Here is a 72,089-nt window from a genome sequence, read left to right on the forward strand (position 1 = left end):
GTCCCCAAGCCAATATCACCTCCAGCAGGACCTTGCACACAGTCACCAGCAGGGGCTCCATCCCCTCCCCAGTTGCACTGCCTTTGCCACTGTGGCAAACATCCACAGGAAGGCAGGCACCCCAATACCCACTAGTACTCTGCCACAGCTGTTGCTACTGCTGCTGTGGGCATTTGCAAAGGAGGATGAATCCCGCTGTCCCCACACTTCAAAATGCTTTGGCTGACACTACTCATTGGAGTGTAGTGACCACTGGTCTTAGGACACCTCAGCCCCTCCAGTGCAGTGGATTCCTAACCTCCAGGAGCTGGAGAACAAAGTCAGGGCCCAATACAAGTCCTCCAAAGTTAGCACACAGTCCAGTAGTTGGGAGCTGACCACTGGCCCCCTAGAATCTTCCAGAAACGAAGCAAGTTGTAGGAATCCACCCTACACCACAATCAAACCCTCAAGGTCATAAAATATAATAAAAGAAAAAGAAAATAATCCAAAGTTCAGCAGTTTCAAAGACTGAGGGAACATCATGCACCCAACACAGCAGCACCCAGATTGACAGGGCAAGTTCTTAGACACTTTCAAAGAGAATTAGACTCCCACACAATAACAGTGGGAGACTTTAACACCCCATTGACAATATTAGACAGATCATCAAGACAGAAAATTCACAAAGATATTCAGACCGGAACTCAGCACTGGATGAGATGGACCTGATAAACATCTACAGAACTCTCCATCTAAAACAACAAAATAAACATTCTTCTCCTTGACACATGACACATACTTTTAACGATCACATAATTGGAAATAAAACACTCCTCAACTAATGCAAAAGAACTGAAATCATAACAATCTCTTGAACCACAGTGCAATCAAATTAGAAATCAAAGATAAGAAATTCACTCAAAACCATACAATTACATGGAAATCGAATAACCTGCTTCTGAATGACTTTTGGGAAAATAGTGAAATTAAGGCATAAATCAAGAAATTTTTGAAAACAGTGAGAACAAAGATAGAACATAGCAGAATCTCTGGGACACAATTAAAGCAGTGTTAAGAGGAAATTTTATAGCACTAAATGCCCACATCAAAATGTAGCAAAGATTTTAAGTTAACAACCTAACATCATAAATAAAACAACTAGAGGAACAAGAGCAAACAAACCCCAAAGCTGGCAAAAGGCAAGAAATAACCAAAATCAGAGCTGAACTGAAGGACATAGACACCCAAAAAACCATTTGAAAGGTCAATTAATCCAGCAGCTGTTTTAAAAAACAAATTAATAAAATAGACTGCTAACTAGACTAATAAAGAAAAGAGAGAAAATTCAAATAAACACAATCAGAAACAACAAGGGGATATTACGACTATCCTCACAGAAATGCAAACCACCATCAGAGAACATTATGAACACCTCTATGGAAATAAACTAGAAAACCTAGAAGAAATGGATAAACTCCTGGACACATACATCCTCCCAACACTGAACCAGCAAGAAACTGAATCTCTGAACAGACCGAAAATGAGCTCTGAAATTGAATCAGTAATAAATAGCCTACCAACCAAAAGAAGCCCAGGACCAGACAGATTCACAACTGAATTCCACTAGATATACAAAGAAGACCTGGTACCATTCCTGCTAAAACTATTTAAAAACACTGAGGAGGAGGAACTCCTCCCTAACTCATTCTATGAGGCGAGCACCATCCTGATACCAAAACCTAGCAGAGGCATAACCTTGATGAACATCAGTGCAAAATCCTCCAAAAAATACTGGTAAACCAAATACAGCAGCACATCAAAAAGCTTATCCTCCATGATCAAGTAAGCTTTATCCTTGGGATGCAAGGTTTTTCAACATACACAGATCAATACACATGATTCATCACATAAATGGAACTAAAGATAGAAACCACATGATTATCTCAATAGATGCAGAAAAGACTTTTGATAAAATTCAACGCCCCTTAGTGTTAAAAACTCTCAGTAAACTAGGTATTAAAGGAGCATACTTCAAAATAATAAGAAACATCTATGAGAAACCCATAGAAACATCATACGGAATGGGCAAAAGCTGGAAGCATTCCCCTTGAAAACGTGCACAAGATGAGGATGTCCTCTCTCATCATTCCTATTCAATATAATATTAGAAGTCCAGCCAGGGCAATCATGCAGAACAAAGAAATAAAGGCCATCTAAATAGGAAGAGAGGAAATTAAACTATCTCTGTTTTCAGACAACATACTCCTACATCTACAAAGCCCCACAGTCTCAGCACAAATACTCCTTAAACTGATAAACAATTTTAGCAAAGTCTCAGGGTACAAAAATCAATGTGCAAAAAGCACTAACATTTCTATACACCAACAACAGTCAAGTGGAGAACCAAATCAGAAACACAATCGCTTTCACGTCTACCACAAAAAAAGAATAAAATATCTAGGAATACAGCTAACCAGGGAAGTGAAGGATCTCTATGAGAACTACAAAACATGTTGAAAGAAATCAGAAATGACACAAACAAATGAAATAATCTTCCATGCTCATGTATAGGAAGAATCAGTATCGTTTAAATGGCCATACTGCCCAAAGCAATTTTTAAATACAATCCTATTTCTATTAAACTACCATTGACATTCTTAAAAGAACCAGAAAGAACTATTTTAACATTTATATGGAACCAAAAAATAGCTCAAATAGCCAGAGCAATCCTAAGCAAAAAGAATAAAGCTGGAGGCATAACGTTACCTGACTTCAAACTACACTACAGGGCTACAGTAACCAAGCAGCATGGTACGGTAGAAAAACACATATATAGACCAATGGAACACAATAGAGGATGCAGAAATAAGGCCACAAACCTACAACTATCTGATCTTCAACAAACCTGATAAAAACAAGCCATTGGGAAAAAATGTCCTATTCAATAAATGGTGCTGGGATAACTGGCTAGCAATATGCAGAAGACTGAAACTAGATCCCGTCCTTAAAAACATATGTAAAAGTCAATCAAAGATGGATTAAAGACTTAAATGTAAAACCCAAAACTATAAAAACCCTGGATGCCAACCTAGACAATACCTTACTGGACATAGGAATGGGCAAAGATTTCATGGCGAAGATGCCAAAAGAATTGCAACAAAAGCAAAAATTGATAAATGGTCCCTAATTAAACTAATTTAAGGCAGCAAAGGAAACTAATCAACAGAGTGAACAGAAAACCTACAGAATGGGAGAAAATTTTACAAACTATGCATCTGACTAAGCATAGTTTTTAACACCTGGCATCTATAAGGAGCTTAAACACATTTACAAGAAAACAAAACAAGAAATCCCATTAAAAAGTGGGCAAAGCACATGAACAGACAGTTCTCAAAGGACAACATAACATGCAGTCAGCAATCATTAAAAACCTCAACTTTGGGAGGTAGAGGCGGGTGGATCACGAAGTCAGGAGTTTGAGATCATCCTGGCCAACATGGTGAAACCCTGTCTCTACCAAAAACACAAAAGTTAGTTGGGTGTGGTGGTGTGCACCTGCAATCCCAGCTAGTCGAGCAGCTGAGGCAGGAGAATCATTTGAAGCCAGAAGGAGGAGATTGCAGTGAGCAGAGATCGCACCACTGCACTCCAGCCTGGCGACAAAGGGAGACTCCATCAAAAGAAAGAAAGAAAGAAAGAAATGCAAATCAAAACTACAATTAGAAACCATCCCACATGAGTCAGAATGGCTATTACTAAAGAGAAAAAAAATAACAGATGCTGACAAGGTCGCAGAGAAAAAAGAATGCTTACACTATTAATTAAAGTGTAAATTAGTTCAGCCATTACGGAAAACAGTGTGGTGATTCTTTTAAGACCTAAAGACAGAAATATTGTTCAACCCAGCAATCCCATTACTGGGTATATACCCAAAGGAATATAAATCATTCTCTTATACAGACACTTGCACACGTATGTTCACTGCAGCACTATTCACAATAGCAAAGACATGAAGTCAACCTAAATGCCCATCAATGGTAGATTGGATAAAGAAAATGTGGTTCATATACACCATAAAACAGAATGAGACCATGTCCTTTACACGAACATGGATAGAGCTGGAGGCCATTATCCTTAGCAAACTAACACAGGGACAGAACACCAAATACCACATGTTTTCACTTATAAGTGGAAGCTAAATGGTGAGAACACATGGACACATAGAAGGGAACAACACATACTGGGTCCTATTGGAGGACCCAGTAGGCCGGAAGGAGAGAGTGGATCAGCAAAAATAATAAATAGGTACTAGGCTTAATTCCTGGGTGATTAAATAATCTGTACAACAAACCCCTGTGGCACAATTTGACCTAGCAAACTTCCACGTGTACATGTACTCCTGAACTTAAAAGTTACATTTAAAAAAGAAGTAATGACACTACACTTGCTTGACAGAAGGTCACCACAAACCTTCAATTTGAAAAAGATAATCCACAAGATCTGCTAATTAATAGAGCAAAGTGCAATAAAACAAGAAATGCCTATATTGGAGGGGAAAAGAAAATTTCATCTTGAAGAAAGAGGTATGTTCCAAAAATGCCAAAGACACTAAGAAAATTATTTTGAATGTTGAGTAAAATGGCCTAAATACATGACACACCAAAGTAAATAGCCATTTCATGAGACAGCAGAACCCAGTTGGAAATACAAAACTTACTCAATAGGACAATAAACACAGTATACATAGAATAATCTTAATAATAAATGATCTTGATATGGTTTACATTTTAGCTTTATACTTATCATCTCTCAAATTGAAAAACATCCTGAGTTACTGAGTAAAAGTTTATTTGTGGAAATATTGTGTTTCTACCCCATCACTTAGTCATGGTGCTAATGGTTGTGCAAAGTAGCCAGAAGCTGGATATACGTTGAAGATTGTCCCAGAGGAATTTTCTGTTGAATTCTATCTATGTAGAATATGAGAGAGGAAGTTGTCAAGGATGATCTAAAAATTTTGAACTGAAGAACTGCAAGGAAGAAGAAGATTGCAGGGGGAATAGATTAGAGGGTGAAAATAAGGAGTTTGATTTTGTATGCTGCAAGTTTGGGTCTCTATTAGGGACCTATGGGAAGAAGTTGAGGATGTATATTCTCAACTTTGTCCATCAAGAGAGATAGATGAAAATAGAAAAGCTCCTCTGTTGTTAGTATATTTGATTCTAAAAATTTATTCCTAATTCTATTTAACAACTACGAATTAACACTGAAATTGAGCTCTGCTCTGGCTCCCAGCTCAAAAAGCTTGTTAGTTAAACAATTGAAAATTGAATCCTTTCAGATGAGCAAGAGAAATAAAGTGCAAATTCAGAGCTACAGAGACTGAGTATGTGTAAGTTGGGGAAGAAAAGGCAAAATTGCCTGGTGGGATCAAATTTGTGTTAACTATCAGTCAGATCAGGGGTCAGCAAAGTATGACTGATGGGCCAAAGCCAGCCTAAGCCTGTTTTCGTACATAAAGTTTTATTGACCAAAATCACGCCAATTTGTTTATACATTATCTATAATGACTTTTGCTACACAATGGCAGAGTTGTTTAGGTGTCCTACAAAGCCTTAAATGTTTACTATCTGACCTGTCATAGAAAAAGTTTACAGACCTCTGAACTATAATCAAAGCACTATGACGTACAGTCAGCCCTCCTTATCAGAAGGTTGTGTATTCACAAATTCAACCAACTGTGGATCAAAAATACTTGGAAAAATGAAGGCATAAAAAAATAATACAACAGGAAAAATAATACAAATTTTAGAAACAATACAACAACTACAATCACACACAGAGACTTAAAGACAGAGACATGTTCTAAGAAATGTGTGCTCAGGTGATTTTGTCACAGTGAAATTATCAGAGAGCATATTAACACAAGCTTACATAGTAGCCCACTACATATCTAGGCCATATGGAATAGCCTATTTCTCACAGGCCACACACCTGTAGAGCATGTTACTGTACTGAATACAATAAGCAATTGTAACACATGGTAAGGATTTGTGTATCTAAACATAGAAAACGAACAGTAAAAATCAGGTATAAAAGATACAGACAGTACACCTCTCTAGAGCACTGATACAGTTTGGATATGTGTCCCCATCTAACTCTCATTGTAATCCCCAGTGCTGGAAATAGGCCTGGTGGGAAGAGTTTGGGTCATGGGGCAGGTCCCTCATGGCTTGGTGCTCTCTTCGCCACAGTGAGTGCGTTCTTGTGAGATCTGGTTGTTTAAAAGTGTGTGCACCCCCCTCTCATTCACTCTGTCTTTTTGTCTCTGTCTCTGTCTCTTTCTCTTGCTGTCTCTTTCTCCTGCTTTTGCCAAGTGACATGCCTGTTCTCCCTTGAAAGCTCCATGCAGATGCCAGCACCATGCTTCCTGTAAAGCCTGCAGAATTGTGGGCCATTTAAACCTCTTTTCTTTATAAATTACTCAGTCTCAGATATTTCCTTATAGCAATGCAAAGACAGCCTAATACAGGCATTTACCACGAATGGAGCATGCAAGCCTAGAAGTTGCTCTGTGTGAGTCAGTGAGTGAGTGGTGAGTGAACGTGAAGGCCTAGGACATTTCTGCACAGTACTATAAACTTTGTAAACACTGTGCACCTAGGCTACATTAAAATCATTTAATATTTTTCTTCAACAATAAATTAAACCTAGTTTACTGTAACTCTTTTATGTTACGAACTTTTTAATTTTTAAGCTTTTTTACTCTTTTGTATCAACACTTAGCTTAAAGCACAAACACATTTTATAGCCATACAAAAAAATATTTTTTCTTCGTTTACTTGTTTTATGATTTTAATATTTTATGTTTTAAATGTTTTTCTTAAAAACTAAGACATCAACAAACGCATTAGCTTAGCCCTGCACAAGGTCAGGATCATCAATATCACTCTCTACCACCTCCACATCTTTTCTCACTGGAAGGTTTTCAGGGACAATAACACCAATGAAACTGTCATCTCCTATGGTAAGAATGCCTTCTTCTGGAATACCTCCTGAAGGACCTGTCTGAGGCTGTTTTACAGTTAACTTTTTTTTTCATTTAAGTAAAAAGAGTACACTCAAAAATAACCATAAAATGTTTAGTACTCTAAACACATAAACCAGTAACATAATCGTTTACTATCATTACTAAGTATTATGTACTTTATATAATCATATGTGTAGGTTTATTTATACCAGCATCACCACCAACATGTGAAAAATGCATATGGCTACAAGGTCACTAGAGAATAGAAAATTTTTAGCTATATTATTATCTTATGGGGCCTACATTATATGTGTGGTCCGTTATTGAGTGAAAAATTTTGTGTAGCACCTGACTGTATTTATACAGTATTTACATTGTATCAGTTATTATAAGTAATCCAGAGATGATTTATGGTATATGGGAGGATGTGCATAGGTTATACACAAATACTATGCCATTTGATAGGAGGGACTTGAGCAAGCTTTATTTTGAACCTCCATTACAATCCAAAAGAAAAAGCATATATAAAACTATTTCTCACTATCACCGTATGAAGATGATCCAATGGCTTCACCAATTTGGTTACTGTGAAAACTGCACCATGAAGAGTTAAGTGATTGCCAGTGATAACATAGGCAAAGCACAATGAAGCTTCAAACTAGGTAGAATAGCTTGAGAGTCCATGCCTTTAATCCCTATTCTATATGCACATTATTCTCTCTCCTTTTACCCAAAAGGAAAATGAGGATCAGGGAGATTAAATATGTTGTTCAGTATTACGTGGGTACCAAGTAGTAAAGCTAGACTTCAAAAGCAAAGATAACATGCCTTCCATTTTCCCACGTAATTATTTCACTATATTAACCCTAAGGAGATAAAGAATTTTGAAGGTTAATGGAAGAACATTATAATCATATATGGGTTAGAAAAACACACAAACCTGCAAGAAAAAGAAGCTAGCTCATTTCAGTCCCAGGAAACAGATGATTTGTCTTATCTTAAAACAATGGCAAGTGGTTTCGGTTGTTAATAATAGCGATGCATACAATAGAGTCTTTAGAGTCTTTAAATAGAGTCTTTTAAAAAACTTTATTTTTTAAAATAAGGCAAATCCACAATCTGAGGAGTATCTCTGACACTGTGGATGAGATCATATCTAGAGTACAATGGTGGCAGGATACTCCTTAACAAAAACAAAGCAAAAACGAGATTTCTTAGAAGTAATGTAGAAGGAGGGATTGGAATTAAGATTCACCTGTGAAACAGAGAGAAGTAGAATGACATAATTTCCAATAAATGATCACAAGAACAGAAGTGACGTAATGGTGTGAGCAAACTGCAAGCTCCATACTGATCAAACCAAGGTATCTGATGTTTTCCTAATGCAGAAAACCAAAATGTCCCAAAACAAGACATGGCAGTGGTAAGAGTTTTCAAATGTTTGACAATCTATTAAAGTCCAAATGCTTCTATAAGTGACTCATTTGAACCTGCCTCCTTCTAGCAACTGTACAGTCAATAAATATTCACCATGTGCCTGGCCTTGTCTTTAAGATGGTTGGTGTGACACACCTCAGCCACTAGGAAAAAAGCTTCAAAAAGGTCAGAGAAAAAGCAAATGTGAAACCATGATAAAATGCTAGCACAGATTATTAAATAGCTGAATAGATAATAACTAAGTTTATTAAATAAGTATATTTGAATAATAAACGCTGCTCACCCAGAGGGAAGTTGCCTGAGCTCCAGATCTTGGCTGAAGTGATTCCTACCCTGTAGAAAATTTATAGTGGAACTTGTGGGCTACCATGCTCAAATCACATGGCACTGCTACTCCTTAGTAGGCACTCCTAGTAACCAGTAGTAGGCACTCCTACTAATAATGGAGACGGTGATATAAAAGACTGCCTAGGAAAGATTATGAGCTTCCTAGGCAGATAGTGAAGGACATTGACAACTTTATAAACTTGGGTAAACCTCTTAACTCCTCTTAGCCTGTTTCCTTATTTTTAATTGAGATAATGATGGGTCCTAAGTAAAAATATTTTACCATGTAATACAAAATCATATTTCCTAGCACAAAAATATGGTTGACATATTTTTGTCAAGAAATTGGATGACATGCATCTGGGGCTCTATAAGAGGAAAATGAAAGGGGATGTCAACTAGATCCTAGCTCACAGTGTCTCATGATCCATTATAATCACCTTTATTTGTGTTATTTAATAATCACCTGTAGACTGTTAATTCTATGCCAGGCTCTGCCTTAGGGACTTTACAGATATTAACTCATTTTGGCCTCATCAATATTTGTTTATGTGTACTACATTTTACATTTTGGCACTTGACAATTGTGAGGACAATTATATGTCAGAGACGAGAAACTACCAGGTAGTTACAAATGCATTAATTCAGCAGTCCCCAAACTTACTGGCACCCGGGATCAATTTCACAAAAGACAACTTTTCCATGCACTGGGACTGAGGGGATGTTTTTGGGAGGTTTCAAGAGCATTACATTCACTGCGAACTTTATTTCTATTATTATTACATTGTAATATATAAAGAAAGAAGAATACGACTTACCTTCATTCAGAATCAGTGGGAGCCTGAGCTTACTTTTCTGCAACTAGATGGTCCCATGTAGAGGTGATGGGAGACAGTGACAATCATCAAGTGTTAGATTCTCATAAGGAGTGTGCGACCCAGATCCCGCACATGTGCGGTTCACAATCGGGTTCACACTCCTATGAGGATCTAATGCTACCTGTGATCTGACAGGAAGCAGAGCTCACGTGGTATTGCCAGTGATGAGGAGCAGCTGTAAATACAGATGAACCTTCCTTTGCTTGCTCGCCACTCACCTCCTGCTGTGTGGCCAGTTCCTAACAGACCAAAGACCAGTACCAGTCCATGGCCCGAGGGTTGGGGACTCCTGCAGTACATTTCTAAATTCAAGTTTTGTGAAAATAGCTTTGGGGTCTATCATAAGGTTCTTGTTCCATAACCATCCCAAAACTAAACAGAGAGGTAGAATTTTTCCCCAACTGAAAATAGACATAATATGTATACTATCAGACTCCATAATCTGATAGATAAGTCTCTGGTGTTAAGGCCAGGACGCTGAATGCTGTATTATCCATTGCATCACAGACTTACATCATGTCTAAGCGAACAAAATCTAGTAGACAGGAACCGTCAATCTGGTATTTTGTTAATGGTCAATTTGAATGATCCCACAGTTAGTCTCATAGGTTGTGGAGAAATAGACCTGGGGAAAATGAATCTGCAGGGTCCCAGAGAGACACACCGTGCAGTATGGCCACAAATTTACTTTGTGACTTTAGTCAGTTATCTCCAAACTTCTCTGTTTCTTCTTTTGTAAAATGAAAGTCATATGCCCAAAGACAATTTCAAGAATACAAACTGGAACAGAATTAAGAAGTCTCCGGCCTGGTGCAGTGGCTCACGCCTGTAATCCCAACACTTTGGGAGACGGAGGCTGGCAGATCACGAGGTCAGGAGATCAAGACCATCCTGGCTAACACGGTGAAACCCTGTCTCTACTAAAAATACAAAAACTTAGCTGGGCTTGGTGGCGGCGCCTGTAGTCCCAGCTACTCGGGAGGCTGAGGCAGGAGAATGGCATGAACACGGGAGGCGGAGCTTGCAGTGAGCTGAGATCGTGCCACTGCACTCCAGCCGGGGCAATGGAGTGAGACTCTGTCTCAAAAAAAAAAAAAAAAAAAAAAAAAGTCTCCAAACCTCTCAGTTTGTGATAAGTCCTGGAGAGATGCTAGACAACCTAGGATTTGCTATGGTGTGGCACAAAACAACTCCCAGATTCAAGTAGCTTGATACAGCAAATGTTTCTTTCTTTTTCATGTCACAATGAACAAATGGCTTTCCTCTTCTTTTTACAACTCAGAGATCTCCTTGCTTCTATCTTGCAACTTGACCATTTTAAAACCTTTGTTTGCTGCTTTGCAGATGACAAAGATTACTGAAAATTTATCCTGGTTCACTTAACTCCTTTAAACTGGAAGACAAACATCCCTTGGATTTATGTCCTGCATTTGTCACGTGACCCCAACATAGCCACAGGGGATGCTTGCAAATAATGATGAACACATGGAATATTTGATTAGCACTCATGATCTCTTCCAGGACAGATGAATGAATATGCTCAAAATAATATCAGTAGCACATGCCAGTTTCAAGACCAGAACTCAGGAATTCTGGCTGCCAGTTCAATGCTCCCTTCAGATAACATGTGGGGTTAATACACTAATATCTCCAAAGGCTTTAAAATTGGCGAAGGAACAATTCTTTCTCATTATAATAGCTTGGATTTCATAGAAATTTCTTAAAGGAAAAAATAAAACTTCTTCAACCAATATAGAAATATGTACCATTAATTAGCTTACTAGCAGGGTTACAAAAATCTGCCTACATTTCACTATTTTACACTATTCCAGAAACTGTATCCCAAAAACTGTTGTACTACGGTTCTTCTTTGAAAAGGTCTTATCAAAGCCCCAATCCAGAGTACACCTACTTGGTATTCCATCCTCTGCAAGTCAGAGTGGTTAGAGTGGAGAATCTCCTTGTGTCAATGAAATAGACTAACAAGTTGAGCCACAGAGTAGGCAGATTCCTCAGAGGTATTTGAAAGGTTTCCAAATCTTTCTAGGCTAAAATGTTGGATTTTTAAGATCCTTTCTTTAAAACCATAATGAAGGAATAAATCCCATTGTGTTTTGGTGGATGGCTGCTTTCCCTCAAGCATTCTTGGCTCCAGCGGTTCACGTTAGAAGCCAGAGGTGCAATTAAGACTACTGCACATTTCAAGAAAATGTGGTTATCCAAAATCTGGGTTATAATAAAATCCTGAGTTGATCCTTTGACTTGGCCAAACATTTGTTATTATTATTATTTTTTGAAGAGTAAAGCTTTTTACATAACTACAATAAAGAATAAGAGAGGACAAGAAATGGGTAGTTGTTTTTCATTTCACCATACTGGTATGTTGGGAAGATCTTTCTGCCTTAAAAAAATAAAAAATAAAAATAGTTTCATTAATCCAGTCAAGAAAATAAGTGGAAAAGTGCATACCTGTGGTGAATGCCATCAACACATTCCATCTCCCACAGTTATCTACTAGTTCATTTTCTGCATTTTTTGACCATTGCAACTCTTGAAGTCAACATGCAAGTGGTTTATGAGAGGCACCTCTGACATTCTAGTAAAAACGCTGGTCACTACCCCCTCATTTCTTTCAAGACAAGGAAATTCAGTATAAAGACTGAGCGTTTCCTGTTCAAGTTTGTTCCTCTATATGCAAAAAGCAATAGTTCTGTTAACCTATCTTCTAATGGATATCCTGAAATCTAAAATACATGTTCACTTTCTAAATAGATTGTTTCTACTTTTAAGCATTGAAAAAAGTACCATTGCGGACTCCGGGCAAAAAGAGTTCCGGTCTGCAGCTCCCAGAGAGACCAACACAGACGACCGGTGATTTCAGCATTTCCAACTGAGGTACCAGGTTCATTTCACTGGGACTGGTTAGGTGGTGGGTGTAACCCATGGAGGGTGAGCATAAGCCGGGTGGGGTGTTGCCTCACAGGGAAAGCACAAGGGATTGGGGAACTCCATCCCCTACCCAAAAGAAGCCTTGAGGGAGGGTGCCAGGAGGAACGGTGCTATCTGGCCCAGATACTATGCTTTTCCCACAGTCTTCGCAATCCACAGACCAGGAGATTCCCTCGGGTCCCACATCACGAGGGCCTTGGGTTTCAAGCACAAAACTAGGCGGCCTTTGGGCAGACACCAAGCTAGCTGCAGGAGGTTTTTTTCATACACCAGTCAAGCCTGGAACACCAGCAAGACAGAAACATCCACTTCCCTAGAAAGGGGGCTGACACCAGGGAGCAACAAATCCCAACCCCAAGGAGCCCAGCAAGCGAAGATCCACTGGCTTGAAATTCTCACTGCCAGCACAGCAGTCTGAAGTCAACCTGGGACACTAGAGCTTAGTGGGGGGGGAGATGGGCCTCTGCCATTACTGAGGCTTGAGTAGGCAGTTTTCCCCTCACAGTTGATACAAAGCCTCAGGGAAGTTTGAACTGGGCGGAGGCCACTGCAGCTTGGGAAAACCACTGTAGCCAGATTGCCTCTAGGCAGGGCATCTCTGAAAGAAAGGCAGCTGCCCCAGTCAGGGGCTTACAGATAAAACTCCCATCTCCCTGGGACAGAGCACCTGGGGGAAGGGGCGGCTCTGGGTGCAGCTTCAGCAGACTTAAACGTTCCTGCCTTCTGGGCTCTGAGGACAGCAGAGGATCTCCCAGAACAGTGCTTGAGCTCTGCTAAAGGACACAGTGCCTCCTCAAGTGGGTCCCTGACCCCCATACCTCCTGACTGGGAGACATCTCCCAGCAGGGGTCAACAGACACCCCATACAGGAGAGCTCTGGTTGGCATCTGATGGGTGCCCATTTGGGACAAACCTTCCAGAGGAAGGAGCAGGCAGCAATCTTTGCTGTTCAGCACCCTCTGCTGGTGATACCCAGGCAAACAGGGTCTGGAGCGGACCTCCAGCAAATTCGAGCACACCTGCAGAAGAGGGCCCTGACTATTAAAAGAAAAACTAACAAACAGAAAGCAATAGCATCAACATCAATAAAAAGGATGACCACGCAAAACTCCATCCAAAGGTCACCAACATCAGAGACTAAAGGTAGATAAATCCACGAAGATGAGGATAAACCAGAACAAAAAGGCTGAAAATTCCAAAAACCAAAATGCCTCTTCTTCTCCAAAAGATCACAACTCCTTGCCAGCAAGGGGACAAAACAGGATGGAGAATGAGTTTGATGAATTGACAGAAGTAGGCTTTAGAAGGTGGGTAATAACAAACTCCTCCGAGCTAAAGATGCATGTTCTAACCCAATGTAAGGAAGCTAAGAACCTTGATAAAAAGTTAGAGGAATTGATAACTAGAATAACCAGTTTAAAGAAGAACTAAAATGACCTGATGAAGCTGAAAACATAGCACGAGAACATCATGAACCATTCACAAGTATCAATAGCCAAATCAGTCAAGTGAAAGAAAGGATATCAGAGATTGAACATTGACTTAATGAAATAAAGCATGAAGACAAGATTAGAGAAGAAAGAATAAAAAGGAATGAACAAAACTTCAAAGAAATCTGGGTCTATGTGAAAAGACCAAACCTGCATTTGATTGGTGTACCTGAAAGTGACAGGGAGAATGGATCCAAGTTGGAAAACACACTTCAGGGTATTATCCAGGAGAACTTTCCCAACCTAGCAAGACAGGCCAACATTCAAATTGAGTAAATACAGAAAACACCACAAAGATACTCCTTGAAAAGAGCAACCCCAAGACACATAATCATAAGACTCACCAAGGTTGACATGAAGGAAGAATGTTAAGGTCAGCCAGAGAAAAAGGTCAGGTTACCCACAAAGGGAAGCCCATCAGACTAACAGCAAGTCTCTCTGCAGAAACCCTACAAGTCAGAAGAGAGTGGGTGCCAATATTTGGCCTTCTTAAAGAAAAGAATTTTCAACCCAGAATTTCATATCCAGCCAAACAAAACTTCATAAGCAAAGGAGAAATAAAATTCTTTACAGACAAGCAAATGCTGAGAGATTTTGTCACCACCAGACCTTCCTTACAAGAGCTCCTGAAGGAAGCACTAAATATGGAAAGGAAAATCCGGTACCAGCCACTGCAAAAACAAACCGAAATGTAAAGACCTTCGACACTATGAGGAAACTGCATCAACTAATGGAGCAAAATAAACAGCTAGCATTATAATGACAGAATAAAATTCACACATAACAATATTAACCTTAAATGTAAACGGGCTAAATGCCCCAACTAAAAGGCACAGATGGACAAATTAAACAGAGACAAGACCCAGCAGTGTCCTGTATTCCAGAGACCCATCTCATGTGCAAAGACACACATGGGTTCAAAATAAAGGGATGGAGGAAGATTTACCAAGCAAATGGAAAGGAAAAAAAAAAAAAAAAAGCATGGGTTGCAATCTCAGTCTCTGATAAAACAGACTTTAAACTAACCAAGATCAAAAAGACAAAGAAGGGCATTGCATAATGGTAAAGGAATTAACGCAACGAGAAGAGCCAACTATCCTAACTACATAAGCACCCAATACAGGAATATCCAGATTCATAAAGCAAGTTCTTAGAGACCTACAAAGAGACTTAGACTCCCACACAATAATAGTGGGAGACTTTAACACCCCACTGTCAATATTAGATCAATGAGGCAGAAAATGAACAGAGATAGTCAGAACTCAGCTCTGGATCAAGCAGATCTAATAGACATCTACAGAACTCTCCACCCCAAATCAACAGAATATACAATCTTCTCAGCACCACATAGCACTTCTTCTAAAATCAACCACACAATTGTAAGTAAAATACTCCTCAGCAATTGCAAAAGAATGGAAATCATAACAAACAGTCTCTCTGATCACAGTGCAATCAAATTAGAACTCAGGATTAAGAAACTCAGTCAAAACTGCACAACTACATGGAAACTGAACATTCTGCTCCTGAATGACTACTAGATAGATAATGAAATTAAGATAGAAACAAATAAGTTCTTTGAAACCAATGAGAAAAAAGACACAATGAACCAAAACCTCTGGGACACAACTAAAGCAATGTTTAGAGGGAAATCTATAGCACTAAATGCCCACAGGAGAAAGCAGGAAAGATCTAAAATCGACACCCTAACATCACAATTAAAAGAACTAGAGAAGTAAGAGCAAACAAATTCAAAAGCTAGCAGAAGACAAGAAATAACTAAGATTGGAGCAGAACTGAAGGAGATAGAGACATGAAAAACCCTTCAAAAAATCAATGAATCCAGGAGCCGATTTTTTGAAAAGATTAACAAAACAGACCACTAGCTAGATTAATAAATAAGAAAAGAGAAGAATCAAATAGACACAATAAAAGGTGATAAAGGGGAGATCACCGCTGATCCCCCTACCATCTGAATAGATGCAGAAAAGGCCTTTGCGATATTGATTATCGCAAACAATACGATAATCGCCTCTATGCAAATAAACTAAAAAGTCTAGAAGAAATGAATACATTCCTGGATACATACACCCTTCCAAGACTAAACAAGGAAGTAGTCAAATACCTGAATAGACCAATTACAAGTTCTGAAATTGAGGCAGTAATTAATAGCCTACCAACCAAAAAAGCCCAGGACCAGATGCATTCACAGCCAAATTCTATCAGAGGTACAAAGAGAAGTTGATACCATTCCTTCTGAAACTATTTCAAACCATAGAAAAAGAGGGAATCCTCCCTAACTCATTTTAGGAGGTAATCATCATCCTCATACCAAAACCTAGCAGAGACACAGCAAAAAAAGAGAGAATTTTAGACCAATATCCCTGATGAACATCGATGCAAAAATCCTCAATAAAATACTGGCAAACCAGATTCAGCAGCACATCAAAAACCTTATCCTCCGTGATCAAGTGGGCTTCATCCCTGGGATGCAAGGCTGGTTCAACATATGCAAATCAATAAATGGAATCCATCACATAAACAGAACCAAAGACAAAACCCACATGATTATCTGAATAGATGCAGAAAAGGCCTTTGACAAAATTCAACAGCCCTTCATGCTAAAAACTCTCAATAAATTAGGTATTGATGGGACGTATCTCAAAATAATAAGAGCTATTTATGACAAACCCACAGCCAATATCATACTGAATGGGCAAAAACTGGAAGCATTCCCTTTGAAAACTGGCACAAGATAGGGATGCCCTCTCTCACCACTACTATTAAACATAGTGTTGGAAGTTCTGGCCAAGGCGATCAGGCAGGAGAAAGAAATAAAGCGTATTCAAATAGGAAGAGAGGAAGTCAAATTGTCTCTGTTAGCAGATGACACGATTGTATATTTAGAATAACCCATCGTCTCAGTCCAAAGTCTCCTTAAGCAAATAAACAACTTCAGCAAAGTCTCAGGATACAAAATCCAGGTGCAAAAATCACAGTCATTCCTATACACCAATAATAGACAAACAGAGAGACAAATCATGAGTGAACTCCCATTCACAACTGCTACAAAGAGAATAAAATACCTAGGAATCCTATTTACAAGGGATGTGAAGGACCTCTTCAAGGAGAACTACAAACCACTGCTCAAAGAAATAAGAGAGCACAAAAACAAATGGAGAAACATTCCATGCTCATGTATAGGAAGAATCAATATTGTGAAAACGGCCATACTCTCCAAACTAATTCATAGATTCAATGCTATTCCCATCAAGCTATCATTGGCTTTCTTCACAGAATTAGAAAAAACTACTTTAAATTTCATATAGAGCCAAAAAGAGCCTGCCTAGCCAAGAAAATCCTAAGCAAAAAGGACAAAGTTGGAGGCTAAAGATTTAAATGTAAGACCTAAAACCATAAAAACCCTAGAAGAAAATCTAGGCAATACTATTCAGGACATAGGCATGGGCAAAGGCTTCATGATTAAAACACCAAAAGTAACTGCAACAAAAGTGAAAATTGACAAATGGGGTCTAATTAAACTAAAGAGCTACTGCACAGCAAAAGAAACTATCATCAGAGTGAACAGGCAACCTACAGAACGGGAGAAAAGTTTTGCAATCTATCTATCTGACCAAGGGCTAATATCCAGAATCTACAAGGAACTTCAACAACTTTACAAGAAAACAATAAACAACCCCATTAAAAGGTGGGTAAAAGACATGAACAGACACTTTTCAAAAGAAGGCATTTATGCAGCCAACAAACATAAGAAAAAAAGCTCATCATCACTGGTCATTAGAGTAATGCAAATCAAAACCACAGTGAGATACCATCTCATGCCAGTTAGAATGGTGATCATTAAAAGGGCAGGGAACAACAGATGCTGAAGAGGATGTGGAAAAATAGGAACCCTTTTGCACTGTTGGTGGAAGTGTCAATTAGCTCAGCCATTATGGAAGACAGTGTGGTGATTCCTCAAGGATCTAGAAGTAGAAATACCATTTGACCTATCAATCCTATTACTGGGTATATATGTCCAAAGGATTATAAATCTTTCCACTATAAAGACACATGCACACATACATTTATTGCAGCACTATTTCAAGCAAAGACTTGGAACCAACCCAAATGTCCATCCATGATAGACTGTATAAAGAAAATGTGGCACATATATACCATGGAATACTATGCAGCCATAAAAAGAATGAGTTCATGTCCTTCGCAGGGACATGGATGAAGTTGGAAACCATTATTCTCAGCAAACTAACACAGGAACAGGAAACCAAATGCCACACGTTCTCACTCATAATTGGGAGTTGAACAGTGAGAACATATGGGCACAGGGAGGGAAACATCACCCACCAGGGCCTATTGGGGCATGGGGTACAAGGGGAGGGATAATATTAGGAGAAATACCTAACGTAGATGATGGGTTGATGAGTGCAGCAAACCACCATGGTACATGTATACCTACGTAACAAACCTCTACATTCTGCACATGTATCCCAGAACTTAAAGTATACTTTTAAAAAAGAGAAAAAGAAAACAGTACCACCACTTATTTTTGCTAATCTGAGATAATTCTGTGTCAATAAAATTGGGATTTGCTGGTAATAAAAATTCGAACTGATAAAGTTTGATCACATTTTATTTTATTTGCTTACTTACATTTCAATATCACATGGCCAAATATAATTTCTTATTTATCTTTGAATTTTGTGTCCCTAGCACCCTGGGATCAGTTTTGAGAAAATATACTTTAATAGATTAATAGACAGTTCCTGGTCTATAGAGAAAATAATGTGTGTTCATTCAGAAGTAGTAGTGTAATAGTGAATGACCATGTCTACCAATATAACTAGTTCTACTTCCTTCATGATAAATTTAAATTTCCAAGGTAAAAAAATAATTTTTAATTACTAGAGCTATAAAGCACGTATAATTGTATAGCCTATATATAAACATACAGCCTATGCTAACCAAACTAAATGTTTTTAATTTGTAAATAACCAATAGAATGTTAAAGGTAGAAAGAACCATTGAGAGCTTCTAGTTCTTTCCATTTAATGAAAGGTAAGCCCAGAAAGGAAAAGATCCCAAAGGCACACAATGAATTCATAGCAGAATCTAAATCCAAACTTGGGTAGTATGAATACAACGTCAGTGCTTTGTTTTTCATTTTATTTATTTAAATATGATAAAATATGTGAAGAATTTATTCATATGTATACCAGATGTCATTAATTTTAATTTATGTGACCACATAAGGTATTAATAAACAACTCTCAACAAAAATATTTGAAGGGGTCATCAATCTTATTTAAATCTTGGATAATAATACTTGGAGAATTCAATTTTTTAAATTGTGGATATAAAATATTTGCTATGTTAGAAACAAAATTGGAAGACACTTATTCAAGAGGTGATCTGCTCTTGTTTTCAGAGTGGTAAATGTTAAATTCTACATTTTTGAAGAAATTTATTTATCAGTTTTAAATTCTACAGACATATTTACAAACAGAATATTCACATATTTATTAATATTTTTGTTTCATGCTGAGAATATAGAAGAGCATTATGATAATATCCTTAACTTGATACATCTAATTTTTATACATGTGCCCTATGTTTATAACTGCAATATTTTTGGCATAATCTTAAACAGATGGTGGGGTATTTAATGATGCCTCTGGGTAAAAATCAATAATATCTGAAGCCAGGCTTTATGAATTCATAGAAAGAGAAATGTACATCTTCTATCACTTCGAACACTACTTTTGAGTTTGTTTTCTATTTATCTTTATTACCCAACAAGGAATTTTTTAAAATAAGGATTAATAAAGGATTTTGTTTAGGATCAAAAAAACATTTGGAATACAAAAGGAACTTACGTCTGAGATTTCTCTTTAAGGACTTCAGACCACAGTTTTCTTTGTTTAGGGTGTATAATATATTTATAGCTTTATGCCGCTCCTTCTACCTTTGCATATAAATTCTATGCATGATTTTCAACTCATATCCAGTGATATGATGCTGCTACGGTTTTTAAGTAATAAAGGACTTGCGACTCAGGAAAATCATTTCATTTGAACACGACCTAAGACCATGTAATACTGAAAGAAAGCCTTTTACAAAAACAAATGAATTAAAATATATCTGGAATTCACCAGAATAGCTGCTTATTTTAAAATCAAATTAACAATATGCAGTTAAATATTAAAAAGTTGTTGTATTTATATAATTAAATATATCTTATTATTGCTTTGGATGCATAGAGTGATTTTCATTTTGCCATTTAAGAATACAAGATAATAGTTTTTAAAAAACATAATACGAGACAGTTCGATGTATAAAAATCTCCTTGCAATGTGATTATAAAATCTTCTAAAATTACCTTTGAGTAGATGTTTTCTTTCAGTGAAGAAAACATTACACTCGTCCACACAAAAGGATTATTTTCTAACTTGGGAAACCCACATGTTTCATGAAAGTCTCTAGCCCGTCTCAAGGTTTAATTGAAACCAAATGAAGTCTAGTAAAACTAATCAAAACCAAACAAGCCTTGGGCTACGTGAAGAACTTACTGCTGGCAGGTTTCACCTCGAGTTATGGCTCATGAAGATTTGGTTAGAATACTCCAAAATCAAATTTAAAATGTTGCCATGCCTTGTGAACTAGACATAAAATTTCTCCCAGAAGTTCTATGAATAGTTAAATTACAAATGCCACCTTATTACCTCAGAGTTATACTATGACCAGTAAGAAAGGCAAACGATGTTAAATTAATTAATAGAAAGTAGTGGATAATAAAGAATGAAGTTTTCCAGGTAATCAAATCTATATGTTACACTAACATCACTCATTAAACAGAAATTTCAAGAAATCTCAAAAATCTCAATGCATAACTTGCAGAAATTATGTCACAAGAGCTGAAATCTCAAAAGTAATGCATGGGTGGGACAGAAATCAGTAAAAATCAGGAGAAAAAGACAAACTAGGGTTACTCGGGGGAGTACCAGATCTGAAGCTGAACAGGGCCATGTGACTCTCAGTGTCTTGCAGTTGAGTTTTGCTACTACTAAAGGAGAGTAGTGTTTCTAACTCTTACCGTATACTTCTCTCAGGTGTAGTCATGTAAAGAGTGATGCAAACGGAAGTTATCATGAAAGCATAAAGCAGATACCAGAAAGTATCTGTGAACTAAGGAACAGAGAAGATGATCACTCCCAAATTACTGGTTCATTAATTACATTTTCCTCTTTGTGTTTGAAGGCATACAAAGAACTGATAGAGAAGCAGTGATTTTAGCTTTGATAAATAAAAATACAAGTATTTTGATGCATTGTGCTGCATGTTAAATAAGAAATTTATTATCCTCTGAGTAATGCATGTCTTAAGCGAATACCTATGCAATGTTTCAACAGAATAGTAAGTAATATGACCATTTGCTGAATAGAATACAAATGTTACATATAAAAGTGATTTAAGAGACTTGGTGTTGCAATATGGAATAGGTCCAAGAACCATTTTTCATTCCATGCACTTGGGCTCCTGCCAGGTTACTTTAAAAATTATGGAGTGTTAAAAAAACAAATTGACATAAAATAAAACAGGACTGTCCTAAGGGAAAATAATAAAATTTTCCTTTCAAGCAGTTAGACAGATAATCTACATTTTTGACAGGGAAGGAACAAAGAAATATGATTGAGACATATAGTAAAGTTTATTACCAATAATTTGATATGCTTACCCAAGCTTTCTGTTTAACTGAGGACGTTCTATGCTACTGTTACTTTTATTTATAATTTTAAACTGATGACAATCTAAATAATTTAATAATACATTTTATCACTTTCTTTATATTAGTATAATGCACTAATAGTTATACTATTAAGTTAGTAATTTAGTTTTGGGTAACTTAGAATATGGCCTTTAGCTAAATGCCATTGTATGCGCCTCACAGTCAGACAGATTTGCACTAGTTACTTTCCAATTGCTAATGCCTTACATAAATTTAAAATTGCTAAACAGTCACTCTAATTATGTACTCAAACTCAACCGCATTTGTCCATAATAAGTTCTCTAGCATTGTGGTATGCATTGAATAAGAAAAAAACAGAAAAAGATTTCTCCAAATAGTTCACTGGAAAGAGTACACAAAAAACTCATAAAATGTACTCTTTTGGGTGTAAGCAGAATACTTACTTATTAACAGCCTTCATTTGATCTTAAATGAATAGATTTCAAAGCTAATGTGTTTTCTGAATTCATTGTCATTGGTGAGATTAGGCCTATCTCCCGGTGTGTACAGGGACTAAGGAAAATGGTGATGTGTTGTATCCTCGTTACTCCAACAACTTCTGTTAAAGTGAAATTACACTGAAAAGAGAGTATCAGGAGCTTCTCCCAATGGTAGGCTAGGTATTCAGATCAGTCCTCCTGCTAAGAACAACTAAAAATAGCTTGATAAACTATTAAAAAGAATTTTTTTTTTTTTTTTTTGAGACGGAGTCTCGCTCTGTGGCCCAGGCTGGAGTGCGGTGGCCAGATCTCAGCTCACTGCAAGCTCCGCCTCCCGGGTTTACCCCATTCTCCTGCCTCAGCCTCCCCAGTAGCTGGGACTACAGGCGCCCGCCATCTCGCCCGGCTAGTTTTTTGTATTTTTTAGTAGAGACGGGGTTTCACCGTGTTAGCCAGGATGGTCTTGATCACCTGACCTCATGATCCGCCCGTCTCGGCCTCCCAAAGTGCTGGGATTACAGGCTTGAGCCACCGCGCCCGGCCTTAAAAAGAATTATTTTTTAATGTATCAAATAACTTATAAATTCAAGATGAAATATGGGATGAGATCCAGGAAAGGATGAGAACTCGTAAAACCACACCCAGTACTTAAGGCTACTTTTGCATTGAGGCTTCTTATCAATATAAATAAAGAGCTGAGCAACTAGTAGTGAAAATGCTTTGCAGGGGTCAAAATACAAACTGAGGTGTCCAAAATCCTCAAAGACTGGCTCTATTGGGCTTAGAAGCACTCCTAAAGCATACAAGGATTACAACTCCAAAGGATTGCTTCCTAAGAGGACAAATGAACCAGAAATAAACCACCCAATGTGCATACTTACAGCTCAGGTTTGCATTATAAAGGCCTAGAAAATGTTAAGCCTTGAAATGAGATTACAGGCATCTAGGTTTTCTAGCACCTCTAAACACGTAGCAAAAGCAAACCAAAATCCTCTGTGTAGAAACATAATATTATACTGGGCCTCAATACTTTTCTAAAATGTTTTTTCTAATACAAAATGTCTAGCCCACAGTCAAAGATAACTAGGTACTCAAGAGAAAGGCACCATTTATAAAACCCAACAGAAACGTATACAAACACTTTACATATTGGAATTATCATATAATAATTGTAAAATAATCATTCTCAGAATTTAAAAGAAAATAAAAGCCAAGCTGGAAAAATATAACAGAGTATTTTCAAATGGCATAGCATATTTGAAAAAGAACCAAATAGAATGTATAGAACTGAGAAGTATGGTAACCAAAATAAGAAACTAGATGGATTTGAGAACAAATTAGATCCAATTGAAGAAACCTAGTGAAATGCGAATAGTTAAGAAAAAAACCATCAAGAACATCAAGAATAAAGCTCAGAAAGACAAAACTATAAAACTATTGGGGAGAGGATCTGATACATTAAGGATACAATAATAAAATCTAGCATATATTTTATTGGAGTTTTCAGAAAGAGAGAGAAAGAACAATGTATAAGCAATATTTAAGTAGACAGTGACTGAGAATTCTCCAGAATTAAAAAATATATCAATCCACAAATTTAAATACCTAATGAAACCCAAGCAAATAAAAAGCTGACAAATCATAGTGAAATTCAGTAAACTACAAAGAGGAAATCTTAAAGATATATCTATTTATATGATATGTTTCTATTTATGTATATAAATAGATATATCTATTTATAAATTATATACACATGGTGAGAGGAAAGAGAGGCATAAATAAAAGACAAATTGCTTTCCAAAGATTAATGTCTGACTTATTTACTGGAATCCAGAAGACATTTGGAAGGGTTTTTTCAATGTACTAAAACAAAAAAAAATTTCAATTGAGGATTTTATAAAATATCTAATGAAAAAGTCAAGAATGAAGGTGCAAGAGACACTTTCAAAGAAACAAAAACCAAGAGACTTTACAACCATCAAGCCTCTATTAAAGGAAATTCTGAATGACAGACTTCAAGCATAAGAAAAATACGGCTGACTCTTGAACAGCAGAAGTTTGAACTGTGCGGTCCACTTACAGGCAGATTTTTCGCAACAAACACAGTTGTTCCTCTTATTGATATTCCAGGGTTCCTCAGCTACAGGATTTGATTATTCTGGGATTTGGGTATCCACGTGGGGGAGAGAGGAGTGGTGTTCCTGGAACCAGTGCCCCACCAGTACCAAGGATGAATGTAATCCCGAAGCCCAAACAGAAGCTCAAGAGAGGCAAAGAGAAAGGGAGCACAAGAAAAGGGATGAAGGTGAGAATTTTATAAAAACTACCCATCAGGACTATGTTCTTTACCTAGGTGAGGAAGTAATCTGTCCACCAAACCCCAGCGACACACAGTCTACCCATGTGACTAATCTGCATAGGCACTCCCTGAATCTAAAATAAAACTTCAAAAGGAAAAACAAAGAAAAAGAAAATAAAGGGGGATGGAAATGTGGATAAATGTGATTAAACATTGACCTTGTAAAACAATAATAAAGGTGTTTTATGTAATTTATAAAAAAAAAATACGATATTTGTCTCAGGTTCTTGCTTTCAAGATGACATAGAAAAGAAGGAACCATGTCATGCCAAAAAGAGGCACAGCCACATGCAGCCTATTTGTTGCAGACGCTGCGCAATGTATACCCAAGGACAAGGCTACTAAGAAGTTCGTCATTCAAAACAGTAGAGGCTGCAGCTATCAGACGTTTCCAAAGGGAGTGTCTTCAACTCCTGTGTGCTTCCCAAGGTATATATGAAGCTACGTTAATGCCTGAGTTGTGCCGTTCATAGCAGGTTAGTTGGGAATGGATCTCATGAAGTACTGAACACACCCACCGTGATTTAGACCTCCTGGTGCTGCCCCATGACCTCCAGCAAAACCCATGTAAGAAGCTGAATCCTTAAGGATTGAAGAAAAACTGTCCTCTGGAAAAAAATAAAATGGAAATTATAGTTTATATATAATTTACATATATATGTATATTTATAATTTATATATATACATATATAATATACATATGTATGAAATGAAATATTTCCATTTCACACTATATAGATGAATTCCAGACTGATTATGTATGTAAATTTAAAAGGAAGAACAATAAATGTTCTGAAAGATATAGAAGAGTATCAAAAGGACCTCAGAGTAAGAAAAGACCTCAGCAGGTGTGGCGGCTCATGCCTGTGATCCCAGCGTTTTGGAAGGCTAAGGCAGGTGGATTCCTTGAGGTCAGGAGTTCGAGATCAGCCTGGCCAACATGGTGAAAACTCATCTCTACAAAAAACACAAAAATTAGCCAGGAGTGGTAGCGGGCGCCTGTAATCCCAGCTACTTCAATAGCTGAGACAGGAGAATCACTTGAACTTGGGAGGTGGAGGGTTGCACTGAGCCAGGATCCTGCCACTTGCACTCCAGCCTGGGGGCGAGAGAGTGAGACTCGCCTGAAAAAAAAAAAAAAAAAAAGAAAACCAAGAAAGAAAGAAAGAAAAAACTTCTTAAACATTACCAGAAAAACTAAACTAACCATTAATTTAAAAATTGAGCGACTTCATTACATTAAAATTAAGTAACATTTTCCAGAAGGCGTCCTTAACAAATGAGAAGTCAAGCCTGCTGTCAGGGACAAGATATTTGTAACTCGAATAACCAACAAAGGCTTACATCAGGAATATATAGTGAGCATCTATGAATCAATAAGGTCAGGCAACTTGATTTTGTAAAAAGGGAGAGGGGACTTGAACAGGCATTTTACAAACTGGATATCCAAATAGCCAATAAGCATACTAAAAGAAAGATACTCAACTTCACTCATAATGGGGAAAATTCTAGTTAAAAAAAGCAATGAGCTACTACACTCACCAATATATTTGGCTCATGTTGAAAAACCAATCAATAAAATTTGGCATGTAAACATTTTAAAGGGAAGAGATATTATTGAAATTCGACATCCATTTATGATTTTTTAAAAACTCAACAAATTAGAAACAAACAGCCACATTCTTCCATCCAACAAAGGGTAGCTACAAAAGGAATTTTCTGCAATTACTTAATGCTAAATCTGCAATAGTAAGACATTAAGACAAGACAAAGACATTCATACCATCACTTCTAGTCAACATGTCAGTATTGATAGCTGTCAATATTTGCAGATGATGTAGCTTTTTGAAATAGAAAATAGAAATAATCTACAAATTGATGGAATTAATAAGAGTTTAGCAAGGCCTTTTTTTTTTATAAAACCAGTATACCATAATCAATTTTATTTTTAAACATCAGTAACAAAATATAAGGTACAACTTATCACAGTGTAAAAAAAATTAGGCAATAAGAAGAAAATCAAAGAAAAGATATGCACTAATTCTATTGGATAAAGTTTATGGGGAGAAATTAATGATGTAAGTGGAGATATACATCATGTTTATGAATTACAGACAATATAGATAATCAGTCCTTCACAAATTGATCTACAGACTCAATGCAATACCAACCAACATCACAACAGAATTTTTGACTATACAGCTGATTCTAAAATGGAAATGAAATTGAAAGAGCCATGAATAGCTAAGCACGCTTGCATGCAAATAAAAATGGGAGGGCTAGCTCAACTGATATCAAAACTTACAATAAAATATATTAATATTAAGATACTGCAGTATTAGCACAGGGAACAGGACAAAGACCAAGAGAAAGCAATAAAGATCCTGGGGAACAAACTGATACATATATCGACTTTTTATTTAGGTGTCTGCATAATAAGAAAATAACCGCCTTCTCAGGGTACACTGTTGGCACAATTTTTAGAGCTTACGCTAATATTTGGGGAATTTTTTTGTGTCTTGATGAAAATGGTCTTTATAGACTCTCCTTAGCAAATGCCTATATTACAATTATGCTCCTTCTCCTAAAACAGCTCTTTTGCTGTGCTGTTAAAATCAGGTAAATACTCTAAGTTATAATAGCACTGTCAATAAAAATCAGGTATGTAATTTTGAAAGGGTAGAAAGTTTAGAAAGTCATGATGATGCCATCTGGTATAGATTATTGCTATAGAAGTATTTATCGCTACAAAGATATTTTATAGGTGCAGCCTAAAAAATGTTCAATAAATAAAAAACTATTTCAAAATGATTTTATTTTTTACCCACTACCTAGATTCTTACCAAAGGAAGAGCAGCATTAAAAATTAGATGCAGTACCCCTCTTTCCAACATGTAATTGGAAAGCAGACTGAAATAATGCCTCAAGGTTAACCTTCAAAAAACCTATTTTAATGCTTTCTTTATAAAATTTTGTAATACGTTTCCTTCAAATTACTATTAGTATCATTAGTTCTTATTAAAAATGTAATATACTGAGTGTTAAAGTGAATACAAGATATTAAAAACAGATAAATTTTTTAAAATTGTATTTTCATCATATTGACATTAATTTCCACATTTGGTGACTCAGAAACTAGTACTGTAGTTTTGAATGGAATATATGTAGTATATAATATACACTTTTGTTTCAATTTAGTCTTTTCCACTAGATTTTCATCATATTAAAATGTTAAAAACTTGGTAAATTTTTTAAACTTAGAGAAAACTTAAAGAAACAGACTTTTTATACATTCAGGCAGAATGTGGACTTTGACTTTACAATATAAACGGCTCAATTTTTTTAATTCATTAGATATGATCCACTTTTATCTTTTCTGAAAACAAAATACCCAGTGAACTTATCAGTTATTAAATAATTTTAATTATTTATACACTTAACTATTAATTAAGTATATTAAAACCATATGAGCCAATAATTCTACTGAAAACTCTTGAAAATTTCTAAGTCACAATGAATATTTCTAAGTCGGATATTGTTAAGGAGTTGTTGATGTTAGAAGTGGTCACTGCAAATATATGCCCTACTTTTAGGAAAGAAATACTGTTAGAGCTCTCTTCACGTTACAGAATTAGCACAGAAATCTGCTTCCAATTAAAGAAACTGTGGGAGAACCCAGCTGTATTTAAAATTTGGCAAACGTATTAAACTGTGCTCCAAATGCTTTGGTTTCAGCAAAGCCTATAAAGTATTTTTTCATGTCTTTTCCTCCTTAACTTTAAAACACATGTCCAGAGAATGGATCTGTCAGCCTCTCCTTCCAGCTACAATGATTAGAAAAAATTTCAATATTCAATGCCTGTAGTATTTTCTCTCTCTAACACACACAAAGGGTGGAAAAGAATATTCATGAGGTCACCTGTGTAAACCAAAGGATTTATATCTTGGTTGTCAGAGTGTTTACAAAATGATTCACTTTTACATAGAACCAAGAAGCTAAGTTTTGCCAACAGCTGATGGTACTCAAATTAGGAGTGGTTTGGATTTAATCTGAAAAATAAAATCCAAGCAAACAAGAAGATTGTTTCAGGATAGTTTTAAAGTCCCCACAACTAATTTTATGACCCATGCAATAACATTTTGAAAACTATGGTTCTACATCAATTTGGTTATGGAGAAAATGTTTTCTAGGGATACTAATTCAAATATACAAATTAGAAGAGTTTTTGAAATTAGAATGAGCAGAATGAAAATAGTATGGAAAAACCACTAAAAGTAATCTGGAGGATTCTTTAAAAAATCATAGAGATCTATCTTCAGAACTTACATCATCCATTTCTCCTTTAAAAGTAGAAGAAATCAGCATGTTTCTCTTTCATTAGCTCACTCAGCATCAATTCTTCCATGTTCAAGCTTTAGTAATAGAAAGTTCTAGAAAAGCAAGAGTTTTTAAAGTGCAAGTAGATGTCACACCTTTAAGGTCATATTAGCTTTAAAAGACCATCCATAAGCAGAAGCAATATCTTTTCTTCCTTGGAACAGATGGAGCACAAAGTAATACAATTAGAAATTACTAACACATCTATAGAACTTACTGTATGTCAAGCACTATTCAAAATATTTTATATACATAAACATATTTAATCCTTCCAACAATCCTATGAAGTAGATACTGCTGTTATATTACCAGTATTCTACACACAGAGACAAATAACGGTCAGACACAGACAAATTTAGTAGAATGTGAAACCAAGTGCAGCGACTGCATTGTACAACTGGAATTCAAACCCAGGCACAAGTTCTTGAGCCTTTAAACACTATATTATGATATAAGGAAGCATGACAAAATCAGGCATAAATAGATTGTTATTATTAAGCTCTTGGACCTCCAGGATATGATTTAATCTATTGGAATTTCAGTTTTTTCATGTGAAAATACCAAGTATGGCATAGAATTATTTATATTTTAAAGAATGTGAATTCCCAAAATATATTGAATACATAGTACATATCAGTTCCTACCAATACAAATTTTTCACATGCCTATTATTCACAGCTCAGTCATAAAACAATGCAGGATTCCTGGTTTAACCTGGAGTAGTAAACATGTTTTTTCTTTTCTTTCTTTCTTTTTTTTTTTTTTTTTTACCTCCTTTCCCTTTAAAAATTCTACTAAAATGTCTGTCAAAGGGTTTTAAAAAAAAGAGTGAGGGTCCCGTGGAGGACAAGAAAATACCAAAGAAGGCAACAAATAGGAAATTTTAATAAAATAATGAAGCTGAAAAGAAGGTAGCCAAGTGGTGAAAGGCAACATATAGAAGAAACCTGAAATCTAAACATCCAAAAGCATAAAGAAAGCCAAAGGAAATCATCATAAACTACGTGCCCAAAAAAGGCTCAAAAATATGAGACAGGGTGAACCCTGAAAACAGAGAACAAATATGTGAAATAGAAAATAGGGAAACTAGTTGAAAATCTGTGCAAAAAGCAACTAGATTCTTTGGTGATCAGCTCTCACTAGTCTCTTCTTTTTCAAAAATGGAGGACTGCTCAATGGCAGGGCTGAAGTAAAAGGACACCAGACTCAGAAACAGTGCACAGAGAGGAAGCCTTGGGTGCCATCTGAAAACAGAGAAATTAAATACAACCTTATGCTGATTGGTGAACCTCCACAACACCAAACTCGCTTATTACTAGGCTCTGAGAAAAGTGGTAGCCATGCTTATTATACCAGAAAATAAAATAAAATAAAATAAAATAAAGAATCATCTGTTCCAACATGGACCTTCAAGGAATGTTATGTAGTTTCTGATAGTTAAATTCCAACAAAACCAATGCACCCCTGGCCAATTATTCTAAAGTAAAGATCTTAACTTAGTATTTTCAGCTGAAAAGCTGGAAAAAGCTGGTAACTATGCCATGGTAAGCATCCAGTAAAAGTTAAAAGGAAAATTGTATGATTATTGACTGCATAACTTTAGGTTACTGCTGTCTAATAGAATCTTACATCAATATAGGAAAAGATGGAATTTTTTTTACATCTGTGCTGTTTGATACTATTGAGCAGTTGAACTGTGGCTACTGAAACCGAGGTTCTGAATATCAAACTTCGTTTAATTTTCATAGTTTACATCTAAGTAACTGTCTGGACCAAGGGAGGGAGGGAACAAAAGTACAAAGGGACTAAAATGGCGCATTTCCGGGTTCTTCATTGTCAACTTTCCCACGCCAGGGAAAGACACACGTCGACTGCGCAGGCGTAGTCTGACATCTGACGAAGAAAATGGAAACCTACCTAGCCTCGCCTACCGCCCCGCCCCTGATTCGCCTATGTCCCGCCCCCGACCCGCCTATGTCCTGCCCACTGCCCGCCCACTCCCGGGCCCAGGACATAAAAGCCGCTCCCAGCGGGCGCCGGGCGCGAACTTCTTTGGCTGCTGCTCGTGTGCGGGCCTAGGAACCCCAGAACGCCAGAGTGATTTCGTCGGCCTCCACCGCGGGAGACTGGTGAACCTCGCCCCTCCTTTGGTAAAGTTTTCTTTTACCCTGCTTACTTGCCTGTTCTCTGGCACTTACTCTGGTGGTCGTCTGGAGCAAATCAGTAACCACAACTAGTTACTGCTTGCCATATTAGAAAGCACAGTTCTAGTCAAGGATATTGGAAAAAGTCAAAAGGGCAGTGCTTCTTGGCTGCTTGTTGCCACTTTAAAGGAGGTCTCAAAGAAATACATTTCTCAAGACTTACTTCATTTGAAAGGAGAGACAAAAGAGAATACAACTTTGCTTAAAAGTATGTCTTTCATCTTGTTACCATCAATTTATATTGGCTGAAGACAACTTCATTTGGGGCCTCTCTTAGAAAACTAGCCAGCTTCTGTATCTCAAACAGCAAAAGATGAGGTGGGACTCCCAAGCCTCTCTCAGTCACATTGCAATTTGTTCTCACAAGGAAAGATCAATTAAAAAGACTGTTCTGTGTTTCAGGTGGTTTCAGAGTGTAGCTTTCATTAAGTTGATCTTTTGAGTGTGTTACACACATATCTTTTGTCATTTTTATTTCATTTTTAGTTTTTCCTCTCTAGATGATTTTGTTTTGATGGTTTCTGTTGAAATATATTCTATTTTATGATTTTCTCCATTTGCTATTAGAACTATTTATTGATTTTTAATTTCAGTATTGCATTTTTTCAGCTCTTGAATGTCCATCCGAATCTTTTCACAGACAGAAATTTTTTCTTTTTCTCTTTTTTCTTTTCTTTTCTTTCTTTCTTTACTTACTTATTTTTATTTATTTTATTTTTTTTTTGAGACGGAGTCTCACCCTGTCACCCAGGCTGGAGTGCAGTGGTGCAATCTCAGCTCACTGCAGCCTCTACCTTCTGGGTTCAAGTAATTCTCATGCCTCAGCCTCCTGAGTACCTGGGATTACAGGTGCGCACCACCATGCCTGACTAATTTTTTGTGTTTTTAGTAGAGATAGGGTTTCTCCATCATATACAGCATCTGTATATTAAAAGTCGACCTCCTTCATTTATTTTCCACCCTTTCCTCAATTTTTATTAACATTTTATGTATTTATTTATTTATTTTGAGATGGGGTATTGCTCTGTTGCCCAGGCTGGTCTGAACGCCAAGGCTTAAGTGATCCTCCCTCCTCAGCCTCCTGAGTAGTTGGGACTACAGGCATGCGTCACCATGCCTGGCTAATTTTTTAAAAAAATTTTTGTAGAGATGGGGTCTCCATGTGTTGCCCAGGCTGATCTCAAACTCCTGGGCTCAAGCCATCCTCCTGCCTTGGCCTCACTCAAATCTCATCTTGAATTCCCACATTGTATGAGGGACTCAGTGGGAGGCAATTGAATCATGGGGGCAGATTTTTCCCATGCCTTTTTAATGATCATGAATAAGTCTCATGAGATCTGATGGTTTTAAAATGGAGAGTTTCTTTGGGAGGCCAAGGAAGGTGGATCATGACGTCAGGAGATTGAGATCATCCTGACTAACACAGTGAAACCCCACCTCAACTAAAAATACAAAAAATTAGTCATGCGTGGTGGCTGGTGCCTGTAGTCCCAGCTACTTGGGAGGCTGAGGCAAGAGAATGGCACCAACCCAGGAGGCGGAGCTTGCAGTGAGCCAAGATTGTGCCACTGCACTCCAGCCTGGGGTGCAGAGAGTGAGACTCCCATCAAAAAAAAAAAAAAAAAAAAAAGCAGGGGAGTTTCCCTGCACAAGCTCTCTTCTCTTGTCTGCTGCCATGTGAAATGTGCCTTTCATCTTCCGCCATGATTGTGAGGCCTCCCCAGCCATGTGGAACTGTGAACCCAGTTAAACCTCTTTCTTTTGTAATTTGCTCAGTCTTGGATATGTCTTTATCAGCAGCATGAAAATGGACTAATACAGTCTCCAAAAGATTACAGGCATAAGCTGCCATACCTGGCCAACATTTTAAGTATAATTAAAATAATTATATGTTCTTAATTAATTTCAAGTTCTTATTTGTTACCTCCAATATCTAGATCATCTATGGGTCTGCTTGGATTATTTTTTTTTCTCTTTAGCGTCAGTCATATTTTCCTACCTTTTTACATATCTAGTAATTGTTATTATATGTTGGAAATTGTCATGAAAGAACCACAGAGGCTCCATATGATGTTATCTTCCATTAGAGAGGGTTCCCCATTTCCTTTGTTAGACAAATGTAAGAAGGAACTGATGATCACAACTAATTAGAGACTGAACACTTTTGGGATTTGGTAATAGTTTTGCTAAGACTCTGTTTACATCTGATTAAATCCTACTCCTCAGCCATGGTGTCCTGAGCTTTTGACAAATAGTTTACCAAGTATTCTTCTCTTCATCCCCGGAAGATTTTAAGATCAAGCTCTGCTGTCACAGGTTCCAAGGTCAGCTCTTCAGCCACTTGACCTTCAATCCTGGCACTTCTATTCAGAGGGAGATTAGCTGTGTGCTTGAGTAAGCCACTCTCGCTTTTTGGTGATTTTTTTTTCCTTAATATTCACAGATCTGTAGAAAATTTTGTTTTCCCTTTTGATCTGGCTCCTTGACCTCTTGAGTAGCCCCAGAACTCAGCCATGTGTTAGAATCCTCTCAAGTTTATAACTTGTCAGTCAGCTTTCCATGACAACTAACAGCTTTGTTGATTTCTTTTTCCTTAATCGTAGCCTTAGCTGGCATTGAGCTTATTCTCTGCCCTGATTCAGAATTGGCCAACGCCTCTAGGAAGTTTTAAGCAGCTGGTGATCTTCAGATCACTTCGGAATGGTTCTGCCCTCTCTGATGTTGAGTCCTCACTGTTGTATTATATCTTTACAAATGTTATTTTTGCAATTTGTCGTTCTTTTCCTGGTAGCTGTAATGTCAGCTGTGCATTGGTAGCTGGACAGGACTAGTGAATAAACAAGAGATTTCAGACTTAATATCTATGGTTAAATAAAATCTTTGCTTGTGCTTACCTGCACATGAATCTGACTGAAACTATTACATTTTGATGGAAATTGCCTTTTCAAAGAAACCACAAGGGAAATTTTTGAAAAGCCTGTGTCTTTTAAACTTTCAAAGCAATCTCTAGGTCTCCAAATCTGTACTAGCAGGAAATGGACTGTGAAATTTGTCTTTTCCAAAGAAGGGGATATATTCTAACACTCACCTAACAGGAATCCATAAAGACTAGTAGAAAAAACAAACAAACAAACAAAAACTTCCCAAATGGAAAATCCAGGAGCCATGGAGAAAACTAAAACAAAAGAGTTACCCCACAAAGGCAGAATAATGATGGTCAGTTTAGGAAGAGCTAGAACTGACTGCTCAGCAAGACTTGATAACTCTAATGAACCAACAACTTTAGTTTGTATCATATTCTTAGCTTTTCTGAAAAGAAGTGTCTTTGTGGTATTCTGTCCCACTATACAAGTGACTGTGTGTAAGTCAGGGGAGGAGTGATTAATAACTCACCTTTTAGTTTATACGTTGCCAGATAACAATTAGATTTAACTGGCCCAAAAGAGAGAATTGTACATTCTTGGAGCTGTATCAAATAATATAAAAATATTTTGGATTGCTGTATGTCCAAAAGTATGTTTTAAATGTATCAAAAAATAAATAAATGACTCATTTGTGTATGAGTGATCAGGCTAGGAGATAACGGTATTCATCAACCAATACCCATTCACTCATTCTACTCTTTTAGTAACAGAACCCCTAAATATTTATTGAATGCAGGGCAGCTAGGAAAAGCTATGCAGATAAGGAACAGCCTCCTGGATGTGGGGCAGAAGAGGTTTGTGTCACTGCTGGTAACTTTGACTTCTTCCTCCCTTCCCTTGTGTTGGACTGTGGTTGTAGGGATGAGTTTTGACTATTCAGACAAGGAAAACACTTGGTGAAGCAACAACATAGAAGAAATTTGGGATCTTGGATGACCTCAAGGGGCAGAGCTTCCCTCTCTGTCCCTTCCCTCCCCCGTCCCATGCAGCCACAGCAGGTTTTCTTCCTGCACTTTTACATGAGGGAGACATAAGATTTGTTTAATCCATCACCTCTTTATTCTCTTTTAAAATAATGTAAGCCAATATTCCACTTAATATATAAGCTTTGTAGAATTATGTCTTGTTAAGGTATGTGTGATTTATTTTGATATAAACCAAAATTATATTTTATAAGAAAATAAATGCTGGCCTGAAATAATTTTGAAGGCATCAAATATTTCTCAATTATATCTAATTATATTAATACTATTTTGCTAGACTAAATATTAATATGCTGTGTATGCACAGACATAATTCACAAAGCACTTTCACATATGCCTACATTAATGTACATAGTATTATTTATTAAGAATTATATTCATGGTTATACTAAAGACTGATAATCTTGCAAGTATTGTTGATTGCAGAATACCTAAGCTTCAATTGCCTGCAAAGGTAATAGGATGGTAGTGGAAAGAGCCCAAGACTTGGAAGGGAGAAGCACTGGGTGATTCCTCAGTCCGCCCGTGCCACTTCCATCAGCTGTGTGACTAAAGTAAGTCATAGAATCTCTTTGAACCTCAGTCTTATTATCTACATATCGAAGATAATAATCTCCCATTTATTTCACAGGATGAAATCAATCAGGTTCCAATGAAATAATATATATGAAAGTAATTTATAAAGTGTTGCTAATTAAACATGTAAATATCAGAAGAGAAATGAATAATAACTCAATAGACAGTAAGCCTTTCAAGAAGAAGCTACTTCTAGAACAGAAATAAAAATTAATCTGTGGCAGAAAAAGAGCAAAAACAAGGGGTAAAAAAGCTAGCTGTAAGAGTGAAAAGTAGCTGTCTAAATTCAGATAAAAGATTTAAAAAAATAAAAATTCTAAAAGTAACATTTAACTGCATGAAATCAAGCAGCTCTTGTTTCTCAAAATAACGTCGATCAGAAATTCTAATTGATATCATTGACTATCAATTAAATATTTTAAGATTTTGAAAATATTTAAATACTTTCAAGATTTAGGACTTGTTGGGAGCTGTAAGAGATACTTGGTAACTTATGAGAAGAACTAAGTTAGAAAACAACTATTCTGCAGCTAAAAAATGTTAATTAGCCAAGGTAATTTTAGGTTTAGAGACTTAGACACTTCAGATTTTTTTCCTCACTATAAAAGCAATGGAATACTATGAAACAAATACAAAATATATGAACATGAAGAGAATACAGCCTTAGAATGTGGGCAGTTGTTACGAAAAGAATATTTTACAGTAGCCACATAATCCACTTAATAGAAATAAGAACCACAATGAAAATTGGAGATAAGGAAACAAAAGCAAAGTTAAGACTCTATTTGGTCCCTTATTAAAGTGAAACATGTAGATTGCATTTAAAAACAAGAAAGTATAAATTGAATGTATGAAAATGTCTTTCTCTTAAAAATTGCCCCAAGATACTATCTCACAAAAATATATCTTTATTACATTAAAATGTTAATCCAAATAATGAAATTGAACACTAATGGCAGAAATAAAATGCAGAGAAATTACTTTTTCAAGTACATTTTTCTAAGTATGTAATTATTATTGATCTTTTATAATACTTTAAAAACAGTAAGGTTTAATCCACAACACAAAGAAAGTCTTTGCATATTTATTTTCAACGCTTTTGTTCCCTAAAACAGTCTTTATATCCAATAATCAATTTGCTTTCAGATAATTGTGTCATGGGTAGAGTAAATATATCATTAGATCTTAAAACTTATTCATTTACTCATTTACTCTTGAATTTAATTATAGTTTATGCAGTTAAGTTTGATTTCTTCCATGGAAAATAATATTAATAAAAAATAAGAAATCATTTTTCCTTGCAAATATTTCTAACTCTTCAAAACTAAAGTGTTTTAAAATTAAATTTTTTTAAATTGAACCCTGAACAACTACATTTACATTGTCACAAACAACCCTATCATATTTCCTAAAACACATCATGCCTTTACTGATTCCACTGGAAATGTTTCAGTGATATGACTAGGGTGGTCAGTCTTTTTATCCTCATGTCGTAAGAATTTTTCCTTTCTTAGCTGTTTTTCTTTGGAAAAAAAGTGGTGCAATATGTAAATAGTAAGAAAGAACAAAATAGGAATACATTTTCTCATGAATGCAAACTTCTGTTTTTATCTAATAAGTTATATCCAATTCTTCAGAAAATCCCCTTAGCTCCTCTTTCAAAACATACGCAAATTTAATCGTGTCTCATAAACTTCATACCACCACCATAAAACATATGGGTGTTCCATGACACCAGCATGATTTGCCTGATGTTGCCTTAGTTTGCTAGGGCTGCCATAATAAAATACCACAGACGAGGTGAATAAAATCAATCTATTTTCTCACAGTCACTGAAGCTGGAAGTTCAAGACCAAGGTGTTGGCAGAGTTGGGTTCTTCTCAGGCCTCTCTCTCTGGCTCACAGATGGCCAACCCTCACATGGTCATTTCTGTATGTATGTGCCCCTCTGATGTCTCTTGTGTGTGTCCGAATCTCTTCTTACAAGGACACCAGTCAGACTGGATTAGGTCCAATCCTAAGGGCCTCATTTTAACTTAATTGTCTCTTTAAATTAATATCTCTAAATACGGTCTCATTCTGACGTACTAGGGATTAGGGTTTTAACATATGAATTTGGTTAGGGGCTAGTGAAACAATTGAGTCCAAAACACACATATACAAAAATATATATGTTTATATACAGTCGATTCTCATTAGTTGCTGTAGTCATGTACTAAAAAGTATTGCAAATGCTGGATGAACAAATACAGAACCATTGCTTCTAGGGAAAATACAGGGTTAGGTTTCAGTAGCTGCTCACATTTTTGTCAAACAATCAATTCATAACCTTGTTTTATGTGTGCTTCTGTTTAAAGACACCTTAGTTAATATATATTTCTCACAAATAATTCATGGCATGGCCTTTGAATGATTTAAAGCCTGAGCTTTAGAGGTCATTTGCATTATATAGGTTTGTTTGCTGATGTCATCATAAAACAAGCAGTCTCATCAGCGTTGTGAACCTATTATTTCACGTGACCCTTTTATTGCATAACACAAAGCAGGTATTTTTTAATTCTTAAGCCTCCTTAACTGCAGAACCTGAATCTCATGCGAGTTTAACATTTTCTGAAATCTGAGTCAGCCAGCACTAGCCCAGAAGAATTTAACATTCTCCTGACCCTGGGTAATGCAATGATAAATGTCGATGGCCTTTATTTAGCCTCACAACAATGTTGTTCCATATGCTTTTCTACTGGTCATCATCTTATGAATTCACAAATTTAGTTTTTTTTCCATAGCTTCACTACATAATATAAGTGTTAATTTATCACTTACGTGGTCTGATGTGCATATTAGTGAATTTCCTCTATTTTTTGGAGACACTGCATTGTTGATTCATTAACATTAAACTCATAATCAACAGTTCTATCACTCGTATCTGAATGAAATTGACCTAACACACATACTTTCGCTGTAAGGCACATCACAGCTTCTTGCATTCAGCAGCACTAGACAGCACTTCAGCACTTTGCATCAGGGTGATTTTAGACAACTAAAGCCCATGAAAATGCAAAAAAAAAAAAAAAATGTGCCACCAGATAGACTGCGATAAGGACACTTGTTTACTGCACGAGAGCTAAAACCAGAAAGCAGGGCAGAGAATCACTTTGTTTGAACTTGTGCATTGTGTATCTCACATTTTTCAACACTTTGTACACGCATGTATTGTAATGCATATATGAGGTATAGATTTGGGGGTTACTGCCAAGTAGGGAAATTCACAAATATGAAACTTGCAAATATTGACAATCAATTGTGTGTGTGTGTGTGTGTGTGTGTCTCTCCCTAGTTTTACCCTCACTTCTGCTTCTGTGGTCTACACTCAACGCAACAGCCAGAATGACTCTTCTAAAATATGTCGGATAATGTCACTTCTTCAGATCCTCAGAATAAAAGTCAATGTGCTGACAGTGGTCTACAGGACTCTCCACAGTTTGACCCTGGCTATTTCTTTGAGTCCATCTCGACAGCTCTTCCTCATAGCCATGTTGGCCATTTTGCTGTTACTTAAACTTGCCAAGCCCTCTTTGGTGTCAGGGCCTGCCCTTGCTATTCTCTTTCACGCAAAGCCTTCCTCCGGAGAACTGCATCACTCTCTCACCTCTGTTAAGTCTCTACTCAAGTGTTTCCAAACCAACCTGTTTGGAATAGCCCTTCATTTCAATCCCTTTTCTCTCTTTCTTGCTCAATTTTTCTCCATTGTACTTATCAGCATATCTCTTTATATGTTTTACTGGTACATATGGTGATCATCGTTATTCCTCCTGTTTGCTTCATAAGGGCAAAGAGCTTTTTCTTATTTGTATTCACAGTGTCTAGAATATTGTGAAATCTCAGTAAATATTTGTTGAACAAATTATTGAAAGAAAGAGATGTATTATTTAAGTTAAAAGTGAATGGAAGAAGAAATACAACCTTGTAGAAAATATGCAAACACTCATAAATTTTGTCCAAATTCACCTTGTGTTTTAAGATTTGTTTAGATCAATCCCTTTCTGGTTAAGATGTAAAATTGAAAAGTCAGAAAAAAATGGCCAAAATAAACTTAGTGAATTGGTGGAAATGTTTTGGTTTGACTTTCTAACTGAATACGAATGAATTCAGATTTTACTTGAATACACGATGGTTTGAATGTGTCCCCCAAAGTTCACGTGTTGTACAGTGAATCTCCAGTGCAACAGTGTTGGGAGGTGAGGCTTTTATTTGGTAATTAGGTCATGAGTGCTCTGCCCTCATGAATAGATTAATGCCCTTACCATGGGATTGGGTCCGCTATCACAGGAGTGAGTTCCTGATAAAAGGATGAGTTTGGCCTCCTTCCTCTCTCTTACGAGCACTTGTGCTCTTCTGCTGTTCTGCCTTCCACCATGAGATGGCACAGCAAGAATGCCCTCCCCAATGCCAACACCTGGCTATTGGACTCCCACCCTCCAGATTGTAAAAAATAAATGTCTTTCCTTTGTATGTTACCCAGTCTTTGATATTCTGTTATAGCAACACAAAACATGCTAAGACAACATGTATTCCCCCATCTTCCCTTTCTTTTCTGTTGTTTTAGAAAGATAACACCTTCTAAAGGTCTTTGTTTTAAAACCAGTAAATCAAAGAATCTCCCAGTTTGTAGCTATAACTAATAAATACAATACTATTTTTAACTAATCAAAACACAAATCCGTGATGAATTAATTCCCTAGACTTTAGAAAAAAATATTTTGCAAAGATGGTTTCTAGAATGAGATATCTATTACGGTTTATCCTGATATTGTACTTCCAAAAACCATCATGTTAAACAAAACAACTGTAGTATCTCTTCAATCAAATTGATAAATATATCTCAGTCAACCACTCTCTTCAATCTCATTCTGCTTTCTCTATTTCTGATCCTGTAAGAATCATGGCAATCTCTTTGCTTGAGCTCTATTTGAAAACAAACAAAATGGGGTTCTATTTTATAAATTTAAAACAAAAAATAGAGTACGCTGAAAAGTGCTTCATGCAAAAGAGCATATTTAAAGGGGTTCTTAATCATACATTTGTAGGAACTTAATCTGAAAACCGATGTCTATATCTCATATTGTTTGGTCAATATATAAGAGACTGACAGACTAAATTCCCAAGGTCCAATTGTTTTAACTAAAGTCTCAATTTGGGAAAGCAACAAAGTTAGCAGATTATCTTCTTCATTTTTATGTCATTTTCCCCTCCTTTTACAGTTTAGTGATTTCCAAGACCACTAGATATTTCTGGTCTAGCATAATAAAATTTTATTTTATTTTGCTAGGAGGAGAGGGGTGGAGGTTCTGTGGCAAAGAGTGAGATTTATTTTCATTGTATGTCTGTTCATGTATTAATTTTTGAATAATAAAATAATTAGAAAATAAATAAGGCTATGAGGTTAGGTGCCTTGGGATTTTCAGTTAATAATCAATTGCTGTATGATAAGAAAGTGAGTAAAAGTTTCGAAAGAAAAAATATATTTTCAATATTTTTTTTCATGTTGGTGTAAAGAAATGCAACTGATTTTTCTACGTTGATTTTGAATTCTGCAAATTTACTGAATTCATGTATTAGTTCTAACAGTTTCTTGTGGAGTCATCAAAGATTTCTACCTACAGGGCTATGTCGTCTGCTAAAAGGGATAATTTTGCTTCTTCCTTTTCACTTTGGACAAGATTGGAAAAATTAGTATTGTTAAAATATTGGTACTACCTAGGGCTATCTACAGGTTCAACACAATCTCTATCAAAATTTCCATAATATTTTTCACAGAAATAGAAAAAGATACTAATATTGTATAGAAGTGCAAAAGACATTGAATAGCCAAAGCAAACTTGAGAAATAAAAACAAAGTTGGAGGCATTAAATTGCCTGATTTCAAATTATATTACAAAACTATAGTATGTAAAACAGTATGGGCTGGGCACGGTGGCTCACGTCTGTAATCCCAACATTCTGGGAGGCCAAGGTGGGCATTTTGCCAGAGGCCAGGAGTTCAAGACCAGCCTGGCCAACACGGTGAAACCCTGTCTCTACTAAAAATACAAAAATTAGTCGGCCGTGGTGGTGCACACCTGTAGTCCCAGCTACTCAGGAGGCTGAGGCAGGAGACTCTCTTGAACCCAGGAGGCAGAGGTTGCAGTGAGCTGAGATTGTACCACTGCACTCCAGCATGGGTGACAGAGCAAGACTCCATCTAGAAGAAAAAAAAACAGTATGGTGCTGGCACAAAAGCAGGCACACAGATCAATGGACAGCATACAGAGTGCAAAAATAAACCCAAGCAACATATGATTAACTAATTTTCGACAAGACGACACGATAGGAAAAGGATAGTTTCTTCAATAAATAGTGATGAAAAAACTGGATATCCACATGCAAAACACTAAAATTGGACCCTTATATCATATACAAAAAATCAAATCAACATAAATAACAGATCTAAATGTAAAGCCTGAAATTATAAAACAAGAAGAAGAAAATTAGGACAAAGCTCCTTGTGATTGGCCTTGGCAATGACATTTTGGACGTTACACCAAAAGCTTAGGCAACAAAAACAAACAACAAGACAAAACAGGTAGGATGGCATCAAACTAAAAAGCTCTTCTGTACAGCAAAGTAAATAACTAAAAAAAAATGAAAAGGTAGCCTACAGATTGGGAGAAAATATCTGTTAAGGGGTTAATATCCAAAATTTATAAAGAACTCACACAACTCAATTAAAAAAATGGGCAAAGGACCTGAATAAACATTTATTCAAAGAAGACATTCAGATGATCAACAAATATATGAAAAGGTGTTCAACATCACTAATCATCAGGGCAATGCAAATCAAAATCACAATGAGATGTCACCTTACACCTGTCATCTGGTGTAGAAAATATAAATTGGTGTAGCCATTTTGGAAAACAGTATGAAGATTTCTCAAGAAGTCAGAAAGAAAATAACCGTATGATCCAGTAATCCCTCTGCCGGGAATATACTCAAATAAATGAATACTCAGTATCTTGTAGAGACACCTGTACTTCCATATTTATCATAGCACTATTCACAATAGCCAAAATACAGAAATAACCTAAGTGTCCATGGACAGATGAATGTACTAAAAAATTGTAATGCACACACACGCACACACACAGAATTGAATATTATTTCATCTTAAAAAGGGGGATCTTGCCAGGTTTGTGACAACATGGATAAATCTGAAGGATACTATGCTACATGAAATAAGTCAGACACAGAAAGAAACATATTGCATGATGTCACTTACATGCGGAATCTTTTTTAAGTCGATGACATAAAAACAGAGTAGAATGGTGGTTATCAGGGAGGAGGTTAGGGAGGAATGGAGAGATGTAGATCAAAGGGTACAAAATTACAGTTATGTAGGGTGAATGAAGATAGAGATGTAGTGTACAGAATGAGAATTATAGTTAACAATATCGTATTTTGAAAATTGGCTAAAAGAGATTTTAGATGCTCTTCATACACATCCCCCAACACACACGGTAATTATGTGAGATGATGAATATGTTATTTGTTTGATGTAGTAATGCTTTCATTGTATATATATATATCTCAAAACACTATGCTGTAAACTTTATATAATAAAAAAGAAGGGAAAGTGAAAAATGAGAACTTAAATTCATAAGACATTTAATATATATTAGGGATTATTTTACTAACTTATTTAATCCTAATAGCATTTCAAGCTTATGGTATGACTCCACTTCAAAAAGAGAGAAAAAATGCTGTAGCAAATATACACAAGGGAATCACACAGAAGTTCATTCACTCAGTGGGAATACTACTTTACACCAGTAAATGTATAAATGACAGAATGGTCATTCTTATGTACAAATGGCTGAGCAATGAATGTATAAATGTCTAGAGGATCATTCCTATGAGTGTGAAATTTTGATAGGCAGTCAGTGAAACATTTCTGGTGTCTGCTGCCAGATTTAGTCTTCCATTTTCATACATTTAAGAACTCATTAGTCTCATGAATTAGAGTACAGAAGAGTGTAAAGAAGACAATAAGGGAAATCAAAAGTTGCTTATCTGACAAAAGAGTCGGAGATTACTTAGATTCAATAGTCATAAAAATGACCCAATCTAACAAGATAAAATTTAATGGAAAAAAGTAAAATTGAGCTATTAGAATTTTAAAAATAAAATTTCAAGTATGCAGAAAGGCACAGTTGAGTAAATACCAATGACAAGGTTTTTAGTAAATTTCAAGTTCATTATTGGTCAATAATGTGATGTGTGGATAAAAGGGCAACAACATCTAGTGAAAACTTCAAGCTGTGCAAATAAAGATGGAGTGGCCACAACAAAGAAGATAAAAACTTCATGTTCATAGGCCTTAGTAAATCACAAATAAAATATCTGTTCCATTTGGAGAGATTTTGACAAATTGGAATGATCTTTGCTGTTATTTAAGAGATTCATCCATTCTAAGAATTGTCAATATTTATGATTTTTGAGCTTTCTTGCAACTCATAATCATTTGAAACTTTCACCCTATGCAAAATTATCTTTTGTTACTATTATGGTCATCAAAATTTAAAGTATTACTTCTATAACTGTAACCTAATGGTCTTTATTTAATGCCTTATCAGTTTCAACCTACTCTTCAATTGCTCTGGCTCTATATGAGATATAAGAAAGGAAAATCTCACAACCTGATAATCTGTGCAAATGAATTTGGGGAGAAGACTTGTGTTAAAGCTTACATATCAGTTAATCTGAAGAAGATGAATGATGACACTTGACAAATATGAGACCAATATGAAATTTTTTAAATGTTATATAGGATTATTATAGATAAAATATTAAAGAGAAACTAAAGTTTCGTCTTCAAGCTTGTATAATGAAACAATATTGAAATAATAATACAAAATTTCCTTCAATTGAGTCTTTGCTCAGATGTCACCTACCCTGACCACCTTATTTAAAACTACAGATATACTTTCCACTTCTTCCTTCTTAGCTCTTACTCCCTTTTCACATGATATATTATGTACTTATTATTTTCTATTTATTGCTTATTGTCTGTCTTATTTCACTAGCTTGTAAATTCCATGAGGGCATTGTCTGTTTACCAATGACTCTCAAGCACATATGAATGAATAAATATATAGTATTACCTTATAGTTTTCTAAATGCTATAATTATTATATTTGTTAAAGTTCAGTTTCAGAGAAAAGAATCCACGGTTGGTATTTTCAGCCCCAACTTAGGTATCACAGGATGTTAAATGACTTACAGAATCACTGGGAGAAATGAACAAAAATATTCGAGGCAGAACCATCAGGAAAAAATCCTAAAGTCACAGTTCAGAAGTGCACCATGGAGGAAACTACTGCCTCTTCTATCATAGAAAGCTGTCTGGAGAATTGGAAAGTTTCAGTATAACAGCCTGCTTCAGGATCACAACATCACTGACATAATTTGTTAGCCACCAAGATTAGTAAGCTGATAGCACAGCGCCATTAGCAACAGGAAGCTACTTCTACTATTTCTGGATTCAGAAATGTCTCATGTTTTCTAGATTATACACATACCTTTCAAGAGGAATTAACATAGTCATAGGGAACAGTGAAACCAGCAACTCATTCTGTCTTTCTGAATTTGTAATACTGCTCACTTTTTTCTACTTATCTGTTCTGTTTGTCTTTGCTAAAGACTGACTTTTCTGTCTCCAGTCCACCTATAAGAAACTAGAGCTTTTGCCCAGGATGAACCATATATTAAGCCACAAGACAAAGTCTCAAAAAAATTTTAAAAATCTAAATCATATCAAGTATCTTCTCAGATCATAATGGAAAAAAATAGAAATTAATAACATGATGAAATTTTGAAACTGTACAAATGTGTGTAAATTCAGCAACATAATCCTGAACAACAATTGATCAATGAAGAAATTAAGAAGGAAATTTAAAAATTTTTAAAACATATGGAAACACAACATACCAAAACCTATGAGATGCAACAAAAGCAATGCTATGAGGGAAGCTTGTAGCAATAAACACCTACATCAATAAAGTAGACAGATTTCAAATAAACAACCTAATCATGCACCTCAAGAAGCTAGAAAAGCAAGAAAAATCTAATCTCAAAATTAGTAGAAGAAAAGAAATAATAAAGATCAGAGCAGAACTAAACAAAGTACAGACTAAAAAAAAAAAGAAAAGATAGAGTGAAAAGTTGTTTTTTTAAAAAAGGTAAATAAAACTGATAAACTGCTAGCTAGACTAAGAAAAGAGAAAGAAGATTCAAATAAAGTCAGAAACAAAAAGTACATTACATCTGATACCACAGAAATAGGAAATATTATCAGAGACTATTATAAATAACTATATGGCAACAAACTGGAAAACCTAGAGGAAATGGATGCATTCCTGAACACATAGAACCTACCAATATTGAACCAGGAAGAAATAGAAAACCTGAACAAACCATTAATGAGTAGCAAGATTGAATGAGTATTAGTCTCCCAACAAAAAAAGCCCGCGACTGATGGCTTTATTGCTGAATTCCCTCTATGAGGCCAATATTAGCCTGAAAACAAAACCAGACAAAGACACACACATGTAAAAAATCACAGGCCAATATCCCTGATGAATATAGATGCAAAAATCTTAAACAAAATACTAGCAAACTAAATCTTTCAACATGTTAAAAAGATAATGCACCAAAATCTAGAGGGATTTATCCCAGGGATGCAAGGATGGTTCAACATAGGCACATGAATAAATCTGATACATCAAATCAATAAAATAAAGGACAAAAACATATGATCATCTCAATAGATGCAGGAAAAAGCATTTGATAAAATTAAACATAAATTCCTGATAGAAACTTTCAATAAATGAAGCATAGAAGGAAAATATCTCAACATAATAAAGGCCATATATGAAGGACCCATAGCTAGCATTATGCTGAATAGGAAAAAGCAAAAAGCCTTTCCTCAAGAACTGGAAACAAAATAAGAATGCACACTTTAACCACTCCTATTCAAGGTAGCACTGAAAGTCCTAGACAGAGCAATCAAGCAAGAGAAAAATAAAAAAGAATCCAAATTGGAAAAGAGGAAGTCAAAGTGTCCCTCTTTGCAGACAATATGATCTTATATCTAGAAAAACCTGAAGACTGCACCAAAACCCCTTAGAACTGATAACAAAATCAGTACAATTGTAGGATACAAAATCAAAACACAAAAATCAGGATTCCTTAAAATCAATAATAAACTAGCTGAAAAAGAATCTGGAAAACAATCTAATTTATAATAGCTACCAAAAAAAATACCTAGGAATACATTTATCCAAGATGAGAGACCTCTATCAGAAAAAGTAGAAAACACTGACAAAAGTGATTGAAGAAGACACAAATGGAAAGATAGCCCATGATTATGGACCACAATAATTAATATCATGAAAATGACAATCCTACCCAAAGCAATCTACAGATTCAATTCAATTCCTATTAAAATACCATGATATTCTTTACAGAAATAGAGAAAACAATGCTAAAATGTGCACATAACTACAAAAGACCCTCAACAGCCAAAGCAACCGTAAGCAAGAAGAACATAGCTAGAGGCATTACGCTATCTGTAGGGTGGGAGAAAATATTTGCAAACTGTGTGTCCAACAAGGGACTAATATCAAGAATATGCAAAGAACTCAAATAATTCAACAGCAAAAAGTAAACAAATAATCCTACTACGAAGTGGGCAAAGGATCTGGGTGGACATTTCTCAAAAGAGGACATAAAGATGGCCAATAGACATATGAAAAAATGCTCAATGTTTCTAATCGTCAGAGAACTGCAAATAGAATGGCTACCAAAAAAAACAAAAAAATAATAATAATAAATAACAAATGCTGGCAAGATTTAGAGAAAAGGCAGCTCTTTTATACTGAGTATATATTATACTCTTATTCAACTGTTTTTTCTTAAGATTAGGTGTTGCCTTGTCCTTTTTCTAAGTGACTTTATTCAAGATTATCTCCTGACATTAAGTGACCAAGGTTTTTACATGATTCCCAGGATAGTGTTAACAACATACTCTAGCACAGCTGGTCAGGGAAGGATCACAAATATAAAGATCATAACTGGAACAAACAATTATCATCTCCATATCTTGCTGAGAAAGAAAAATAATACCATCACCACCAAATAAAAGTTTAAAGCCTGGGCAGGAAATAGAAAAGGATGCAATAAATTATTTTAATTTACATGGATAATTTTTAAAATAACTGTTTTCAAGAATTCTTTCAAATTTCCATATTTTAAAAATCTCTTCATTGCAGCTTAGTCAATTCCTAACTAGTAAATCATTGTAAGAAGAACACGTTGTCCATATCATATATGAGTTCAAGATTTAATAGAAAAATGCAAAGACTGGACCCCAACTACTATCAATTTTTGAGTCTGTTTTCCTTTTGTTTTTTTAATTATAAAAAAGCACTAAGAACCCTATTCTTCCTTTAAATAACTTTAGAAGAGACAATAACCACAGCTGATATTAAGAAACGCAAGTAAGAGATGACTTTAGGAAATCTATCAATCACCATACCTGATATATGTTGGTATCTGAATATTAGAACAATGCACTTTTGCCTCATTCAAATCCTGGTATAAAGTTGGACTGTATAAAGACTCACAAATAGTCAACACATGAAACTACTTGGTCTTGGTGCTTGAGACTAATATAAATTTTATCCAACATTGAAAGCTGAAAGGCTCAATAGCCAGCTCAAATACCCTAGAAAGGAGGTTTATCAATGCAATCTCACACCAATTACATATGCTAGGTGGTTTTATTAACCATCATAATGAATCTCCCTTAAGGCTGACTCCTGCATGCCCCCAGATTAAATGGATCCTACCTGTGCAGCTCAGATTCCCATTTCATCAGTTTTCTAAACATCCTCCAAACTGAGTACTGAGTGCCTACTTAATGGATTCTACAATGATGAATCTTGTCTAGTAAATGAAAATGTATCTCTGCCTAAAGCCAAACATATCAGAATGAAATGAATGTAATGTTCTACCTTAAACAAAGCAACACATAAATTTTTTAATGTGGTTTGTTTTACTATGTTGTATAGTATATGTTAAAATGTGCAATATGTGAAATTCTATCACTGAAACAGCTACTATTATTCATTTCAAAGGAAAATTATTATGTGTGAATTTTAGTTAACACATAAAATCACATCAATAAATAGAAATAGAAAATATTTTCTTAGATTGCTTTTCCTACAGAAAACTATTTTATTGGAAACTCCTGAGGGTGAAACACTTATATAGCATTCTTTCATAAAGATTATTTTAGCTTATGGCTTCTTAACATAGCATTCTTTTATAAAGGTTATTTTAGCTTATGGCTTCTTAACAACAAATATATCCTGAGTACCTATTCTGTACTGGAAAAAATTCTAAATGTTGGCCATAAGTACCCAAATAAGACAAACATATTCCTGGTTCCATGTAATGGGGAGTACTCATACATATATTATACATCTATGTCACATAGGTGCATGGATATGTGTGTGTAGAAAAGGTAGGTATTTTTGTGAAACTTTTGTTTTAGGCAGGTGTGTGTATGTGTACTGATTGATAACACAAATGTCTTACTATGATGATAGCCAAAAATACACCAAATCTGATGATCTAGTAAATGAATGTGGCTAGAGAATATTTTCAGGAACATAACCAGGAAGATTAGAAATATTAAGGATTTGAGGTAGCCACGAAATATGTTTAAGCAACAGGGATGCTCAAATTTTCATTTGTAAAACATCTTTTAAACAGTGTGTGGTGAATCAACAATAGGGAACCAGAACACAAGTGGAGACACCAATTAGGAAGTTGTAGTTCAGGCTGGGAATGATAGAAGCTAGGAGACAAAGCAGAGGCAGAGAGGGGTGGAAGCACTGCAGATACATCAGGGAGCTTGAGATGAAAAGACTTTTTAAGAGACACACCAAAGTGTACATACACACAAACACACACACACATACACACACACACACACAGCCCAGAAAGTAAAGGAGAGAGGAAAGCAGAAAATTAGAAAGTAAAAAAGGAAAACATGGCATATCTCAAGCATCATCATACTTCCCAAATTTGTTTAGGATATATCATTGCCAAAGTCATGCACAGTAAAGGCCTCTGGTTACGGAGGCATAATGTTAATGTTCATCACTAGCTATGGAATAAGCACAGCAAGAGACTTTTTATTTATGCCAGAAATTACTTATTTTGAATCACAATGAAAAGTATCTATCCCTCCATCCTATGTAAAAATGGTGGCAACCACAGTTTTTGTTGTAGCTCTCTCCATCACAGACAAACCCACACAGTGAAAAATGTTGTTCCCGGGAGGTTAGAAGGAAACAATGGCAATGTGAATCACCATTGTCACTTCCACAGTTATTGATATCCTTACTACAGACAACTGCATCACAACTCAGGAACACACTGGACAAAGCGCAAAGTTGCTTCTTTTCTATTACATTTAAAAAGAGAATCCAAAAAAGTGCAAGGACCCAGACTTTACTAACTGGAAAGAAGATGAGCATTAGGAGGATTGATCACTCCAAGAATTGAGCCTAAAAGATATAAACCAGTTCTTTTTCTTAAAGACAACTCATTGACTTTAGAATTTGAGACGGAGAGATGGCACATTTGGGAAAATATAAGCATGCTAATCAATAAAACAATTCTAATGAAAAGTAATATATGTGCAAAAAAATTTTTCAATCATATACACTAAACTATGTGCACCAGATGTTTTAGCCAAGAGGGTTACTAAATTTATTTGTTCATGAGTGGCTAAAATAAAGGCACAGTAGATAGGGATTCAGACTGGATTCTGGAGACAAGCTCTCTGGGTCAATCTTCTGATCAGTTGTTTAACTTCAGGCAAGTTACTTCATGTTTCTAAGCCTCAGTTTGCTTATTATTTTTCCATCACAATTTGTTGTGAGAACTAAATGAGGTTCAATCATAAAAACATAGTCTAGAGTTTGGTACTTACTAAACACTCAGTAACAGTTACTAGTAGAAATATAGCTATTTGTTATTGGAAAAGAATGTGACATTTGTTCATTCAACAAATATTTATCAAGAATTTACTACTAGAAATAAGGCTAATGTGATGGTTAATTTTACATGTCAACTTGACTGGGTTAAGGGATACCCAGGTAGCTGGTAAAATATTATTTCCGGTGTGTCTGTGAGGGTGTTTCTTGAAGAGCTTCTGGTTTGAATCAGTAGACTAAGTAGAGAGGATCTGCCCCTACCAATATGGATATGCATCATCCAATCCTTTGTAGGCCCAGATAGAACAAAATCAGCAGAGGAAGGGAAGAATTTAGCTCTCTTTCCTTAAGCTGGGACATCCAGGTTATGCTGTCCTTGGGCATCGGAGCTTCTGATTCTCAGGCCTTTGGGCATGGAACTTATACTAAGGAGGCCCCTGGTTCTCAGTCATTTGGCCTTGGACTAAGATTTACATAATCAGTCCCTCCAACTCAAGCTGAATTACAACAATGACTTTCCTAGTTCTCCAGGTTGCAGATGAAACATCATGAGACTTCGCCTCCATAACTGTGTGAGCCAATTTCCATAATACATTTCATTTTATCTTTTTTTTTTTTTTTTTTTTTTTTGAGACAGGAGTTTCACTCTGTCACCCAGGCTGGAGTGCAATGGCATGATCTCAGCTCACTGCAACCTCTGCCTCCCAGGTTCAAGCGATTCTCCTGCTTCAGCCTCATGAGTAGCTGGGATTACAGGCATGCACCACCACTCCCGTCTAATTTTTAGTAGAGATTCAGTTTCACCATGTTGGTCAGGCTGGTCTCTAACTCCTGACCTCATGATCCTCCTACCTCAGCCTCCCAAAGTGCTGGGATTACAGGTGTGAGCCACTGCGGCTGGCTCATTTTGTCTTCTATCTATCTATCTATCTATCTATCTATCTATCTATCTATCTATCTATCTTACTGCTATCTATTTTATTGATTCTGTTTCTAAGGAAAGCACTAATACAACTCAAAAATATTTTTACATTTTAAAAACATTCAGACTGCAAGTGGAATGGTGCCTCCACTTTGTCCTCCAGCTGAGGCAGCTGTGACCCCATGGCAGGCAAACCCAGTGGTCTCAGCTGTGAGCGCAGCAGTGGGAGCACCCCCATCCGGAGACCACCAGATTATCTCTTCCCAAGTCTTCACCATGGTGACCTACAGACAGACCTGAGTGTGGCCAGTGTATTCCTCCATCATATGCTGACTTTGGCATAGCTGTCAGAGATACTTTCCACAAAGGAATTGGCTCAGGGTTGGTGAAACTGGATGTGGAAAAAAAAAAAGTCATGCAGTGGCATGGAATTCTCAACATCTGCTTCATCTAATACAGACACTGGTAAAATTACTGGGATGTTGGAGGCCAAATATAAATGGTGTGATGTGATCTGACTTTCACAGAAAAGTAGAACACTCTGAGAACAGAAATCACAGTTAAAGACCAGGTGTTTTAAGGTTGAAACTGACATTAGATACTACCTTCTCACCAAACACAGGAGAGGAAAGTGATAAGATCAAGTCCTCTTGTTACAAGGAGAATGTATACACTTTGGTTGTGATGTTGACTTTCATTTTTCAGGACTTGAAATCCATGGTTTGGCTGTCTTTGGTGATGAGGCTGGCTTGCTGGGTACCAGATGACTTTTGACAGTGTCAAAGCTGACAAGGAATAACTTCTCAGTGGGCTTTATAGGACTGGAGACTTCCAACTACACACGAATGTCAGTGATAGGACAGAATTTGGAGAATCAATTTATCAGAAAGAAAGTGAAAATCTTGACACTTCAGTGCATCTTACTTGGACATCAGGTACCAAGTGCACTCACTTTCGTATTGCGGCTAAGTATTAGTTGGATCCCACTGCTTCCATTTCTGCAAAAGTCAACAACTCTAGTTAATTGGAGTGAGCTACACTCAGACACTGAGCTGAACAAATACTGTTGACTCTGGGAGATAGGAAGAGCATTAATATGGGAGGCCACAAACTTGGGCTTGCCTGGAGTTAGGACCTTAATCCAGCTGAAAGAAACCTTCAGGATATCAGAAGATTTGACCTTAGAATATTTTCAAAGTGACCAGCAGGACTCCCCACCACCCAACAGAAAAAAGTCATCACAACTAAGAAAGATCTAAACAAGAGCTGTATTTTAAATATTTAGACAGTTACTTCATCGCTGGTTTATAGATGAATTGATTATCTATTTAGATGCCGATGCTGCAATTGTGCAGTCACATATACATTATTTAAAGATATGTAGGCCTGGTGTGGTGACTCATGTCTGTAATCCCAGCACTGTGGGAGACCAAGGTGGGCAGATCTCTTGGGGCCAGGAGTTCAAGACCAGCTGGCCAACATAGCAAAACCCTGTCTCTACTAAAAATTACAAAAATTAGCCAGGCATGGTGGCATGTGCCTGTAGTCCCAGCTACTTGGGAGGCTGAGGCACAAGAATTGCTTGAACCAGGGAGGTGGAGGTTGCAGTGAGCTGAGACTGCACCACTGCACTCCAGCCTGGGTGACAGAGTGAAACTCTGTCTCAAATACATACATACATACATACATACATGCATACATACATACATATTTAGGCCAAGCGCAATGGCTCATGCCTGTAATCTCTCACTTTGGGAGACCAACATGAGTGGATCATCTGAGGCCAGGAGTTGGAGATAGCCTGACTTTAGTAGAGCCAACCAGTCTCTACCAAAACTGCAAAAATTAGCCAGACATTACAGGTGGTGTGCACCTGTAATCCAAACTACTCAAGAGGCTGAGGCAAAAGAGTCACTTGAATCTGGGAAGCAGAGGTTGCAGTAAGCCAAGATTAGGGATAAGATTAATAGCTGATTACACATTGCAGACAAAGAAGGTCAATGAAATTGAAGACATTATATAGAAATTATTCAACATAAAGCAAGCACAGAGAGGAAAAAGTCTGGGAACCAAAGTGAACAGAAAATACATGACCTGTATTGTATAGTCTAACTTACATATAATTGGAGTACCAAAAGGAGAAGAGTTAGAAGGAACAAAAAATAAATTTTTGAAGAAATAAAGGCTAAGAAGTTATCAAACTACAGATCCAAGCAGTTCAACAAGTCCCAAGCAGAATGAAACTAAAGAAAAGTACATTGAGACATTACAAAATTAAATTGCTGAAAATTACTGCTAAAGTTAACATCTTAAAAGCAGTCAGAAGAAAAAAAAACACATTGCATACTGAAGAACAAAGATAAGAATTATGGTAGACTCCTCAGAAAGTACTTAAAACTAACACAATAAAGAAAAACCTTTAAAATACTGAATGAGAAAAAGAAACTGCCAACCTACAAGTTTTACCTAGTGAAATTTTTTCAAAACTGAGGGGAATTAACACTTTTTTTTTCAGAAAAACAACCACTGAGAGAATTAACCCTCAATAGAGCTGCACTACAAGAAATGTCAAAAGACATCCTTTAGACAGAAGGAAAATAAAATCAGACAAAAATCTGTATCTGTACAAACGAAGGAAGAGCACTAGAAATGGAAATAAAGTAGGTAAATGTAAATATTTTTAATCTATAAAATTAATTGTGTGCTTTAAAAATATATTGTGGTGATTGTAGTATACAGAGAAATAAAATTTTCACCATGAATAGTAGAAATGATGGAAAGTTTAAAAATAGAAGTATATTGTTATAAGGTTCTTACTGTACACATGAACTGGTATGATATTATTAGGAAAAGTACAATTGCAAGGTAAAGATGTATAGTATAAACCCTAGAGTATCCAATAAAAAACACAAAAGTAAAACTAATGGTAAAAATAAAATAAATTTTAAAATCTTAATCAAACATGAAGGGAAAAAGAAAGAAAGGAACAGGAATGGATGAGACAAGTAGAAAAAAACTGCAATATCATAAATGCAAACACAACTATACTGAAAATAATGATAATAATGATACAATTAAATTGTCTGAACATCTCAATTAAAAACATTTGTCTGAAAATTTAATGAAAAAGCAGAGCTAGTCAGATTAAATCAAAAAGCAATACCTAAGAAATTTTCTAGAAAAAATCTATTTTAAATATAAAGACATATAGATTAAAAGCAAAAGGATTAAAATAAATACACAAAGCAAACATTTTTAAAAAGAAGCTGGAGTGCTCATATTTACATAAGACAAAGTAGAGTTTATAACAAGAAATGTAACATAAGGGGTACAAACTTTAAGTTATAAGATGAATAATTTCAACAAATCTAATATACGGCTTGGATGGTAATAGATGTGTTAACTAATTTCATTGTGGTAATCACTATATCATGTATACATATATAATCATTGTGTTGTACACTTTGAATATTTATGATCTTGGTTGATTAAATACTTTTTTAAAGAGAATGATATTCCTAAGTTTGAGGGGATCAATTCATCAGTATACATAAAAAACCTAAATGTGGGTACACTAATGCCAGAGCTTTAAAATTGATAGAAATTGAAAAAGAACTACACATACCCAAAATCATAATTGAAGATATGAACACTTCTCCCTCAGTAATCGATAGAAAGAGAAGGCAGAAAATTAGCAAGGGTATAAAATGCCTGAACACAAAGATTGACCAATCTCAATAAATTTAAGAAAATTGAAACCATGTGAAGTTCTGTGGTCACTAAAGAATTAATCTAAAAATCAATAATATTTGGAAAATCATCAGGTCTGAAAATTAAACAACACATCTATAAATAAACCATAGGTAAGGATAAATTAGATAAAATTTAAGCTAAATAAAACATGCTGTATGAAATTTGTAGGAATGCAGCTAAAGCAGTGCTTTAAGGGAACTATATAGCATTAATAAAGATCTAAAAATCAGTGAGCTAAGATTTCACTGTAAGAAACAAAAATAGAAAAATTAAACCTGACGTAATTAGAAGGAAGAAAATAATAAAGTTGAGTGAAAAAATCAAGAAAAAGAGAAAAAAAGTAAAGCAATGAAACTAAAATTTGGTTTCTTGAACAGAGGAAAAAAATGCTAAGGCATTAATTAGACTAATCAGAAAATAAAACACATAAATAACCAACATCAATAATGAAAAAACGGACATAAATACAGATTTTACAGACATCAAAATGATGAAAAGGTAATATTATGAGCAAACTATAGGCTTATTAAAATCTTGGATGTAATGGGCTAACTCCTTGAAATACATACACTGACAAAGGATTCCTCAACAAGTCACAGATAACTGGATAGATAGCCTTACAACTACTAAACGAATTGAATTTGTAATTGATATTCTTCTTACAAAGAAAGCTCCATGCCTAGATGACACTGGTGAATTCTAAACATTTAAGGAAAAATAACATCAATTTTGCACACATGGTTCCAAAAAATAAAAATAAAATACTTCTCAACTTACTTTATCAGTCCAAATTGCCTGATTTGAAAACCAACCAAAGGCAATATTTGAATAAATGAATAAACACATAAATACATGCATACATATTTACATGAAATGGACCTATAAGCCACCTAAACATAGTTGTAAAAATCCCAAACAAAATTTTAGTAAACAATATCCAAAAATGCAAAAAAAGAAAAAACAATAGCAGATTATCTCAGCCCTATGAAGGTTGATTTAATATCCAGTAATCAATGTAATCCACCATATTATTATACAAAATAGGAAAAACATATGCTCATCTCAACAGATAAAGAATAAAGCATTTGATAAATTCACAATTCAATCATAGTAAAATTTACCTGCAAACTATGAATGGAAAGAAACTTCTTCAACCTGATAAAAACATCCACCAAAACTGGCTAACATCATTTTTGTGAAAGACTGAATGATTTCCTCTAAGATCAGGGGCAATGTGAAGATATTTGTTCTTACCAGGTTTTTTCAAAATTATATTGGGCGTCCCAATTCGTGCAATAGGGCAAAAATAATATGAGTAAAAGTAAGATAAATAAATAAAATATTGTACATGTTGGAAAGGAAAAAATGAAACTGATATTATTTACAGATGAGATGATCATTTATGTTGAAAATGCAAAGACACCCATAAAAAGTGTTACTGGAACTGAGCGTAGTAAAGCCATAGAATCCAAGAGGAAAACACAAAAATCAGTTATGTTTCTATATAGTAGTAAGGCTCAACTAAATTTTAAATTAAAATGTCTTTTAAGATAGAATGAACAAACATGAAGCCTATAGGGATAGTATACTTACTAAGCTTCATGCTAGATAGACCTGCATATTAAAATCTCCAAAATACTGCTTGGTAGAATTAAGGGACAGCTAAAAAAAAAAAAAAAAAAAGCGTGAGAGGGATATCATGTCCATGAATTACAAGATACAACACTACAAAAGGTTTTAGTTTTCTCCATATATATCTATGGCTTTATGAAATCCCAATGAAAAGTTCAGCAAGCGTTTATGCAGAAATTAACAAGGTGATTCTAAAATTAAATGGCAAGATCCAAAATAGGCTTAATCTCTTAAAAGAACAGTGTTGGAAAATTTACACCACTTGATTCTAAGATGTATTATAAAGCTAGAATTATCAAAGCAATGTGGTGTAACAATTGACATAAGATCAATACAACAGAATAGGTAGTCCACAGATATTATCCATTTATGTATTTATTTTGATTTGATTTGATTTTTTTATTTTTTGAGACAGAGTCTCGCTCTGTCACCCAGGCTAGAGTACAGAGGCACCATCTCGGCTCACTGCAGCCTCTCCCTCCTGGGTTGGTTCAAGCGATTCTCGTGCCTCAGCCTTCTGAGTAGCTGGGATTACAGGCATGTACCACCAGGCCTGGCTAATTTTTTGTATTTTTAGTAGAGATGGGGTTTCACCATGTTGGCCAGGCTGGTCTTGAATCCTGATCTCAAATGATCTTCCTGCCTCGGCTTCCCATCAATTTATTTTTTGAAAAACATGTCTAGGTTATGCAACAAAGGACGCATAGTCATTTCAACAAAGAATAGTCTAATGAGTATTTATGCACAAATATAATGAACATTGACCCCGACTTCACAACATATACATAAATTAACCTGAAATGGTTCATAGAACTAAACATAATAGATTATACAACATGTTGAAGGAAATATAAGAGAAGGTCTTGGTGACGTTGGCTTAGGCAAAAAATCCTTGGACAGGACACAAAAAGTGCAAATTATGAAATATCAATTGTTAAACTGGATGTCATCAATATTAAAGGTTTTCCTTTTTCAAAAAACACTGTTAAGGTAATAAAAAGTCATGCCACAGACCAGGAACAACAGCCACTGACATATATATGACAAAGGATTTAAGTCATATATATTTAAAGAATTCTTAAAACCCAACAGAAAGAAAAAAGGTGCAGTAAAAATGGGCATCCTGAAGAAGATACTCAAATGGACAATAAGCATGAGGAAACATGCTGAAAGTATTAGTCTAGAAAGTATTAACCTAGATGACACTGGTGAATTCTAGCAAAGATTTAAGGAAAAATAGTATCAATTTTGCACACATGCTTCCAAAAAGTAGAAAATAAAATACTTCTCAACCTACTTTATCAGTACAAATAACCTGATTTGAAAACCAAACAAATGCAAATTAAAGCTACAATGAGATACCACTACATATGCATTTTAGAAGGGATAAGTTTTTTTTAATGACCAATACCAGTGGTTGGTGAGGTGTGGAGCAAGTGGTACGTGGTTGAGGGAATTCCAAATGGAAGCCAATTTAAAGAAAAAACACCTTGTAAGTTACTTAAAAAGTTTAGCAAGAACTTAACACGCAGCCCAGCAATCCCATTTCTACACAAGTAGCTATGATAAGTAAGAGCTTTATCCACAAAAGCCTTATGCTGTAATGTTCACAGAGCATTATTCATAACAGTCCCAAACTGGAAGCCATCTCAATGTCCACCCACTTGTCATATATGCAGTTAATACAGGAGACTGCTCAGCAGTAAATCAGATGAGCTACTGATACCCTCAAGGATCTGAGTAAATCTCCAAAGCATTATGCTAAGTAGAAAAAGCCAGACACAAAAGTCTGTACACTGTGTTACTCCATTTACATGAAATTCCAGAAAATGCAAAATGGTAATGACAGAATGCAAATCAGTAGTTGCAGAAGCTGAGGGTGGGTGGAGCCAATTGACCACAAAGGGACTCAAGGGAATTTTCTGGGTGATCGAAATGTTTTCCATCATGATTATGATGTTGGCTACATGACTATATGTATTTGCCAAGGATGCAAATTGTACACTTAAAATTTGAGTATTTTTATTATGCATAAACATGAAAATAGAGTTTATTTTAAAAATATTTACCAAGACAATTCTAGTTAATCCTTGCAGTCCCTTTATATGTTAAATTACTATCATTACATAATAAGAGAAGCAAGGTTTAACCGTGGTTATATGGCTGCTAAGTGGTGAAAACAGAGCTATTCCCTTAAATATGTTTCTTAGTCCTGCACTGTAATCTAAATCAAATGCCTAAATTAAGTTAATGCCATCTATATCCATTGATATAAGGAGCCAAAAAAAGACCAGTGATTCAATTAAGATAAGCTCTAACTCTAATGTCCTCCTTCTTCAATAAACCATATTAGCTCTACCATCTTAATCATTTTACATTATTTACATACAAATAAAAAATCTATATGTATATAGATAGTAAGTTCCAGGAAATTGGTACAATACATAAACAATATGTTGCAACCTTCCAAATTTCTCTAATTTTACTACAAATATAATCTGTACCAAGCTTTCTTCTCTTTTTTCTTTCAATTTTATATTTGATAAATTCTAAAAATTTTGTTTGGCTTTCTCTTTTCATACAAATCAGAAATGTGTTTTAATTATTTTCTGAAGTATAAAACAAAGGGAATAATTTTCCTTTCTTAAAAATCCAGTTAAGTTTATTAAAAGATGACATAGGAATGTTTTAGCACAAAGAAAACAGAATTTGTTTGTAACATGATATTCCTTCCTAGTCTCAATAAACAGGCCAATAAAAGGTATTTTTTAGTGTTTTTAACATTTGCCCCATAAATTCCATTTATTAGAATTACATTCTTGAAGTTAACCTGTCAATCTAAAGTATTCACCTCTTAGAAGAGCAGGCTATTTGCTTCCCAGGAAAGCTAAGCTGTACATCTGAAGTGTCAGAGCAAAGAATTTCAAAGGGAGACAGCTGCAGAATCCATTTCAGAGCTCCTTGATCTCTGGATTGGAGTGTATACATACACTTCTAAATTGTCTAAAGGGAAATTTAGAGTTTACTTTTGGAATATTTAAAGGTAATTTGTTCTGATAAAGGTGATATCGGGAGCTGTTAGTCCAAGAGATAATGTCTATTTAATGTGGGTAAATGCTGACATGTTAAACTTCAACCCAAATTTGTTTTGACAAATATTTGTTCAACATATGCTATTATATAGAAACTACATAAAACTATGTTTACCAAAGTGTCCATCTTGTTGGGGACAAATGCTAAAATATGTAAAAATAATATGATATGATGTCTGGATTTACTTCAAAATAACATAGGGGGAAAATTAGATGGGGGTATGGATAGGACAGAACTCACAACTGGTTGATGTCTATTTGGATTGGTTAATAGCTGCAGGGTAGTTTGATATACTATTATGTAATGTTGGTATTTTTCAAAATTCTCCATAATAAAAAATAAAATACCAACACAATTAATACAACTGAAAGCTGCATTTGAAAACCACTGCTTATGCTGAAATGACAAACACAGTTATGTCCTAAAGCTCTTTGGCAAGTTAATTATTGAAAACCAGACTGCACTTTTCATTTGATTTAATGTTTTACATACATGATGATTAGGTTCCTGAGTCCATCCACAGAAACCTAGAAATGTTTATTTTAGATGTACTCATCACAACGCTTTCACTAAGTTATGGATTCAAAAATATTTTGTGGGCCGATCCCATTACATGGGGATGTGGTAGCTAACATCCTCATGTAATGATATTTTCATGCCGTATTATGTTCCACAGAACTGAAAAACAAAAAAGAAATTTAGTTGCATCAGATATGTGTTTTCCAAACTGTCACTGATCCTTCTAGCCTCATGGACACATGATACAAGATATCATCTAATTCAGTATAATATGTGAATGAAAAGATACACTATTAAGAATTGTAATGAGGCCGGGCAAGGTGGCTCAAGCCTGTAATCCCAGCACTTTGGGAGGCCGTGCGGATCACGAGGTCAGGAGATCGAGACCATCCTGGCTAACACAGTGAAACCCCGTCTCTACTAAAAAATGCAAAACACTAGCTGGGCGAGGTGGCAGGCGCCTGTAGTCCCAGCTACTCGGGAGGCTGAGGCAGGAGAATGGCGGGAACCCGGGAGGCGGAGCTTGCAGGGAGCCGAGATGGCACCACTGCACTCCAGCCTGGGTGACAGAGCGAGACTCTGTCTCAAAAAAAAAAAAAAAGAAAAGAAAAGAAGAAGAATTGTAATGAAACAAAAAGATATAAACTGAGACTGCCCCAAATAAACCAGGACCTGTCATCACCATATCTACAAGGCGAATATTTACATGTTCTTATGCTGAAAGAGTTAACGTGTCACAGAAACTTAATGATAATTTGCTAGTTCCACAACACTATTACTTTACAAATAAAATCTGAGAACTCTAAGATTGTACATTGATTTTTTAAAATCACAAACTACAAAATATTACTTTTTCCTTCTCTTACTATATGGATTTACAGCTTATATTTGCCTACAGATTCTATATGTTCTAAATGATTTCTCATATTTTAGGCAGGTTAAAAATGATTTGGATGATAATCTCAATTCATATCTTTTGTACTGTTTACCAAATCTCATACTATTTTCCTTCTCCTTACTACAAGGAAAGAGTTGATTTCTTAGCCCCTAAACAGTTAAGTGGCACCATGTGACTAATTCTGGCTCATGAAATGTGACTAATTCTGGCTCACAAAATTTAGCCGCACCAGATACATGTTTTCCAAACTGTCCCTGATCAGTCTGGTCACATAAACATATGATACAAGATATCATCCAATTCGGTGTAGTAGTATTTGAATGAACATTTAAGTAATGAATACTTAAGTAATGGCTCATCTCACTACTTGCTTGAAAGAATGTCAGCTATGGCAAAGACTAGCTAAGTCAGAAAAATAAAATTAAATTATAAAACCAAACTTCAGGGCCGGGCGCGGTGGCTCAAGCCTGTAATCCCAGGACTTTGGGAGGCCGAGATGGGCGGATCACGAGGTCAGGAAATCGAGACCATCCTGGCTAACACGGTGAAACCCCGTCTCTACTAAAGAATACAAAAAATTAGCCAGGCGTGGTGGCGGCGCCTGTAGTCCCAGCTACTGGGGAGGCTGAGGCAGGAGAATGGCGGGAACCCGGGAGGCGGAGCTTGCAGGGAGCCGAGATCACGCCACTGCACTCCAGCCTGGGTGACAGAGCGAGACTCAGTCTCAAAAAAAAAAAAAAAAACTTCATATATTTTCTATGGTAGTCAGGAGAGTCCAGGTTATGCAATGTAACAAATGGATCTTGAAATTTCAGTGATTTATGTCATAAAAATCTTTCCTCTTCACTTAGTACTCAGTGTATTTCACTTCATCCTTCACTTTATATGGCTCCTTTCCAAGCAGAGTCTTAGAAATCGAGGTTGTTTCCATGCAGGGGCTTGGCCATCTCAGGACACAAGCCAGAGTCGGTGAAGTGACTCTGATGCCTTCTGATCAAATTTCATGAGCCAGAATTAGTCACATGCTGCCACCTAACTGTTTAGGGGCTAAGAAATCTACTCTTTCTTTGTACTCAGGAGAAGGAAAATAAGATGGGATTTGGTGAACATGAGCTAATCTTTCAGAAAGACATAGGAGGTTTTCAACCTGCAAGCCGGTCTTTCTATACTTTAAACAATGTGATACAGTAATATTTGTATGACTAATGGCTGCTGCCCTCCAACTCAGCACGATGAGGTTTGAAATACCACAAATGAAATAAATGATTTCCAGAGAACAAGCTTAGCACAAATGTTTTCAATAGTCCATTCTGATAAGAAGAATTCATGAAATTGTTCTAAACAGAATGTCTTAAATTATAATATCATCTCTCTTTCTGGTGTCGTACATTGAGATAAGCAAAACTTTCATCACAGCCCTCTCTGAAATAAACTACATTCTGAGGAATGGTACCAGTGAGTCTGGCTCCTCTTCCTCAGGTTAAATGTTTCAGTCACTTAATTTTTTTTCATTACAAATTTGTACTGAGGGCAAAAAAATGGAAAGGGCTTTAGAATCTATGATTCACTGTATTAACTATATTCATTTAAAGTGATAGAGGACTAATGTGGGAGAAAATGTATTTAAAATCTAAAAATATGATTACTTAAAGAATTTGGGATAATAATTTTGATGGAAAGATAACGACTTCCAATACATTTGGTGGCATGTGAATTATTATAAAGAGTGATAATTAAAAGACTCAATCTACTACTTACACATAACAGATTGTGACTAATCATCTCTAAAGTTCTAATTTTGGAATTTTCTCTGATATTTACAATGTAATACAGGCCAGTCACTTAATTTCTTTTCGAGCTTTATACTGTCCTTAATAATGAAAATAATACTCTTTTCCACAATGCATTAGAAATAGATAGTATCTTGTGGATAAAATTGAACCAGTGAGGTAGGAATTTGAGTTTAAAGTTAGCTTTCATCTTTAATTTCTCTTTTTATTTTCTTCTAAGGACTACATAATTGGCAGTTCATACAACTCTAAAAACCTGTGCCTCACAGCTCCTTCCTAGGAAAGTTGCTGCAGACAATTCTTTTTCACTAGACAAGTCTTGTGTCCCAGGACTCTGGCTTGAAGATCAGACTTAGTTCTCAAGGTAAAGATGATTGTGTGGTCAGGTAATCATATCATTGAGCATTTGAATTGGGGTCACTTTGAGAGTAAAATGGGGAGCTAGAGCTATCACTAGTTTCACCTGGAAAACAGGCATAAACTATGACCTTTTTTTTTTTGAGACTGAGTCTCACTCTGTCCGCCTCCCGGGTTCCCGCCATTCTCCTGCCTCAGACTTCCCAGTAGCTGGGACTACAGGCGCCGCCACCTCACCCGGCTAGTTTTTTTCTATTTTTTTTAGTAGAGACGGGGTTTCACCGGGTTAGCCAGGATGGTCTCGATCTCCTGACCTCGTGATCCACCCGCCTCGGCCTCCCAAAGTGCTGGGATTACAGGCTTGAGCCACCGCGCCCGGCCAAACTTTGACCTTTCATGTTGACTATTTGATATGGTTTGGCTGCATCTCCATCCAAATCTCACCTTGAATTGTAGCTTCCATAATTCCCAAGTGTTGTGGGAGGGACCCGATGGGAGGTAACTGAATCATGGGGGTGAGTCTTTCCTGTGCCATTCTCATGATAGCGAATAAGTCTCAAGGGATCTGATGGTTTTATAAAGAGGAGTTCCCTTGCACACACTCCCTTGCCTGCTACCATATAGGACGTCCCTTTGCTCTTCCTTCATCTTCCACCATGATCGTGAGGCCTCCCCAGCTATGTGGAACTGTGCATCTATTCAACCTCTTTCCTCGATAAATTACCCAGTCTCAGGTATATCTTTTTAGCAGCATGAGATGGACTAATACACTATTTAAAGAATAAGCTCTCTTCAGTGGGATCTAACCAACTCGGGGGACTTAGCAAGAGACAGACCTTAAGGGGTGATCTGTGTACAACTACAACAAATTGACTCAACCAATTCTTCTTTCCAGGGGAGTATAAATAAGTAGTATCCAAAAAGAGGAACTGAAGCAACTTCTGGGAGGCAACTTCGTTGTTGGCATGAGGGTACCAGAGCTGTTGGGTTCCAGGAGGACCTGCTGAATCCCAAAGGAAGGTGTTGCTCTGTGCCTCCACGAAGTTACTATACCTTTAACCTTAGGGTTATGCAGCAGCTTCCTGAGATACCTCACTTCCCTAGTTATCCTTATCACAAATTCCCATCATCTAATATAATTTGAAAGCATCCCCTCTCTGCAAAGTTAAGAGTCTACACAATGCAGACTATCATTGGAATTTCATTGCTGTGGAAGGGAGTGGGTGTTATGGGATAGAGAAACGAATGACCAGGTCACTGTAACTTTTGGGTAAAAAATTAGACTTCCAGTGAAGCTGTAAAATCAAGACTGTATGAATAGTAAATTTAGATGCTCACGAAAATGTGTTCTTTTGAACATTATGCAATTTTTAAAAATCTCTATAATCAGAGCAAGTAATATTTTTTTTACCATGCACCATAAAGACTGGACTAACCAATAGTAATGTCTTGAAAACAGAATACCAAGTGAAAATTCAGAGGTTGAAAAAGAATTTTAAGTTTAAAATATAAGACAATAGAATTCTTCTAAAATTTGTGTAAGTAGTCCAAATATGTGCTTTTAAATATTAGACTAAAAATTGTCAATATCAAAGATTTGATCTACTGCCATCTAGTGGAAGTTTAGTTTGTATTAATTTATTAACGGCTGAACAAAAGAAACGAAACCAAAACAAAACAAAAACAACAAAAACAGTCTAGCTTTCAAACTCTAGGCAATGTAAACAATTATCTACTCTAGTGGCTTTATTCTCATGGAGTTATGAGGCTGTAATGAGGACATCTTAGGCATCACCTAAAGTGCATGAGAAGTGAAAGAATACAGCTCTGAGGTTCCCAACCCTAATCCAAACAGGGTCATTGCACTTTCTAAAAATATTTTGGGATTCTGAGTCTATTTTATTTAAGAAAGAATTCTACTTTTAAAAAAGTTGTTGAAAGTCTTGATCTGGTCTCCTTTCCATCATATAAATTGATAAACCAATAAACACTGGTTTTCCATTGTCACACAAATGACTAGTGGCATAGCTAGCAATAGAAATGAGATCATCTGATTCCTATTCTCATTGAAGTAATTTTGGAGTAACAAATAAACTTCAAGTCCAGTGATCATTCTTCAATAGCATAAAGAGCTTATTTCCTTTAAAAATGGATTATTTCCTTGATCGTTATTTAAAATACTTTGACCCAACTACCTCCCCTGCACCATTAGAACCCTGAGTGGGAACAGAATCTCAAAATAAATAAATGGAAATGAGATCATGGCTGTAAATGGTAATTATATTCAGTCAAAAACACCTTTAGAGTTAGTTTAGAGCTCCCTAAAAATAACAATTAAAAAATAGCTTATGGAGGATATTTCCTCTCTTCTCCTTTAAATTTATGTGATGTTCAAGGTGGACAAAGTATTTTTGGGAAAAAAAAAACTATAGCTTTTTAACATCATTTTATATTTTATGAAACATAAAATTATCAATTCTGTTGGAGTGCAAAGAAGTTACCCTACTTGTCCCAAGTGAGTTTTAGTCTTTTCCCAGCTCTCCTGACTTCCTGTCCAGCAACAGAATGGATAAGTAAGAGATACAAGAGGAAACAGGTTAATGGGAGGTGGCTATTATTGTTTTCTTCATCTGTTTGCTTAGGATGAGTGAAAGTTGGTCATTTTTGAGTGCTGGGAAGGAACAGCTTGTTGAAAGGAAGGTGATGATACAGGAGAAGGATCATCGACGGAACAAATTCCATGAGGATTTAAGAGAGGGTATAACCCAGAGTATGTGTGGAGGGAAGAGATACTACCTCCCAGGAACAAGAAAGGGCATCCGCATCTATGACAGCATTGTCACTTTGACATATCTCACTTCAAGGCTGGGCGCGGTGGCTCAAGCCTGTAATCCCAGCACTTTGGAAGGCCGAGACGGGCGGATCACGAGGTCAGGAGTTCGAGATCATTCTGGCTAACACGGTGAAACCCCGTCTCTACTAAAAAAAAAAAAATACAAAAAGCTAGCCAGGCGAGGTGGCTGACGCCTGTAGTCCCAGCTACTTGGGAGGCTGAGGCAGGAGAATGGCGGGAACCCGGGAGGCGGAGCTTGCAGTGAGCTGAGATCCGGCCACTGCACTCCAGCCTGGGCGACAGAGCGAGACTCCGTCTCAAAAAAAAAAAAAAAAAAAAAAAAAAAGGACATATCTCACTTCAATGTACCACAAAACATTTTTATGAAATGACATTGACATATTCATATTCACTTCTACATATATCCTATATCGCCTCATATAATTTGTGAAGTTGTAATTCAAAAATATCTAGGTTTTTAAATGCTGTCTTATCAATTCTTTCTTTCTTTATTTTTCATCTAAATGTACATCCCTTATATCATACCACATAATATTTTCTCTCTTCATGTTTAAAAACAAGATATAAAATTATTTATATAGTGAAACTTCAGTATTATTCAAAAGACATATGTATTTTTAGAATTCGTGCTACTATGGTAATTTATAAAGAGCAAAATAGCTAAATATTTCAATTTTCTTTCATATAATTCTTAAAATTTTCAAATTTAGAGCAGAGAAAATAGTTTTATAATCAAAACTTTACAAATTCAAATTTTTAAAAATCTTGTTTTTTTCTGAGTCTATCACAAACTGCTGTGTAAATCTGAGCAAGATGAATACCATTTCTTTACACATTTCCTGGGCACATTTAGAAAATAAAGGAATTAAACAGTTATCTTAAGTCTATGTCAAACTCCAAACAGGCCTGGTTTTATGATATAATTGTTCTCATTTTAAATATGTACTCAACATATAAATTGCTTAAATATGTATTTTTAATATACAAATTGCTTACTATTTTTATGCACATAAGTAATTTACAATTTTAAAATATTTGTGGGCTTTGTGAAAAGCCAAATAACAAGAGAAGGTGCTTCCACAGGCGAGAAATCACTTAAAAAGCTCCAGGATACATTTAAAAAGATGAATTTTATATATATAAGCAAAAATGACAATAACCTGTTCTCAGAGAGAGAAAAAAAAGTTTCCAAAAACAAATAAGGTAATAAATTTTCCATGCATTTGTGTGTTAGCTAGAACATAAGAAGATCTCAAAGTATTAGAAATTTGGATTTCTGAGCTGCTTCTTGACTAAATAGAAACATAAAAATCATGGGCAACTGGCACCTTCAACTCCAGGAGGGCCTAAGATGTCAGGTAAGCTATTGAGTGAGAGAAAGAAAAACGTACCAGTAGGAATTCATGGTATAAAGTTAGCCTACATCGTGGAGCAGTCGAATGAAAACAGGCTGGGTTCTAAATGAAGCCTTCCTTTTGTCAAAGCAATTTGTATGAAAGAGCAAAATGTCATTGGTATAACTTAATAAATATGTGTTATTACCCTATAAAGGACCTCAGAACACAAGCGTTATGAGCACATCAGACTTTGTCTATTTGCTTTACTGCTGTGTTCCTCAGTGCTTATAGCAATGATTGGCACATAGTGCTCAACCAGTATTTGTTAAATGAATTGACATGCTGGACTTCTTCCTGCTGTTAGTCTAGACTAGAGTACTAATGAAATCTGATGCTCAAATCAGTGAGTTTAGATCAACAATTACTCATTGCTTGTCTAACACATATCAACAAAATTATCTATCCCTGTAGTGACCACATTTGCAAAACCTAAACTCATATTGCACAATCTGCAAAGTACAAATACTTTCATGATAACAACAGATTTGCATATCTGAAAATATAATTTTTACAAAAACATTCAGAAATTAACTTTATATTATAGAATGGCCACTTAATTTCTAATGAAAAATGGCTCACTGTTGAAAATGAAAGAGGGCACCATCAATAATTACCCTGGTACAGTAGGCATAAACTAGACATACCCCTGGAGAAATGGGTTATATGGCATCTCCAAAAGCCCCCATGCTGAAGCCTATCCCTAGAGAAGTGATATGTTAAAAACCCACTTTCTCAGCCCTAGAAAAATCAAGTAACTAACGAAGAGAAACAAAATAAAATAAAATAAGTTTAAAAATGTTTAAAGACTCCTAGATCATCATGCCAGGAAGGTAATAGAAAAGCTTAACTCCACTGCAAAATGAATATCTTGTAAGAACTGAAGAGCTAAATAGATCTTATTGCACTGTAATGACATGCAAGATTATCTCCATTGACGTTTAATAGGATGTTATCTAATTGCTGTTAAATAAAAGGAGAAACAGGGATTATTAAAAAGCAATGTTACTATCAGATACCCAAACAGAATGTGTAATTTCTCTGCTTTACTATTTATATACATAGTTCAAACAACAGGGTACACCTACAAAATATCATGGCAAAATTTATTTGATCGTCATCTTCATTATTAGCACCATGAGAAAACATGGATAAAACTTGAAGGGAGTAACAACAAATTGTAATACATTAGATGAAATTGTAAAAGCATCATAAAATTGGCACATAGGTGTTCAAATATGATGCTATTTATAGTATATTATTTTTCACCTTAATGAGACACCTGAAAATTAGTTACATCGTTACTATTAATCTAAAAATCTTCATGCCTTTGAACAGCCCTCTGCCTCAATCACTGGAAACCCTTACTGAGGCTCTTCACTACCCAAATACGCCAGTTTTTCTCAGAGGTGGGGAAAGAGAGATAGAGATGGAGGTGGAGAGAGGGAGAGAGCTCATGAACCTCTTTTTAAAATGAAACTATTTTTAGTCTCAGTCATTCCCAGGTTAAGATGAGAAAGAATTCTGATTTAATTAACTTGCATTCACAATTCCCTGAAATCATTCGAACTAACGGGGGTATTAATGAGAAACATTTTTAAAGAACCTTGTCATTCTCTATTCTATAGAATACATCACACTGGAGTTTGTCTCCTCAGAAGCTTGCATTTTATTGAAGTCCTGTTGCTCTCACTGACATTGAAACACACACTTGAACAGACTTCACAAAACCAAAGAAGAGAAAACCTAACAGTACTCCACAGGTCCTCTTATTTAGCCCACACAATTATCTTTGCAGTAAGTCATTACTATCCCCATTCCATAATAAGAAAACTGAGGCTTGGAGCACTTACAAAGGGTTTTAGGTCAGGTCTTTGGATTAGAATCTATTATTTTCTTCCTGAGTACAATGGATATTGTTAAAGGAAAGTCTGTGTGTATCAAGTATCTGATTCTTGAACGTTAGACACTTGCACTGTGGATTAATTGTCTTTACAGAATGCCACTAACTAGGAACCTAACCTCTGATCATTCTAGGGTATCATGGTCTAAAATATTAGCTCCACCATGGAGCTTTGCAAAAATCAGAATAAATGGTTTCATGCATTTTTACATGTGACTTAGGACATTTGTATTTTCTGATATATACACCGAGCAATGAAGGAAAAAGTAGAATCAATGAATTGAATATGATTAGTTGCCTGAAATTGTAAAATTATATGGATATTATTAAAATAACAGTCTTTTTAAACAACTTTTTAAATGAAACCAATATTTGATGGGATAAAACTGATGATTATAACAATGGTTGACAACTTGTTCAAATAAAAGAAAAACCTGGTTAAAGAGATGGAGTAAAATTAAACTTTAAAAGTATTTATGCAAGCATAAATACATCTCTGGTATAGCACTTTACACTGTATTAATATTTATTTAAATGTATACAAACACATACTCTCTAACTACCATTCTATACTTTGAAGAGTAAAGAACATGAATTTACACATCTTTATAATACCATCCTTTGCAAAAATGCACTAGAATCCTCACAGTCTTTTAAGGTAGGCACTGTTGCACAGATGAGAAAACTGGGGCCTGAGGAAGTTATGTAACTTGTCCAAGGTTATGTATCTACTCAGTCATGAAGTTCAGAATCAGAACCAGGCATTTATCCGGAGATTTTATGCTCCTAACCACTTCTCATAGTGCCTCATGGAGTTAAGTGATCACTAAGTAGTCGCTGACACTATTATCTCTAGTTTTCACTGTGTAAAAATTAACATTCTGAAAACAAATGCTTTAAGTACTTTACCGGTACTTAAGTACTATACTTTAAGTGCTTTCTCAGTAAGTTCATAAGCAATGAAAGGAACTGCTATGTTAACTTTGAATCTTTCCCACAAAGGTAATTATTAGTAATGCGAACACCAAGGAATCTTGGGAGAAAAAATAATATCAAATTCTAACTGTACCAGAGATTAGTGTAAGGCACAGGCAAAATCAGAATATGATCCTTAAACCTGCTATTGAGGTCTTTACACCACATCCATGGGCCTAGGGGCCCCCAGATACGAGATGATAGTCCTCCTTCACCCTGCTTTCCTTAAACCTTCCAAGGAGCACTGTATTGAGTTCTAGGTATCAGGATCGTAGAAGAGGCACAGACACAGTGGAGTGCCGTGGAGTGGAGTTTCATTCAAATAAGAATCACGGGGGTCAAAACTTTTGCTTTTCTGACTTTTTTGAAAAGAGGATACCATAAATTATGTAACCAAACTAAACACTTCAATTACACATGAACATATATTGACATAGTGTTTTCATTACAAACATGAATAACAATGTTGAAGTTGGAGCTCACAAGAGGCTCGTTTTATTGCCTGCACAGTTTCTGGCATATGGTAAGTGCACAACATTGTTCGAGAAAGAAATAGAAAATTGAGAAAAAAACTGGACAATGTTTCATCAGGAAGGTAAGAAACTACACAATTCTGTTTTCTCCTCTCCCTTCCCCAAATTAAGCTGATTCTCTGAAAGTCAACAACTTGTCAGCTATGCCCTCTAGTCTTGACCACTATAGATAAAAACTAGAATATCTGGCATTAGGCATAAAACGTATTACTACATATTCAGTAACTGTAAGATTCTTTTAACGTCCTGTGGATTGGCGTGGGTTGTAGATACAAGATGTGTAACCAAGAGTGAGAAACTGAACTACCTTACATGTCTGAATAGTCAGGGTCTAAATGAGCCAAAGTGACATTCTGCAACTGTCAAATTAATAAGAATTAATTTTCTTATAACATAGGTGATATATTTAATAAGTAAAATATCTAGGAAAAAGAGGAAATGGAAACATTTAGTCTAATACTTATTTTTAGTAATTCAGACTTACAAAGACATTTTAGTAGTAACATGATCTTACATTTATCTGGTATGTCACTGTTTAGAAATTGTTTTGGTATATATTACCTAAATGATCTGGTTAGGTGCAGAAATACCAAAATATAAAGAAAAT

The 72,089-nt window shown here is 35.8% G+C and overlaps 1 pseudogene; it reads left to right on the forward strand.

The window, feature by feature from the left end:
- Positions 1-24,953: 24,953 nt before the first annotated feature.
- LOC111552972 lies at positions 24,954-52,805 on the forward strand (annotated as a pseudogene).
- Positions 52,806-72,089: the final 19,284 nt, after the last annotated feature.

This window comes from Piliocolobus tephrosceles, chromosome 19 (assembly GCF_002776525.5).
Source record: "Piliocolobus tephrosceles isolate RC106 chromosome 19, ASM277652v3, whole genome shotgun sequence".
Lineage (NCBI taxonomy): Eukaryota > Metazoa > Chordata > Mammalia > Primates > Cercopithecidae > Piliocolobus > Piliocolobus tephrosceles.